Raw genomic sequence first — 72,089 nt, 5'->3', positions numbered from 1 at the left:
CTGTAAATCTAAAATTCTTGTAAAATAAAAAGTTTAGGCCGGGCATGGTGACTCATGGCTGTAATCCTAGCACTTTTGTAGGTGGAGGCAGGCGGATCACTTGAGGCCAGGAGTTACAGGCCAGCCTGGCCAACATGGTGAAACCCTCTCTCTACTAAAAAAATACAAAAATTAGCTAGGTGTGGTGGTGCACACCTGTATTCCTAGCTACTTGGGAGGCTGAGACATGAGAATTGCTTGAGCCCCAGGAGGCAGAGGTTTCAGTGAGCCAAGATTGTGCTACTGCACTCCAGCTTGGTTGTCAGAAGGAGACTTTGTCTAAAAAAAAATTATAAATACGTAAGTATATATATGTAAATTTTGCTTAGAAAACCATGTATTGAAAAGTTCTCTTTCTAAAGGTAGAGACATTTCTTCCAAAACAAGTGCTACAAGTATAGTTGCTCCTGGTGTAAAATATACAGTATAAATAAAACTGAAAACTCATGAAATTGTTCATACCACAATCCCCAAAGGTCTGAGTTAGACTTGGTCCATATTCACGACACATCATGAAAAATTCCTGTTTTTGAGGAAAAAAAAGTAAAATTAATTGTCCATCACACTTTGGACTGTTGCAAATGGAATGCAATCTCCAACTGGTAACAAAACCATTTATATCATGCTCATAAGAGCTGATTTTTAAAAATGGGTTGCAGTAACAGATTTCATTGTTCATCCTTTGGGAGTCTATTTATAACATTATTTATGTGCCAATTTGATGGTGTTCTTTCATCATGAAGCCTACTTAATTTAAAGTTAATTGGGTCATAAAACAAAATACAAACCAAAGGGAAAAAGCTTGTTATATTTAGGGGTGAAGTAATTTCTAGTAGGTGTTGGTAGAGAAAATTGTTTGCTGTAGAAAGTTCAAGCACAAATTGAAGCAAGACCTTTTTCTGACATTTATGAAACATAAATGTTACATACATTGCAATGAAAATTTAATGAAGACATGTAGAATTGCTTCAAAGATTAACAAACTTACATTACTTTGAATAATAAAAAAATTATCTATGATCCTTGACCAATGTAGTGCATACAGTTATGTACTTCTTAATTTTTAAATTTTTATTCTTTAACTTTCAATCTAAAGATAACACATGCATATTGCTATCTACCATTACTATATAACTGCTACAAAACTATTTTCCTACATAAAAAGGTAGCACATCATGTTTGTTTACATCTTAAGATGAAATATATTTAGTTATTGGATAGGGAAGGAAATCTCATAGCCCCTTAGAGTTTCCATTTTCCACTCTACAAGGGGAGAATTTTTGAGAGGACATTTTGGGTCTCTTGGTTTCCCTCACAAGAGTAGTGAGTCATCATGAATCCAAGTTAATTAGCTGCAGTGCACATTGTAGTTAATATTCCTGGCACCCATTCCACTTCCTCCTTTCAGAAAGATCCTGCATTTTCCAGTCTTGATGTTCAGATGGGAGAGATCACCCAGTTCCAAGATTGGAATATTTCTGGCTTAAACCAATCAGCAGGTTTTTTACACTCTTTTTCAGGTTAGGGGTCAAGATTGAACCTGATAATAACATCTAAGCAATGGCTTTCTCCTAATCATAAGAACTAATTTAGTAATGGGTATGAAACTGTTCTGCAAGGGTAAAATGACTGTGTGACATATGTGCAGTTATGTGCCCTCTTCATCTTCATCTTGATCTTTCTCTGCCATCTCTCTCTCTTCCTTCAATTCTCTCTGTATATGGATGAGAAATCAAGCAGTTTCCAAAACTGTTGGTGGCCATCTTGGAACCATAAAACAAGATGGCAATGGAATAACTGAACCCACGAAAAGCTGAGTGGAAGTAAGAAAATAAGCTATGTTCTTAGTGACAACATAGACCTATGGAATAATACCAACTCTAAATCCATCTGACTGCTAGTCTTTATGGTTGCACGAGCATCTAAAACTCCTTATTACTTAAGCCAAGATAAGTTGGCTGGTGTTAACTATAATATCTATAGCATTAAGAGACCTAGGTTTCTAAGGGATATATGAGTGTGTGAATCACAGCAAAATATTACTTGGACATATCATGCTGTGTTTTTCACTTAACTTGCCTGTGGTCAAACATAGCTGCCTCTATTCTGTCTCCTTCTTCCTTGCAGGAGGATCACATGAGCAAAATCTTGTGAGAAGGGAAACTGACAATTTCTTCTGTCTCTCTTTCTCTCTTTGTCTCTCCTTTCTAGTGAATCAATGTGTGATAGAATGAGCTTGGTAAATCAAGATCTGTGCCATGTACCCACCTGTTCACACATGTGGGTGCACAAATGTAGATTTTTTTTTTAAAGTATCTATTTTTAGTGCTAACACCTGTAATCCAAGCACTTTGGGCCGAGACAGGAGATTTACTTGAGGCCAGGAGTTCAAGACTTGCCTGGGCAACAAAGTGAGACTCTATCTCTACAAAAATTTTTAAAAATTAGCCAGATGTGATGATGCACAACTGTGGTCCCAGATACTCAGGAGACTGAGGTGGGAGGATCACTTGAGCCCAGGAAATTGAGGCTGTGGTAAGCCTGGGTAACAGAGGAGGCCCTCTCTCAAAAAAATATTTATTTTAGTTGACAAATGAAAATTGTACATATTGATGGAGTATGAAGTGATTTGGATATATACGTATATTATGGAATGATTAAATCAAGTTAATTTGCATATCCATCACATCACGTACTTCTCATTTTTTTGTGCTGGGAACATTTAGTTTACTATCTAGACAATTTTTAAGTATATAATACATTATTAACTCTAGTCACCAGGCTGTACATTAGAGCCTCAGAGCTTATTTCTCCTGTCTAACTGAAACTTTGTACTGTGTGGTCAACATCCACCCATCTCCCTGCCACCCTCCCCGAACTCCTCTTAACCACCATTTTACTGTCTACTTCTATAAGCTCAACTTTTTTATATTCTGCATATAAGTAAAATTACCTACCTGTCTTTCTGTGCCTTGCTTATTTCATATAGCATTATATCCTCCGGATTCATCCATGTTGTTACAAATGATAGGATCTTCCTCTTTTAAGGCTTAATAGTATTCCATTGTGTACCTATACCACGTTTTCTTTATCCATTCAATTGTTCATGGACACGTTGGTTTATTCTATATTTTGGCTATTGTGAATTAACGCTACAGTGAACATGGGGGTGCAGATACCCCCTTGATACACTGATTTTATTATATTTACATATATACCTAGTAGTAGGACTGCTGAATGTGTAATCATATGGGAGTTTCTTATTTTTAATTTTTTAAGAACATCTATATTTTCCATAATGGCTGTGCTAATTTAAAATTATTTCTCTCTCTTTTTTTTTTTTTTTTTTGGCGGGAGGACAGAGTCTCACTCTGTTGGCCAGGCTGGAGTGTGGTGATGCAATCTCAGCTCACTGCAACCTCCACCTCCTAGGTTCAATCAATTCTCATGCCTTAGCCTCCCGAGTAGCGGGGTCTACAAGTGAGCTCCAACTATGTGGTTATTTTTTGTATTTTTAGTAGAGATAGGGTTTTGTCATGTTGCCCAAGCTGGAGTTGAACTCCTGGCCTCAAGTGATTTGCCTGCCTCAGCCTTCCAAAGTGTGAGGATTACAGGCATAAACCACCACACCTGGCCTAATTTACTTTTCTACCACCTTTGTGCAAGGATTCCCTTTTTTCCACATCCCCACCAACATTTGTTATCCTTTGTCCTTTGCTAAAAGCTGTTCTTACGGGTGTGAGGTGATATCTCATGAACAAATGTTTATTTAGGCAGGGAGTAGGAGACTCCCATTTTAGCCTCAGATCCCATTCACTTTCCCCGATCTGACTTTATTAGACCTTAATTTTAGATTTATGGTCACCTCATTGTCCCATCACTAACATGTCCCATGATTTTCATTTGATCATCAGTTTACTTTGTATAATTTTTATAGTTTAAAACCTAAAGGGGGAAAGTGGATCAGGTCTCCTGTCCCATCCCTATATAATAAATCTATTTACTTTTGCAAACTATCCACACTGCAAGTTCAGTAATTAAAAACTAGAAAAATGCATAATATATCATCTACAGTTTTGAGAAATAGTTGTCATGGAGTGAATATGGGTGGGCGACTAGGTTGTGGTTACATTACTCTAATGTTTCTCTTCCTCCAGGTTTGATGATTGGAGAATGGATGAACAACTAAGCAGCCCTTTCATAATGGTAATTGTTTGCCTTATTCAGTGTCACCTGTTAGGCACACAGTACTCCGAACTATGCATATTTTCCTATCCTTACAACAACTACTCGAGATATGTCCAAAGTGGGTAAAGAGCTTGGTCAACAGCAGTGGGGTTTGGCAAAGCTCACTTTTCAGGACAAGGCAGGATTTCAACTGCATCACCCAGGACAACAATAATAAAGACATAAGAGACATTTTAGTGCTTTCTAACTGTTCCTCATCCTCTAAGCATCATTAATGAAATTCCTGGAATATCTTGAAAGCTATCACCTCCTTAACTTTCCCACAATGCCCCTGGTTATGACTCTTCTTACCTCTCACCTGAATTGCTGTTAAAGCCTCCTTAAAGTTTTTACAGCTCTATAGGTTGCAACTTTAATTTTATCCACTTACTGCTTATGTGACTTAAGTGATAAACCTTTTATGAGCGCTTTTTCTAAGAATGTAAATTATATATCACACTTCCAACATAGAATTAGGGCCAGAATTGAATGTGTTAGAATGAATGTACGTGCCAGGGACATTGATTGGCACTCAACAAATGTTATTTTGATTTGTTTTCCTTAAATGAGAATTCTAACGTTTAACTGTTGAAGGCTCATCTTATTCAAGATAGTTTGGTAAATATACATAACTTCAAAATAAAGCCAAAACTCTTTAGACTGACATTTATGATTCTCCGCCATCTTATCACTTTACCACTTTATTTCCCACCACAACCCCTCCATACTATTTATTGTTCCAAGATTACATCCTGTGCTTACGTTATTTATACATTCAGAGACACATTTAAATCTGCCTGGAATTTTGATTCCTCTTTCCATTAAAATCCTCCTTATTCTGCAAAGTATACTTACATTTTCCTTTTTTGCAAAGCCTTTCCTGCTCCAGGTTATAATTAGAAACTCTGAATCCTCCTAAACCTAGATTTTTTTGTTCATTTTTATCTTGATTCTTCCTCCACTCCTAGAAAGCATTTCCACCTCTCTTCTGTACAATGTACCTAATTTCTTAATTAATATATATTGAATTGTGTCATGGAAAATAGACTTCAGAGAATATAAAGATTATCTGAACAATAATTATCAGTCATACATGAGATGAGAATCAGATACTGGAAAATACACCTCTCAGGAGAGAGGCAGGGAACTCAACTGAGATCTAAGATTAAAAAATGGTATTCATTTGTGAGTTGTATGAAAGGAAGCATTTATGGTGTGTTGATCTTGTTGCATACACAAATAACTAGGAGAAGGATGTACATATTTTATAATATTTTGAGAATTTGAGAAAGCTTTTGTACATTTGTGGAACAATGAGGACACAATTTTCAGAAAGACACAAGGTCCAGTGAGGATGCAATGTGTAGAGCCAAAGAGAAGTAGAGGTAACATTTACTGGACTGATCCTATCAGCCTTTTCTGAGGGTTCATTAGATAGGAACACGTTTGGGCCTATTTATTCATTAAAATTATGAATATAAGCAAACTTTAAAATGCTCTACTATACCCACTTTGCATACAAAACTATGTCTGATATATGTTCCCACAGAGTTGATATGTTTTAGGAAGTAGTTAAACAGCTAGCTTATTGGGAGTCCGAGGCAGGTGAATCCCTTGAGGCCAGGAGTTCAAGACCAGCCTAGTCAATATGGTGAAACCCATCTCTACTAAAAATTAAAGAAAAAAATGGCCAAGCGAGGTGGTACGCGCCTGCAATCCCAGCTACCCAGGAGGCTGAGGCATGAGAGTCGCTTAAACCTGGGAGGCAGAGGTTGCATTAAGCCAAGATTATGCCACTGTATTCCAGCCTGGGTGACAGAGTGAGACTGTGTCTCAGAAAATAAAAAATAAATAAATACAATGTAAAAAATTAACAGCTAGCTTATGATTCATTCATGCTTTTTATGAGAATTGAGAGGAGCCTACTGGGAAATGGAAAGAAAGAAAATGATCTAGCTAATCCTGCCAATTAGATATTTAAATAAATTGTCTAATGATATATTTACTGGGATAGAGACTTGATCTCTGGAATGCCTTTACCAGGATATCCTTGGCTAAAATATTAATTAGATTCAGAAACTATAGCGAATGGGTCCCTGGAGAATGTCATGTAAGCAGTATAACTCTGTGGGGTATAAAATGGAAAGTTTTAGTAATTTAAATAATCTCTTCCACATGAAGTAAACACATGATATCATTAGAATCCCTATTTATCATTATGGGCCAGAGGTGCATATCCAAAGGAAGAAGAATATTTTATCCAGCATTTTAAATTGTTTTCTGAGGTAGAAATATTATGTTATTTAGTCTTTCATATGATTAGAAATGAAAGTCTTGATATTCATATTTCTGCTGAGAAATACAAATATGAATTGATACATGAGTAGCACAACTGGAAGTAAATGATATTATTTTTAAATGGTGAATGAAAGACAACTTAATTATAAAAGTAAAACATGGATTTGGGCAGGGCTACTGAATTGGTCTAAAAACTATTTGGAACCATGTTTATACAGTTTTATTTTATAATTAACATTCTATTTTTGTCAGGGCATCCAAAAAGTCTCTTTTATTTATTTGTTTATTTGTCCACATGTAATCCTTGAGTTTTCTTATATTTTTAAAAAGTGTAGATAATAACATTCAAATGCACATTAAAACCCAAAGAGTTACCGTTATCAATCCATTAAAATTATTCAAATTAAATGACCAACATTAGCAAGAAAGGTCAAGATGTAAAATAGCTGGACCTCATATCCTGTTAATGGCAATGTAAAATGATACAACCTCTTTGGGAAATTATTCTTAAAAAGTTGAATATTCACTTATCATATGACTTGGTGGTGCCATTCCTAAGTATTACCAAAAAGAAATGAGAATATATATCCTCACAGAGACATTTGTAGAATTTTTAAAATATAGCCCTAAACTGAATACATCTCAAATGCTCATCAACAAAGGAATGGATAAACAAACTGTGGTGTAGCCATACAAAGAAATATTTCTCCATAATATAAAATAATAAACATACTACTATGTGAATCTAAAAATCACTTCTCTAAGTGAAAGTAGCCAGACAAAAGAGTACATGCTATTTTGTTCGGTTTATGTAAGTTACACAATTCACAGTGGCTTTAAGCAAATCAGTGACTGGGTCCAGACACAGGTGAGCTTTGTACTTTAAAAGGAGCATGAAGAATCTTTTGTGGGGAATGGAAATGTTCTGTATCTTGTTTATGGTTGTGTTTTTATGACTGTACACAATTCACAAGACTGATCAAATTGTGTTCCCTAAATGAATGCAACTTGAATCAATAATTAATGTTATCTATAATAAAATTAATAAAGAAGATGCTTGAGATAAATGGAATGCTTTTCTAAGAATGTATGATTCCACAGGAAGAATCATAAAGAAGGTGAAAATAATTTATGGCCGGGTGTGGTGGCTCACACCTGTAATCCCAGCACTTTGGGAAGCCAAGGAGGTGGATCACCTGAGGTCAGGAGTTCTAGACCAGCCTGGCCAATATGGCGAAACCCCATCTCTACTAAAAATACAAAAAAAAAAAATTAGCTAGGGTTGGTGGTGGGCCCTGTAATCCCAGCTACTCAGGAGGCTGAGGCAGGAGAATCCCTTGAACCTGGGGGGCAGAGGTTACAAGGAGCCAAGATCACGCCGCTTCACTCCAGCCTGGGCAAAAGAGAGAGACCTCGTCTCAATAATAATAATAATAATAAATAACAATAATTTATTAAAAGAGTGTGTAAAGGAGCATAGGTTAAAAAGAGATATCACAGGAGAACTGTAGATATACTAAACTACTGTTTTATGTCTTATCTGATAATAGTAATACTACAAATAATAAACAAAATAAGTACCTTTGAGAGAAAATTCAATATTTAGGTATGGGAGATCATAAAAAAGTTGGCAGTTTAAAATAATTTCAATTCTTAAGACTCAGATACAATGAATCGAAATTTATTGGAAGAATTTAAAGATATAACTGGAAAGTCAATATTCTTAATCCTAGAGACTATTCGGAGAAAGGGAAAAAGAGACAGAAAAATATATATGTATAAACTGACAATGTGAAACAGTTCATCAATCCTAAAAGAAAGAAAAAGGATTCTGAAACTAGGGAAAAGCAAATTATGCAAAAGGCTGGCCAATCTGAGAATAAATTACTGAAGTGATTATTTGTGAGTACCTTTAGAAAAGAATTTACAGAGTTCTTGGAGTCAGTATTAATTCATTAAGAACAAGTTATGATGAATACAAATTTTGCTTTTTAATATAAATCATAAATGCACAATTGAGGCAAATGCTTTAGAATATACATTTCAATAATAATACTTGAGGATAGAAAATAAATGTGGATTAAAATAATTATTATATTATAAATATTAATGATAATAATACTTTAGGCCAAGAAAGGCAATTCAACTTTCCATATCCTGTAGTGTCTTTTGGTTGATTACTAAAAGGAGGTAAATCTCAAAGGAGGTTTCTATGGCATACAGCAGAAACAGGTTAAATATCAAATATTAGTCATGGTTTTTGAGGTTTTGCCTATAGGTCTTTTAATGTATTTACAAGCAACTTGTTTACAATAATTTCTATGTAATGTTATATCTCCTTGCTAATTTATACCAAGATGATGATATAATTGGTGAATAAATAAATTTTATATAAAATTGTGTTTACTAAAATGAATTAATAAGAATCTTGAAATGTTTAATTCCTTCATTAGCATAACATTTAGAGTTCCTCTATTTTTGTCCTCATGATAGTATTTGAAGCCTCCAAATTTAGAATATCATCTTTGAGTTTTTGTGATATCATAAAATCACAAGAAGAATATTAAAATAAATATTCAATATCATATATGGATTTTTCTATGGTAACTTTTTAATACAGAATATCTATATGTTAAAAATTAGATTTTGCTAGAAAAAATAATTTTATGATTTTTTAAGAATATAAAACCAAAATCCAAAACGTCTTATAATAAATACAAGAACCTATAGAGACATGTCTTTATATAAATACTTTTTCACTCAATTGCTCACATATTTGAAAAGATCTATTGAAAATGAAAAGGAAAATGTGGATCTCACTTAACGTCTCATATAAAATACATATTCTAGTTTACTGAAATCAGTTTACATTCCATTACAGGGGTTTAACGTAGACATCTTCAAGTTTTGCTATAAGTTCTGAAAGACAATGGTATAGAAGGCAAGGAAAATAACCAAATGACACACAGAAATAATAGTAGCAAATGTCTTTTTTTTTCTTTACAGAATACTAGTACTTTTGTTGGCATTCTCTATACTGGCAAGTTTGTACCATCACAAGTCTGCTGGTGGTACACAGTTTTTGCTGTGTTCTTTTATTGTACTGTAACTTTATTTCTCATGCATATCCTTGTATGATTATATTAAATAATAAAAAGATATATGAGAGGCTGTTTATCTATATCATGACTCTGATAACATTCTTGCCTGTCACCACAGAAACCTTGATCACGGTCACACATTTCAACAAAGATAGAAAATGCAAGAATATCAAGACTTTCATCTCCACTCTAACTCTTGTTTCATTTTGACATAAAAACAAACATTTGCTTGATGTTACTGCTTTACTTACATCAGTTATATCCATAGTCCACCTTTATTCATGTTTTGCTCTACAAAAACATGTGTTGGCAATGTGCACATCGGCAAATGGAGTTGAGCCCAGCAAATGAGTTCAGCAAATGTGTTGATTTTTCTTCTAAAAACATATGCTAGACAGATTCTTGTAATTCTAATGGCCATATTATTATATGGTAAAAATTATGCTAACTCTGTCTCTAATACATTTATTTTGTATAATTATTCATAGCTATCAGCTTAAGAGTTTTCTAAAAAACTCTTCACTGACTCTACCTTCAAAGAGATTAAACTCCCTTTTATTTCCCTTGGCAATAGTGTGTTATATAGGTCACAATAACGGGATAACCTTTATGATTCATTTTATTGTGCCTCATAACTAAAAAACAGTGCAAATGTGGCCCATGTTCTACTTTGCTTCATATTTTAGGGAAGTTTGAATTTGTTAGCAAATCCTTTTAGCTGTTTATTGTTTGAAGGTTAAAACGTTAATCTTTCAACAGAAATAAAAATTGTTTACATACATATCCCATTTGCTCTGTTTCTAGTGATATAAAAACCACTAAATATTAGCAATTAAGAGAGGTTACAGGACTGGGCATGGTGGCTCACACCTTTAATCTCAGCACTTTGGGAGGCTGAGGCGGGTGGATCACTTGAGGTCAGGAGTTTGAGAACAGCCTGACCAACATGGTGAAATCCATCTACTAAAAATACAAAATTAGCCGGGAATAGTGGTGAATGCCAGTAATCCCATGTACTTTGGAAGCTGAGACTGGAGAATTGCTTATACCTGGGAGGCAGAGGTTACACTGAGCCGAGATCACGCCATAGCTCTCCAGCCTGGGGGACAAAAGCAAAACTCCATCTCAAAAAAAAAAAAGAGAGAGAGAGAAAGAGAGGGAGCCTGCATAATAGTGGATATAAACATGCTATAGTTTTTTCAATCATCCTAAAAAAAATTGTTCATCTTGCATTTTGACATGAAACTGTGTGACCTAAAACTAAAATAGTACTGAATCATAGTAAAATTCTTTGTGTCAGAATTTTTCTGTAAGGAAAATAATTGAATGTGTACATACTCTTTTGTTGTTGTTTCTTACAATTTTAGTTAGCCATTTTCTTTTCTTTTTTTTTTTTTTTTGAAACGGAGTCTCGCTCTGTCGCCCAGGCTGGAGTGCTGTGGCCGGATCTCAGCTCACTGCAAGCTCCGCCTCCCGGGTTCCCGCCATTCTCCTGCCTCAGCCTCCCGAGTAGCTGGGACTACAGGCGCCCGCCACCGCGCCCGGCTAGTTTTTTGTATTTTTTTAGTAGAGACGGGGTTTCACCGTATTAGCCAGGATGGTCTCGATCTCTTGACCTCGTGATCCGCCCGTCTCGGCCTCCCAAAGTGCTGGGATTACAGGCTTGAGCCACCGCGCCCGGCCGCCATTTTCATCAAACTATTCAGGCTATCTTTTCAGATGTACTATAGATTTTGTTAATTGTCACAAAACTATAAAGAGTAAAATGCACACATATCCTCTGTACAGTTTGATGTGTTTTGACAAATGTATGCATTTAATCAATATCCAATCAAAATAATGAACTCAACTAGCACATTAAATTATCCCCTTCTGCCCCTTTGCAATTAATTCCCATTCACCTTTCCTGATCCGGCCTCAGCCACTATTATGATTTCTTGCCCCAAAGATTAGTTTTGCCCGTTCTGTGACTTCGTGTAATATGCATTGCTTTGCATCGTGCTTCCTTTGCTCAACATGTTTTTGAGGTTATCACGTCTATTATGTGGTATCTTACTGTTGTCTAGCATGAGTTTGTGTAAATATCCCACATTGTGTTTCTCCAATCTTCTGTTAGTTGACATTTGTGTTATTTCCATGTTTTCTCCCAGTTTTGGTTACTGTGAATGAATGTGTAATAAACATCTTTGTTAAAAGTTATTATGATAAATGTAAGTTTTAATTTACTTCGGAGGTTAAATCGCTGGGAATGTGTGCCGGCTACTGATTTATAACTCTTAGTTCCAAATTCACAAATGTAGACTGCTTTGCGAAAATGGATCTCGGCCGTTTCAATTGGCACGATGTTAAAGTTTGTCAATAGAGGGCGCCGGGAACACACTGCCAGAGGAAAGGGGGTTGCTAGAGGGTGTCTCTAGCAGGTTTCTACCTGTGGACCACTTCTCCAGCCTTCACCTTCTACAACACATGGAACTAAAGCATCCAACTCCCGCCCCACATGACAGGCAGCAGCACCCAATACCCAACACTTTTTCCTGGACATTTTTCCCTGGAAAGTTTTGTAGGCGAGTACTTCCAATGAGACACCGCTTCAGGAACAGCTTTCCCCAGCACGCTTGAGAATAGATTGTAAACTGGCTCCAACGAGTCAATATCCAGCGGGTTTCACAGACACAGCAACCACCGCTCTCCTTTGCCCAGTGAGCTGGGACTGCACCTTTTCCTGAGGTTCTTGAATTCTCTAGCTTGGCCCTTAAAGGTAGTGGCTGCCTATTCTATCCGCCATTCCTGTATTCGTTAGAGTTCTCTTTACTTATAATCTCTTGTTACACTTAATTATTTTTGTATTAAAGTTTTGCTGTACAAATTGCTCGTAGTTTCTTTTGATTGAAACAGGACTGAGAGTAGAATTGCTGGATCTTATGGTCCGTGCATGTTTAGAAAACACATTGTGTCATTTTATGCTTCTACCAAAATTACGGACGTTTTCTAGATGCCGCATATTTTCTCTAGCATTAGATATTATGTCGGTTTTACATTTTTCAGCCATTCTCAGGTGTGCGTAATAGTTTCCGTGGTTTTTGATTTGCAAATCCCTGAAGACCGATAACTATTAAGCATCTTTACATGCGCCTGTTGGCCATTTCTATGATATCTTTTGTGAAGTGCCTTTCTAAATCTTTTGCCCATTTAAAAAAATAGGTTATCTTTTTATCACTGGTTTACAAGAATCTTTATATATTTAGGATACATGTCTATTGTCAGATAAATGCTTTGGAAATATATTCTTCTCTACTCTGTTTCCTACTTTGTTACTTTTTATTCCTTAGCTTTGTCATTTGAGTAGCAGAAGTTTTTTTTTTTTTTTTTTTTTTTTTTTTTTTTTTTTTTTTTTTTTGAGACGGAGTCTCGCTCTGTCACCCGGCTGGAGTGCTGTGGCCGGATCTCAGCTCACTGCAACCTCCGCCCCCCGGGTTCCCGCCATTCTCCTGCCTCAGCCTCCCGAGCAGCTGGGACTACAGGCGCCGCCACCTCGACCGGCTAGTTTTTTGTACTTTTTAGTAGAGACGGGGTTTCACCGTGTTAGCCAGGATGGTCTCGATCTTCTGACCTCGTGATCCGCCCGTCTCGGCCTCCCAAAGTGCTGGGATTACAGGCTTGAGCCACCGCGCCCGGCCAGAAGTTTTTAATATTGATAAAGTCCAGTTTACAATTCTTCAAATTTTAGTACTATCTAAGATTGATCAAATTAAATAATCTACCTGGAATTAATGTTTGTGTCCAATGTGAGTATAGTCAAGGTTCATTTTCTTTCTCATATTGTTATCTAATTTATTCAGCACCGTATAATGAAAAAATTTGCCTTCCTTCACTGAATTACATAGAAATTCTTTTAATTTCTTCTCTTCCTTGCTGCCATTAGCTGTAGCCAGGAGTGCAATGTTGAATACAAGTCACAGGACTGGATGTTTCGCTCTTATTTCAGTCTTAGAGTAAAAACATTCCATATTTTACCAATAAGTGGTTTCTTTTTACAGCTTTAATCAGGTGTGAATGACATGCAATGAACTACACGTAATAAAATGTACAATTTGGTAAATTTAGACATATATACAATTGTGAAGTCCTCACCACAATCAGAGTGATAAACATATTCATCTCCCTCAAAAGTTTTCTCATATAAACCATGCCTCCTTAAGCAACCAACCATCGCTGTTGGTAAGTTTGTGTTTTCTAGAATTTTATGTAAATGGAATAATACTACCTGTGATCTTTTTTGTTAGGCTTATATCACTTAACACAATTATTTAAAGATCCATCCACATTGTTGCATGTATTAATTGTTCACTTTGTTTTATTGCTGAGTGATATTCTTTTTTATGGATATAACATAATATTTCTTATCCATTTATCTGTTGATAGATATATGGGTTGTTTTCCATTTTTTCCTATTATAAATAAAGCTGCTATGAGCATTCATGTGTAAATTTCTGTGTGGACATATGGTTTCATTTTTCTTGGGTAAATGCCTAGCAGCTAAATGGCTAAGTCACAGGCTAGGGTTTAACTGAGCATGTTAAGAAACGTCCAACTGTTTTCTGAAGTGGTTATACATTTTATATTCCCACCAGCAGTGTACAAGAGAATTCCATTTGCTCTACATCCTTGACAATCTTGAATGATTCATCTTTTAAATCTTAGTCATTCTAATTGGTGTATACTGGTAGCTCATAGCGGTATGAATTTGCATTTCTCTAATGACTATTGAGCTTGGGCATCTTTTCATATGCTAATTTGCAACCCATATATTGTCTTTGGTGACTTATCTTGAAGCTTTTGTCTGTTCTTTAAAAGGTGTTCATTTTCTTATTATTGCCTTTTCTGAACTCAGACGTATCTTTTATCGCAGGTGTGATTTGCTAGTGTTTTCCCCAGTCTACATCTTGTTTGTTAATTCTTTCAGCAGTTTCTTTTGAAGAGCATACATTCTTAAAGCAGTAGAACATGATCTTTTTTTTCCTTTGTATCCTGTGTTTTTGGTGTTATAGCTTAGACAACTTTGCATAATTCAGAAGTTATGTTATTGTAGATGTTATATTTTCATTAAGATTTATTTTTAGTTAATTTTTCTATGTAGTGTGAGGTACAGATGGAAATTCATTTGGGGACATATAGATATCCAATTTTTCTAGTATAATTTGTTTCATTGAGATGTCTATTTCTTTATTTAAAAAATCATGGAACCATTTATGTGAGGGCTGATTCCTGGATTTTTAGTAATTTCAAAAGATGTAGAAAACATCATAGTCAGTAAAAATTAACATCCAGTTATGACTTTAAAATTTGGTAAATATGTATAGAAAAAATGTTACTCAACTTAATAAAGAACAGCCACAAAGACCTATACACACATTATGTGTAAGGGTGAAATATGTTTTTTTGTTTGTTTGTTTGTTTGTTTGTTTTTTGAGACGGAGTCTCACTCTGTCCCCCAGGCTGGAGTGCAGTGGCCGGATCTCAGCTCACTGCAAGCTCCGCCTCCCGGGTTTACGCCATTCTCCTGCCTCAGCCTCCCGAGTAGCTGGGACTACAGGCGCCCGCCACCTCGCCCGGCTAGTTTTTTGTATTTTTTAGTAGAGACGGGGTTTCACCGTGTTAGCCAGGATGGTCTTGATCTCCTGACCTCGTGATCCGCCCGTCTCGGCCTCCCAAAGTGCTGGGATTACAGGCTTGAGCCACCGCGCCCGGCCTGTTTTTAAGTTCTCTTTATATTCATGAAAAATCAAGAAAGATTGCTATCTAATCAGAATGGTAAAACAAGAAAATAATACAATTACATGATTATAAAGGAAAACAAAACTCTCATTATTCAAAAATAATATGATCATGTATATAAAGAACTCACAATGATTTACAGATCAATCACTAAAATTTATATATATAGCAAAATTATCAATGCACAGTTAATTTAAAGATCATTGTTTGTCTTTATACCAGAGAAAACAAAACAGAATGTGTCATTGAAAAAATTATGTTACTGATATTCATCCACTAGGATTTCACAAAAGTTGTAATCAAAGTCCAAATGAAGAAAATGGAAATATTTAAATAAATGAAAATATGTACCATGTGTATAAAGAGAAAAAACAATATTATGAAATTGTAAATGCTTCACAAATTGATTTATATATTTACTTTAATTCTAATAAAAGTTTCAAAATATTTTATTAGAAATTGAAATGAAATTTAATAACTTTTTAACAATTTATATGTAAGAACAAATGATACAGAATAGCATAGATGCTCCTGAGAAAAAAAAAAAAGGTCAGTACCTTACCATACCAAATATCCAAACTTATTAAGTGAGATTGACAAGGAAATTGTATACTGGGGCAAAACAAGGCAAACTGATCAATGAGAAAGTAGAGTGCAAATAAATACATTCATATATATTTGGACAATTTAGATTTGACAAAGATGGCAATGAAGATTAGTTGTAGAACTGATGAACTATTAAATAAATGGTGCTGGTAAAACGGATTATTTATATAACAAATTATATTAGAGCTCTATATCAACCTTCTTTTGTTATCCATTTCTAAAATAACTAAATATTCTGTTGTGAAATGTATAACTATAATGGCTTCATAAGACAACACGGTAGACCACATAATCTTGAAATGGAAAAATTATTTTGTCAAACCAAATACAAAGGGCATAAAACATAAGTTAAAAGTTTGAGCAATTCACTTACATTAAGATTCCTAACATATATTAATCAGTAGACCAAAAGGTGATCAAAAAGTAGAAGACATTTGTAATATACAAACGTGTTTGTGTGTGTGTGTACTTATATACACACGTATGTATATTTGTATAATAGCTTATTATAGACTATTTTTAAAGATTTTATTAAAATGATTAACAAAAAGATAAAGAATGTGAAAAAAATTGAACAGACCCTTCTAATAAGAGGATATATAAATATCCCCCATGAAAAATGTAAAAAATATTTAACTGACCAAGTAGAAGTTAACTATAGTAAAATATAATTTCATCATCAGTTTAACAAAAAATAAAATGTCAAGAAATAGAAAGTGTTGATGAGCATGTAAGCAACAAGAACTTTGCTGGTGGGACTATAAATGAGTACGATCACTTTGAAAAATAATTTAACATCATCCAGCAAAGTTGAAGATGGGCATACACACAGATCTAGCAAGCCATCCTAGGCATTTACCCAGGAAAAAAACCTTCCAAATGTATCTCAGAAGACATGCTCAAGAATATTTATAGCCACTTTCATTGTCAAAACAAAATAAAACAAAACCCAGAAAACAGCATGATCAATGAGAGAATAGATAAATACATTTTATAGAAATACTACAATAAATGCTACACAATAATGAAAATAAATTATATGCATCTATAGGGATCAATATAGATAACTCTCAGGAATATAACGTGGACTGAAAATGGAAGTCCTTAACATGTACAGCTAATACCATTTATATAAATTTGAAAATAGTGGAAAACTGAATACATTATTGAATATAGGCTTATGAAGTAAGCCCCACAAAATAGGAATAAAAGGAATGAAAAACACAAAGGTCAGGATTGCATATCTTTTGAATGGCAAGGTATAAAGCTTTAATTACATCTAAATTTCTATTTCTTAGACTGTAGTGAATATATTACTGTTCACTCCACTTTTATGCATTTTACCCTACACATGCATTATATATATTCTTGTATGTATTTAATATGTACTGGGTTTTTAATTTGTAATCTATGTTTAATACATTACAGAAATAATATATTACAAAAATAATATATATTTAATATATTACAGAAAAATAACATCATCCAGCAAAGTTGAAGATGGGCATACACACAGATCCAGCATGAAAATGAAAACAATGAAATAATATTTTCAAATTTTCAAGGGAAATTAAAAAATAGATTATCATTCTGGGCCTAAAGTACTATGTAAATACAAAGATAGAATAAATATTTTTTGGGTAAAAAAGCTTTATAGTTATACATTTCAAATATTTATTTTAAAAAGTAGCAATCAAAAGAAATCAGCAAAAAAGAAAAATAATCCACATAGGGAAAATTGAGCAGTGTGGATTAAGTGTAAATTAAATTAGTGAAATTTGTGGCAAAATTAATAAAGCAGAAGTATGTAAATAAAATAATTAATTTTGAAACCCTCAGCCTGAAGTGAAATAAATTAGAATTTGGAAATACAATGAACAATTATTTTAAAATACACAAAACATTACTAAAACGTGGTGTGCTTTTCAAGTGTTAACATACTTTGTACTAAATATATGTAAGACTGAATCAAAGGACATGTTAAATTTATTAGTGTGAATATCTGTTAGTATAAAAAAAGAGGGAGAGATGAAGCATGAAGCTGGTGGCAAAGCAACCCAGGGATAGAGGATAGAGAGAAGCAAAGAAGAAGCCTCTTGTCTCTCCACGAAGATGGACAATGTTGTTAACTCAGTCACGTGTATCTTAGGTTAGAAAGATTCAATGTAATACTGTACCTATGAAGATTTACAGGGAATTGAGTAATGTAATGACTTAATTCTGAATAAATCATTTTTTTAAAAAAATGAATGAAAACAATGCCACTTAATATTTGGGAATACAATAAAGAAAGTGGTTAACTTTAGATTTTATTAAAAGCTTACAGTTGAATTGCATATTAAAATAATAAGTCAACCCAGGGTCAGGAAAGTGGAAGATGTTTCTATAAGACATAATATAACACAAGAGATACTTGTGTGAATACAGTTAATTACGTTTAGTGTAGTTCCAAAAGACTGCATGTGTAGAAGTACACACACACACACATACACACACACACACACACACACAAGCACATGTATAACTGGTGAGGTCCGAATGAACTGTGTAGATTGTGCTAATGCCAATTTCCTGGGCTTGATATTGTACTACATAGATGTGTCAGGTGTTACTATTGGAAGATACAAGAGGGAAGGCTCCTAGAAGTTTCCTGTACATTTCTTTGCAATTTCCTGTGAATCTATAATTATTTCAAAATAAAAAGTTTAAAAAAACACTGAAAAAAGATTAGAAATAGAATACACAATATTAAAAGTAGTAGGAGAGAAAAGCTAATTAGATAATGAGCAAAGAAGACTAAAATTTAATAGCTAAACATTCAATTAAAGAAGCCAGCAAATAAAAATAAGCACAAAATAAGCAGATATTAATAAAAGAAAATTCATTAAAAATAGAAATTATCACAAAAGTAAAAATTTATTTGACATTACTAATAAAATGGAAGTGTTATTGAAAGAACTAATCAACAAAAAATAAAAACATATTAAAAATATAATAATACAAAATTGAAATACAGTGTTTTCTGTCTAAGTTTTTAGCACAATCATGAAAAGCCTTTTAACAACAAATCTAAATATTTTTCTGAAATATACTTTTTATCATGATTTGCCAAGGGAGTCTTTTTATCCTTTAAGTCAGAGATGATCCCTATTTCATATACAATATTTTGGAAAATAGTAAAAGAGAGTAAGCTACCCAAATAGTTTAATAAAACTCATTAAGATACAGTATCAATATTGGACAAAAAGATGTAAACTGAAATGAGCATTAATATGAAAATTTAAATATTGGCAAGCAAGCCAGTGGACACAAAATAGAAATAATAATTTATTCAAGAGTATAGCCAAGAAACATGAGGGTAACTCAAATTGGATCATCCATGATTAGAATTCATCATATTACCATTTTAAGGGGAAGAATATAATTATCTTAATAGCCACCCCCTTTGAAAATTAAGAAAATGCAACACTCATTTATAATAAAATCTCTAAGCTGAATAGATTTAAAATAATTTTTAACATAATAAATAGCATCTATCAAAAAAACTACAGTATAAATCATGTTAATGTAAGACCTTATAGGTATTACTCTTAAACTCAAGAACAATTCTTAGAACACACAGCAGCACATCTTTTTGCTGGCCATAGCACATTGCCAATTAAATATGTTATTTTAAGTCTTAACCAAATCAATAAGGGAGGAAAAATAAACAATTAAACTAAAAATAAATTAAAAGTTTTTGCAGAGCAGAGGAAACAATCAAATGAAAAGGCAAGACACAGAATGGGAGAAAACGTTTGCAAATCATATATCTGACTCAATATTAACCATCACATCTGAGAAGGGATTAATACTAAAATTTGAAAGGAACTTAAAACTTTTTTAAAAATTATTATTATTATACTTTAAGTTCTAGGGTACATGTGCATAACGTGCAGGTTTGTTACATATGTATACTTGTGCCATATTGGTGTGCTGCACCCATCAACTCGTGAGCACCCATCAACTCGTCATTTACATCAGGTATAACTCCCAATGCAATCCCTCCCCCCTCCCCCCTCCCCATGATAGGCCCCGGTGTGTGAACGCAGTTCATTGCCAGCAACGGATCAAAGCTGGATGGAGAATGACTTTGACAAGATGAGAGAAGAAGGCTTCAGTCCATCAAACTTCTCAGAGCTAAAGGAGGAATTATGTACACAGCGCAAAGAAACTAAAAGTCTTGAAAAAAGAGTGGAAGAATTGATAACGAGAATAATTAATGCAGAGAAGGCCATAAATGAACTGACAGAGATGAAAACCATGACACGAGAAATACATGACAAATACACAAGCTTCAGTAACCGACTCGATCAACTGGAAGAAAGAGTATCAGCGATTGAGGATCAAATGAATGAAATGAAGCAAGAAGAGAAATCTAAAGAAAAAAGAAGAAAAAGAAATGAACAAAGCCTGCAAGAAGTATGGGATTATGTAAAAAGACCAAATCTACGTCTGATTGGAGTGCCTGAGAGTAAGGGGGAAAATGGAACCAAGTTGGAAAACACTCTTCAGGATATCATCCAGGAGAACTTCCCCAACCTAGTAGGGCAGGCCAACATTCAAATTCAGGAAATACAGAGAACGCCACAAAGATACTCCTCGAGAAGAGCAACTCCAAGACACATAATTGCCAGATTTACCAAAGTTGAAATGAAGGAAAAAATCTTAAGGGCAGCCAGAAAGAAAGGTCAGGTTACCCACAAAGGGAAGCCCATCAGGCTAACAGCAGACCTCTCGGCAGAAACTCTACAAGCCAGAAGAGAGTGGAGGCCAGTATTCAACATTCTTAAAGAAAAGAATTTTAAACCCAGAATTTCATATCCAGCCAAACTAAGTTTCATAAGTGAAGGAGAAATAAAATCCTTTACAGATAAGCAAATGCTTAGAGATTTCGTCACCACCGGGCCTGCCTTACAGGAGACCCTGAAGGAAGCACTAAACATGGAAAGGAACAACTGGTATCAGCCATTGTAAAAACATGCCAAAATGTAAAGACCATCGAGGCTAGGAAGAAACTGCATCAACTAACGAGCAAAATAGCCAGTTAATATCATAATGGCAGGATCAAGTTCACACATAATATTAACCTTAAATGTAAATGGACTAAATGGTCCAATTAAAAGACACAGACTGACAAACTGGATAACGAGTCAGGACCCATCAGTTTGCTGTATTCAGGAGACCCATCTCACATGCAGAGACATACATAGACTCAAAATAAAGGGATGGAGGAAGATCTACCAAGCAAATGGAGAACTTACAACTCTATAATAAAAAACCAATTAAAAAATGAGCAAAGGATATGAACAGATATTTTTCCAAATAAGACATAAGAAATGTACAAGAGGTATATTAAAAGGTGCTCAACATCATTATTTAACAAGGGGATGCCAATCAAAATGCAACGTCATCTCACACCAGATGGCTATTATCGAAAAGTCAAAAGATAAACGTTTTGGAAAACGTGGACAAACGGAAAATGTTCTTTATACATTGTTGGCAAGAATGTAAATTGGCACAGCTATTATTAAGAACATTATGGAGCTTCCTAAAAAATTCAAAAATATTATTATTATATATCTAGCGATGTCACTTCTGGGGATACATGTGTATATATACATGTTTGTGTTTATGTGTGAGTGTGTGTATACGTATATCTCCAAAACAATCATTATCTTGAAGAAATCACTGCAGTCCTCATATGTATTGACTGCAGCATTATTTATAATAGTCAAGACATGGAAGTAACCCAATGTTCATTGATAGATGAATGGATAAAGAAAATGTCATATATATATATATACACACACACTATATATACACACACTATATATATATATATATACACACACTCCTTATATGTATGAAAACGAGAAAGTTCTGTGTTTTGCAACAAAATGGATGGACCTGGAGAATATCATGCTAAGCGAAATAAGCCAGACACAGAAAGACAAATACTACATGATCTCAGTTATATGTGGTCAAACTCATAGAAACAGAGTCAAAGGTAGGTAACCAGAGGTGGAGGGAGGGAGATGAAGTGTTAAACCATGGGTACAATCTTGCAGTTGTGAGGTGAATAAGTTCTGGAGAGCTAATGTACGGCATGATGACTGTAGTTAATAAGAATGTGTTAGGTACTTGAAATTTTCTAAGAAAGTAATCTTAAGTGGGCCAGGTGTGGGGGCTCACACCTGTAATCCCAGCACTTTGGGAGTCTGGAGTGGGCGGATCACAAGGTCAGGAGATCCAGACCATCCTGTTTAACATGGTGAAACCCTGTCTCTACTAAAAATACAAAAAATTAGTTGGGCATGGTGGTGGAGTAGTCCCAGCTACTCAGGAGGCTGATCGTGAACCCTGGAGGCTGAACTTGCAGTGAGCAGAGCTCACGCCACTGCACTCCAGCCTGGACGACAGAGAGAGACTCCGTCTCAAAAAAAATATTAATAATAATAATCTTAAATGTTCTCACTGGACACACACACACACACACATAGAGAAAGGTAAACAAATGAGGCGATGGATACGTCTATTAGCTTGATTGTGGTAATCATTTCACAACATAAAGGTTTATATACCTTAAACATCAGTTTATTATTATATTATATTATAAACCAAAACATCAGTTTATATACCTTAAAAATATACAATTATTATTTGTTAGTCATGCCTAAAGAAAACTGAAAACTTTTATATGGATATACAAATAATCTAAATGAGCATCTGGAGGCTGCTAGACTCTAGATTGAGTGATAATTTTTATACCCAGAGCTGGGGAGCCACAAAGGAAAACAGCCAAGGCCTGCATACCCCACATTTCCGAGGAGCTGGTTTAACTGTCTGAACTGGTATCTTACGTGACTTTCCTCTCTGCAATGAGATTGTTTGTCATCTGGTTTTTAGGGAGAGCGTGGAGGTCAGAATTCACAGATGCCAGCATGTTGGTCATTCATCATTGAGCAGAAGCACTAGTCTCGTGTTTCTCAGGATTCAGTCCAGTGTGGTCCATGGAGTGAGCCACACTTCTTAATCAGTCGTGGATACGCATGCTCAGGGCATTCTTCATGGGCATTGAAGCAGCGCAGTATATGGAGGCCTGCGCTCAGAAGGGTCACATGCTTGCAGTGCCCTTTGAAAATTCTTAATAATTTTATTTTTAAGTTTGTGTTTTGGACATGAATTCTGGTAAGACAAGGGAGCATGCTCAGGGCACTTGAGCTTAAGCTCACCAGACATGTTGCCTCCTACCTCCTCCCTGGGAAAAGGTTCTCTGAGACCTGCTTCACAGCCCCTCAGGCTACTCTTCCCCAAACTTCTCTCATGACACAACGGTATGGGGGGAGGCCTACCTTCCATCGTGTCCTCCACACTTGGAGGAGGCTGGGCATTGGCAAACAGAGAGTGAAAAGGGCGGGGTTGCACTGCCACTGGCCTCTTGATGGTAGGACAAGAAAGTGGCCATTCCTTCCAGCCTTGTGCTGCCACAAGGGTTTGGCTCTCACCTAGCCATGATCCAGGGTGGCGAGTGTCCCCAGAGCAGAGGTTGCAATCTCTTGAGGGTCTTCAATTATCTGTACGTTGAAGTAGTCCTGCCATGAATAGATATATTGATTTTCCTGCCCCTCTCAGAGTCCTGCCTTTTTGTTGTGCAGTGGACCCTACAAATTATGTAGTTGGCCCTGTCTATAATGTCCCCCAAAACAGATATGAGTTGCTAGAGATGGGTAATATTCCAGTCTTATATGGACAGAAGATAGAATACCGGAAGATTCTCCACCACAGGACAGAAGACTGGTGAAACAGAGTCCCACGAGAATAGCCACCATTTGTGGATGACATATTCTGCCAGACACTGTTAGGTCCCAAGCATAAGAATTCTATAAGGTCAATACTATCATCCTCATTGTACTGATGGCAGAACAGAAAGGTTACATAATTTCTTCAAGTGGCAGCGTTTGTTAGGGAAAGCTTTATAGGAAAGGAGATCTTGGAATTGGGCAGCTCCAGGATGGGACTCTTAAGGAGAAGTAAGAATGATTAAAGGCATAGAATATACCACAGCGTGGCCCCTTTTAGGGTCTATGGGTATTTTCATTTAGCAAGTATGATTTGAGCTTAGGTGCAGCTTTCAGAAGGGAAACTAGAGAGAGGCGCAAGGAATCAGATGGAGAATCAGAGCAGATGATTAGAAGCCTTGTTTGCCTTTAGGCAACTGGGATTCAGTGGATGTTTTTGGCAGGAGAGTAACATGAATAGTCTCGCATTTTAATAAAAATCATTCCTCCATAGGATTGAAGGTGACTTGGTTGGTATGAGAGACAAGGGAAAATTTATAAAGACTAGATGCAGAAAAAGTAGTTTTGTTCCAACAAAGAGGAGTGAGCTGAGAAGTTCGGGTGGGTGGAGAAGGGAGAGGATGGGGTCATCTGTGCCAAGGTGGTTGAGTACAGGGAAGAGAGGGATCAATCATATCTAATGCCGTGGAAACATAAGAGGTATTTTCACACTCTTAGGTGTTGACATTAAAAGGTTGTGGTGAATTTTCCTAGTGCAATTTTACTAGTGTGTTTGAGGTGAAAGTCTTACTTTGTGACTTAGGTGTAAGTGGGATTTGAAGAGGTAGCCACAGTAAATGGAGTATATTTAGTTTATTCCAAAGGCAAGAGACAGGAGAAAGTGGCATGAGTGTTAAGCCAGTGGTATGTAAGGATGTTTTGCAATTTTTTTAAGAAAGAATTTCCTATCTCATATTCCCAAAGTACGTTTTTAAAAAGACTTCTCCTAAAGCATTTACGATGTTTGCCTTGCTAATGATAGATTTAAGTATTTATCTATGACTGTAATCTCAACTAGTTGATGAGCTCTTGGAAGACCAGGATTATATTTTATTCATTATTTTAATCCCCATAGCATGCAAATTTCTAGATGCATATGAAATGAGAATTTAATAAAATTTAATTCATCAGTATGTAGTATTTCATCTTTCAAATGATTCTCAAACATTTAGCCTGGAATTGCAAATCTTGTCCACAGTAAAATGTAAAATACCCCAAGTGGGTCTTTCTGATGAAAAACAGCTCAGTATTGAGCAGTGGTTCTCAAAGTATGGTCCTCAATCCAGCAGCAGCAACATCACCCAGGACATTGTTGGAAATACAGATTCTCCAGTCCCACACAAAATTACTCAATGGAAACTCTGGGGATGGGGCCTCACAACCTGTCTTCTATAAGCTCTCCAAGGATTTTTGATTTGCCCTAACATTGAGAGAATCATTGAGGTAGAGAAACACAATCCTTGGGTTTAATCATATCTGTTTCACACCTCATTTTTGGCACTTACAAGGCAAGTGCAGTGAGCATGTTATTAATGATTACATAATGCAGTTTTCTTAAGCAAGGAAGGTGGGGTATCCGGAGAAATAGCTGCAAGAATTGAGTGACAGGCATTTAGCTCGCTATCTGATACAATGTCGATATTAAATAGATACTATTTTTCCCATTCAATATACAATGTGCAATTATGGCATTATGGCTTAATAGAGAAGCCTAGAACTAGCAAAGTAAAAACAAGAGGAGTGGGGATCGGTGTACACTGAACACTTACTTTTCCCTGTTTGTTACTCAGTCCTGGATATTTTCATCTAATGTTATCTGTATTTGAACCAAGCCCACTTCCTTCAAAGTCTATTTTACTTTTACCATCATTCCAGTCACCCTTGTGCCAAGAATGAGTTCATTAATTACAAATTACAACTAAAATAAAAGGCTTCTATACAGAAGTCAGCTCTCCATTTCACAGTCTTAAATTATTTTCTATTTTTCAGCTAGAAGAAAAATAGCATCCTATGGTGAATGCTTTAATAGCAAAAATCTAAATAAGGAAGATTTCTCATATTTGAGGAAAATAAAGGCACTAATGCTTGTTTGCCCTGTAAATGCTTTTTATCATCTTGCAGGAATGGGAAGATAAAAGGATCAATCACAGGGAAAGGCATGCATTTTTCAGAGCTTTGTCTCTTACTATTGTTCAGCTTTAGCAAGGGTATTAAAACAGCATCCTATAAACAGCACTTATTCATACTGCTCACATTTTCATATAGCTTTCCCTGATCCTCTATGGGTAAATGCAAGGTCAGCTTAACACCGTTATGAAGAAAACCCTTCTGAAACCACACCTCTCCCTTTCTTTCATGCTTCAAATATGTATCTCTGAGCCCTGTTCTTGAATTGACATACATTTAAAAACAATTCAATCATGGATTGATCAGCTGATCCAGTGATATACAGACTACAGCTTGCTTTTGCCATTGTTTCTCTTTGTTGCTAGTGGGCCTTTGTTTGAATCCTGCAGCATCAGCCCTGACTGCAAAAACTGACTGACTGAGCTATGCCACAGGGCATAAAATAACAAAGGAAGAAAAATATGAAGAGTTAGTGAAAGAAGCCCCAGGAAAAGACATAAATAAATGTAGCATACCCAAATACTGCAGCACTGGTAGAATCCTAACCAGGGCAAGAAAAACCAGATAACAGTGTCTTTATTTTAATGTTTGAAAGGTGAATTCAAGGAGAGATAGTGTGTTCCAAGAACTATGTGAAGCCTTCAAATGATCACTGTCTAAACACATGAAACAAATACGCCCACTCATAGATAATGCTGAACCTAAATAGTCTCCACACTTTGGGCTCTTTTAGATAATATGGTAATGATATTTTAAAGAAGTTCACATAGATAATAATCATCCAGTCAATAAATACAGACAGGCTACGTCTGTGCTAACATTTGCATATACATCCATTTGAGTGAAATATTAAAATCTCAGCATTCAGCGTTTTCCAGGAATTTGAATAGGACCTAATAAAATTTCTAAATTTTCTGTGAGGTTTGTATACACACAAGGAAATCACGGCCTTTTAAAATCTCAAGGTTGGAAAGGACCTTAGAGGTCAGATGATCCAGCTTTTTTTGTTTTGCAATGAGTTGTTTGGGAAAAGCATTATTATCAAGTGTCCTCTACTGAAGATTCGCATACAGTGGGTAACTTGGGAAGAAGCTCAGCATCTGGGCACCCTGATGACAATTTATATAGCAAGTTCAGACAAAATATGCTGTAATCAGTGAAAAAGATCATTTTGAGCTGGATGCCCTTTTGCAAGAAAGCACAGCATTTATATTGAATCAGATGAAGAGATTTCCTTAAAATGACTTTGTTTATACTGAACTGGGCTGATTTCTCAAGACTTCCTTCTCTGCTCTTCTTCTTCTCCTTCCTTTTTTTTTCTCTTCTCCTCCCCTCTTTCTCTTCTCCTTCTCTCCTTCTCTCTCTCTTGCTTTCCTCCTTCCTTCGTTCTATAAGTTAAATATTAGATAAAAGTTAATTACAGAATCCATTTCAGGAATCACATAGAAGTACACTTAATAAAGCTATGTAGACAAAAATACGAGGCTGAAAAGAAAGAGTGAGTTGGAGCTAGACTATTCTGTGTGAGAAATTAACAGAATTTGTGTGTGGGTACAGTCAGATGGGAGATGGGAAGAGGATCTGAGCAATTGTTCTGAAATAGCTACCTGTGAAGAATTCTCAGAAGCTAGAATGAGTTACAGATATTTATGACCAGTTATAATTCAATTTTTTAAAATGTTTGCTGGGCAGTGCTGTAATATAATGCCTTTCTGTTTCCTCAAGACATTAATCAAGTATGCTCACATGAAATAATTTTATGTTAAGTGGGGTGAAAGAAAATAAAGAAATGAACAAAACCTGCTTCCTTTCTGGACTGACATAGTGCAGAGAGAAAAATCATAGATAATTAGTAATGATTAAGATCAAGATTTCAGCAGGAATTCATAGATAAAATTTATTGAAGAAATATACCAAACATTGTGTTATGGGCTTCTGTGGATTTTCTTTCTTAATTTATTGAAAAAAGAATGATGATTTTTCTCATATTCTAAACTGAGAAAATAGAAACATAAAGAAATTAAGTTGTTTCATTGAAGGCACACAATTCTAATGGGCTTCAAATCCAAGGCGTGAGGTATCAAACACAGAAAATAGATACATATTAGATAGATGATAGATAGATAGATAGATAGATAGATAGATAGATAATTTGTTAAATGCTTTTTTTCCAAACAAAATATCTAGGTTTTCCTTACTTGAAAAGATTATCGCTAATGCATTTTAAAACAGATCTATGGAACAATCTCTCCTGCAATGGAACTGCTCTTACATGATTCACACACACTTGGAGCGGTAGTTTAATTACTATCTTCAGCTCTACAGTTCTGACATACTGTATTATGAATGCACAGGAAGAAGTTGTAATGCATTTAAAGGACCTTTTGCTTGTTGAAATAAACCCGAAGTGCATAATAGTACGTATGCTGTTTCTTCAATCTCTGGTCCATGCAACTCCAAATAATTAGATTCTAATCACACTTGTGCCAATCTGCTTTGGTCCTTGAAAGGGATCCCATGCCTTACATGCCAAATTACTGATTTTAGAGGAAATATGGAAAGTACAAAGATATGCTCATTTATTGATCATGGTGGCTCTCAGAAGTATCTCAGTAAACTAAAACAAAAGATTTATCCATGGATCTTTTCATAGGTTTAATCTTTAATATCTCTTGGTGTTGTGTTTCCAGATACTCTACACATTGGAAGACTTACCTTTATAAAAATTGGTGCTCTTTTGTAAAGAAACAGAAATAGTTTCTTTTAAAACTCTTCTTTAAACAATCAGTAACATGATTAACTTCGAAGAAATTTTATACGAGTGAAAAGAAAAACGAAAAATGGCATATACAATGCAGTTCCACTATTTAAAAAGTAAATGTCTTTAACTTCTGCTTTCAGCAGAGTTGGAATTATAATAACTGGAGTTGCTCTCCTTCTTGAAACAACTAAACAATAAGAAAAATATATGAAACAACAGTTCTTAAGCAATTGTACATCAAGCAATAAAGGGCAGTAGTTTCTGAGAGACAGGACACAAACAAGGATATAGCTATGATTTCTCCAGCTTAATGTCTAGAGAAAGTTTCTATGCTGTGGAGCAGGGCCAGGGAGGGCAGTATCTCGGCAGAGACTATTTGTCTTCTAGAACTGAAAAGACTAAGCTAAGAGTTCAGGGAAGCCATAGAGGCTAGAATTCACAGGTCAGAGTATGGGAGAGAAGGCTGAATAAAGAGAGAACTCTAGAGATGTGTAAAGGTTCTCCTCAAGCATTTTCTTGATATTAATTAATCTTGATTTGTAAGTAAATACCTAAAGTGAAAAGAACCACATGGAAGGACTAAGGGAACAATGGCCAAAGCTCACACAAAGCTGAGAAGAGTACTTATTCCCCACAGCCAGAGTGGAAACCCTTATAACTCATGGGACATCGGTTGGAATATTAAGAAGGGTTATGTCTTCTGAGATGGAGTAATTAATCCTAGAGTAAATGCTTGCTTGGTCACGCCTGATAAGACCCAACAGAATCAAACTCTTTTTAAATTAACTACATCCCAGAACTAAACCCAAAACTATTTTGGGGAATACAAAAATAATCAGCTCTCATCAGGGCAAAATGTGTAATGGTTTGGATCTAATTAAAAAACTACCAACCATGCAAAAAAAAAAAAATTTTAAAGGATGTTATATGTGTGTTTCCTATGTTCAAAAATCTCGAGACTATATTGGACATATTAAATGGAGACATGGAAATATAAAAGTGTCTCAAATCAGATTTCTAGAGATTGAATTTCTGATACCTGGGATGGAAAAAATTTACTGGATGACATTAATGGCAGATTATAAATTTCAGAAGAAAAATTGATAACTTGAAGACAGCAACAGAATCAATCCACAATGTAACACACATACACACAAAGAATTAAACAAAAGACCTAAAAAAGCATAAATGAACTGTGAAAAAGCTAAATATATGTGTAGTTAGAGTCCTGGAGAAATAAGAATAGGTAGAAAAAAATTATTTGTAAAAAATAGTAGTTCACAATTTTCCAACTTTGATGAAAGTGGATATCTACAGATCAAAGAATGTGAATGAATCACTTAACTGCAAGCTCAAGAAACATGAAGAATATTATACAAGGCATATAATAATAAAACTGCGAAAGCCAGCAACAAAGAATGTAAAGAAAATCTTTAAAACAGAGAGAAAAACAAACAGATATCACATAAATAGGAACAGATATAAGAATGACAACAGATTTCTTTTTGGAGGTAATGTAAGTGGGATGTGAAGCACAATTTTTAAAGTATTGAAAGAAATAAAAAATCAACTTAGAATACTTTACCCATCAAAAATATCTTTCAAACAATAAAGTGAAATAAAGACATTTTCAGAAATAAAAATCTAAAAGAATTTATCACAGATTTGCAAAAATATGTTAAAGTAAGTCCTTTAAACAGAAGGAGAGTAACAGCGAATGGAAACCAAGATTTAAAGGAAGGAAGAGCAATAGGCATGATAAGTACCTTCATAAATGCAGAGATTTTTTTCTTATTATTTAAATATTTTGAAGACATAATTCAATGTTTTAAGGAAAAATAAGAGCAATGTATTGTGGAGATTAGAGCAAGTGGAAATAAGAAGATAGCAATAGCACAAAGACTGGGAAGAGAAAAATGGAAGTTGTTATGCATATGTAAAGTAACACAATATCAATTTAATATCCATTCAGATAAGTTACAGATATGCACAATAAATCCTACAGAACAACTAAACATGAATAATAGTTAATGAGTCAACAAAGGTGATAAAATTAAATAATAATACGCAATCCAAACATGGGAAAAGGGAACAAAAAAATACTTAAGACCAAAAAGAAAAAATCAAAAATTTTAGTTATACATGAAGAGTAAGTTTTAGAGATCTGCTGTACAACATAATACTTAGAGTTAACCATATTCTATTGTGCCCTCTTGTTAAGAGAGTATAGCTCATATAAAGTTCCTATTATTAAAAAAATGGGTAGGGGATACAAGTTTACTACTGGAAATAAAGGACATGTCTATTACCTTGATTGCAATGATGGTTTCATGGGTACACACCCATGAAATCATATATATTAAATATGTGCAGTTTGTTGCATATCAATTATGTCTCAATAGAGCTGTTAAAAATAAGTGAGTAAATATTATCTGCAAGACTTAAACAAGATTTGGAAGAAGGACTTCATACATAGCAGTGTGGAAATGAAAGGGTATATGTGCCCTCTTTTAAGATGTAGACCTGTGAAGAGGTATTAAATGAAGAACAGTTATGTAGAAATTCATAAAGTTGAGTAGAATTGCACTGGGGAGTAGGTGGAAATGAAGACAAGTAAAAGGGATTCATTGTATGGACATATCACAGACTGTCTAGCCAGAGAGGTGCAATAAATAATCTCCAGAAGCAGAACAATATACTGGCTCAGCCTCAGTTAGAACAGAGATGAAGCACTTCATCTATTTCCCTGCCACTATGAGCCCCTCAACTGTGGGATATTTCAATGGTGATGTTCAGGTGTTCAGGAAGTAGACTTATTTTCATATCAGCTATTTTTCACTGAAATTTGAAGAAATGCCTATTCTAATTTAGATGAGGTGGAACCATGCTCATGCTGGAAAAAGAGAGTAACACAAAGGAAAAAGAAGAGGAAACATCTAGCCTAGGGTAAAGAGGAAAAGATTTGTGATATGGAACAAGTTCATCTTTCTGTATTAATTTTCCTTTTTGTTAAAGAGTGGGTAATACTTACCTTGAGCTACTTATGAAGATTAAAGAAAATATGTATGAAATACTTAGCACAATGTCTGGTACATAGTTAATTCTCCATAACTGGAAAGTATTACTTTTAGACTTCAGAAAGGAGACTTCTTCAAATAAAAATATATTTTCTTTTCTCCAGGTTCTCAAAATTTGACAGCAAAATCTAATTATGATAGCTTATGTAAAAACCTTGGTTCATTGTAGTTAATTAAACTGAAGAATCCATCCATAATGATTTAGCATTTTTTTCTTATTTCTAATGAACAAGTTCACCGAGGGAGAGTGCCATGGATTTTCTGTTGTATATCACAAAACAGAATGTAAAAACCAGGTTGATCAACGATGTCTTTTTTGTCTCCTGTAGCACTGCACTCAAAGACTATCATATATATAGATCAGACTTTTCTCAAATCCAGAAAAATTTAGGTAAAAAAATTGGCTTCAATTTTCTTATATTTCTAATACAAACTTGCATCAACTGTGTGATAAAACATTGATTTAAAGGTTAATATAAGAAATAAAGTAAAATTGACTTTAAATAAAAAATAGAAAGATGGAAGATTTAAACCCAATAATAGCAATAATCATTAAATGTTAACGTTCTGAACATCCAATTAAAACGCAGTTTTAATTTAAAACTTTAAAAATTGTTGGATTGGATAGAAATGTAAAAATTTAAAATTGGATAAAAAAGTAAAAATTTAAAAATTGTTGGATTGGATAGAAATGCAAGATTCAACTCTATATAAATTGTACAATATATCCAGTTTAAATATAAACACACAAATAGATGAAAAGTAAGAAAAACAAAAAATACTATGCCAACACTAAAAAGAATATTGTAATTACTATTTTGATATCAGAGAATGTACACTTTAGAATGAAGAATATTTCAGGGCCGGGCGCGGTGGCTCAAGCCTGTAATCCCAGCACTTTGGGAGGCCGAGACGGGTGGATCACAAGGTCAGGAGATCGAGACCATCCTGGCTAACCCAGTGAAACCCTGTCTCTACTAAAAAAAAAAAATACAAAAAACTAGCCAAGCGAGGTGGCGGGCGCCTGTAGTCCCAGCTACTCGGGAGGCTGAGACAGGAGAATGGTGTAAACCCGGGAGGCGGAGCTTGCCGTGAGCTGAGATCTGGCCACTGCACTGCAGCCTGGGCGACAGAGCGAGACTCCGTCTCAAAAAAAAAAAAAAGAATATTTCAGAATTAAAAAAGTAATTCTTATAAAAGGTCATAAAAATCCTAAGTGTTTATGTACCACATAGCAGAGCTTTAAAATACATGAAACAAAATCTCATAGAATGGCAAGGAGAACAGACAAATCTACCAATAAAGTTGGAGATGTTATTATCTTCCTCTGAGTAACTGAGAGGAGAAATAAAAAGATAATGAATAAGTATGTAACAGACATGAATGACACTATAAGATAATTTGTCCTGATGGATATTACAGAATACTTTATCCAACAAGAGCAGAATGCACACCCATTTAGGTTCTTCAAAAAAAAAAAAAATCCATTTACTAAATAGACCATATTTAGGACTATAAAATGAGTCCCAATAGAGTTTCAAAAATTCAGATGATACTAAAGAAATTCTCCTGTAATAAAATAAAATTAAATTAGAAATCAACAACAGAAAATCTCAGGAAAATTCCCAAATACTTGAAAATTCAATAACACTTTTGTTCATAATCTGTGAGTCAAATTAGAACTCAAAGGAAAGTTAGAAATGATTTTGAATGGAATAAAATTCATAACACAACCTATCAAAATTTGTGTATGCAGGTAAAGCTGCACTTAAGAAATTTACAGCACTGAACACCTATTAAAAAGAGGAATATGATTTTAGTTTCTATCTTATAAACAACAAAATGAAGAGCAAATGAAATCAATTATACAATAGAAAAAATTGATAAATATTAGAGTGAAATTTAATAAAATTGAAAACAAAACATATATACAAATAAATTAAAGAAAACCAAAACCAGGTTATTTGAGAAGATCGATAATATTGATTTAGCCAGTCTGATCAAGAAACAAAGTAAAAATATAAATGATAAATACCTAGAATGAGAGAAATGATACTATATATTTTATAGACATTAAAAAGTATAATACAGGAGTATTATGAAAACATGTATTCAAATAAATATATATATATATATAGGTAAAATGAAGACATTTTTAAAAACGTACAAACCACAATCCCTCACTCTACAAGAAATTAAAACTTGAAAAGCTTTATATCTATAAGAAACATATAATTTGTAGTTAACTTTTTTTTAAAAAGAAAACAACAGTCTTGGTTCAAATGTGTTCACCAGTGACCTTTATATAAACAATGTATGTTCTATCCATATTTTCCCCCAAAACTTGAAAAGAAATAAATATTCTATTACTAATACTATTACAAATACAAAAATTACATGGAGATATTTCAAGAAAGAAAATGCATATGTCAAAACTCCTCATAAACATAGATGCAAAAAGTCGTAGCAAAATTTTTGCTAATAAAATTCAACAATATATAAAAAAAGATAATACATCAAGACAAAGTGGAGTTTACACCAGAGATGCAAGTTCAGTTTATCATTTCATACTAAATCAATGTAATTTACTACATTATCAAATTTAAAAACCATATGATCATCTCAACAGATGTGCAAATGCATTTTACCAAGACAAAATTAAAATTAAAAAACCCCTCAAGACTTAGAAAATAAAAATAAAAACACTTTTAGCAAACTAAGAATACAAGGAAAGTTTCTCAAGCTTGTAAAGGACGTCTACTAAATTCATACTTAATGAGAAAAAACTAATTGCATTCCTTTTAAGATTAGCTATAAAGTATGTTTATTCTCTCTACTTGTTTTCCATATTGTACCAGAGCTTCTAGTTAGTGCAATAACATAAGAAAAGTAAACAAAATACATTTATATAAAAAAAGAAGCTTAAGTTTTTTTTTTTTTTTAATTTTACTTTAAGTTCTGAGATACATGTACAGAACAGGCAGATGTGTTATATAAGTATACGTGTGCCATGGTGGTTTACTTGCAGATAGGATAATTGTTTTTGTGGAGAATCACATGGAATTCACTAAAATGCTACTAGAACTACTGAGTCAATTTAGCAAGCTTGCAAGATACATGATAAATACGCAAAAAAAAAAAAAAAAAAAAAGGAATTCATGCTGGGTACAAAGAATCGGACATTGAAATAAAATAAAGTATCATACATAATAATGAATTATTTACCTGATAAAAGACTTGCAACCAGTGTATTAAAAAAAATTCTGCGTCAAGAATATAAAAACTGAAAAAGAGAAAACAAAAAATTTTAATTAAACTAAAGAGCTTCTGCACAGCAAAAGAAACTATCATCAGAGTGAACAGGCAACTGATAGAATGGGAGAAAATTTTTGCATATGAAGCAATGCACAATATCATCTGTCATTTGGGAAATGCAAAATTAAAACCACAATGAGATATCACTATACGGCTGTTGGAACACCAAAAAGTAGCCAAGACTAATGACTTTGTGACAGAAAGTAAACAGTAGCTGGCTGTGCAGAAGTGGGCAAGGAGGATTGGGAGGGAGAAACTACAAAGAACATGAGGAAACATTTGGGGGTGATGAACATGAGGAAACTTTAAGGGTATTGATATGTTTATTATCTTAATGATAGTGACAGTTTCATAGATATGTATATATGGGTCAAAACTTATAAGATTGTACATTCTAAATACATCCAGAGTAAGTTCAGAGAGAGTTTCCAGAATTTGATGGAGAGTTATAAAACATGAAGCCCTGGTATAATAGCACATTCATTAAAAATTTCATGAGAGACTAAGGAAACATTTTATCATCTTAGTAAGGACAATGAATTTCTTACCCAGGAAAATATCTGGATTTGGTGCATGTAGGTGTGTATACGTATGTATGTGTGTATGTGTATGTATATATTAATGTTAGGGGAAAACAAGCATTGAAATTAAATATTGTACACAATAGCAAATTACCTAAAAAAGTAGATGATATACATATATACGTACACACACATATATATATCCATATGACATAATACTCTTATTTTTGAAATTGGTTTAAACATAATATCCATTTCACAAGATTCTTGTGAAAATTAAATGAGCTAATACATTTGAGATATTAAATGTTAGCCAGCCCAAGGTAAATAAGTCTTTGAATGCTAGACATTATTCTTGGTCAGAATTAGTTGCTTTATATATTCATAGTGATGTTTCAAATATCCTGAATAAACATTTTAAAGAAACTTTTGTCTTCTCTCTCAATCCAGCAATGCCCAGTTGGTTAATATTTGTCTTAACATCTGCCTCTCAAAATTATTACTTTAACATGCTAAGTGTACCTAGGTAATCTGAAGATTATATGTTTTGCCTTATCCATCAACAGTTAGTTTATTTTTATTGCCATATAATTCCTTTGAGATAATTCTCATCACTTTATTTCCTTTCCACTTACATAATTTTAAATTACAAACAATTTTTGGCACAAATGAAATTGACCTTATTACCTCTCAAGGTAACAGATAACTATCTATCTGAATAAAGTTTACTTTTCTTCATGGAGATACCGTATCTACTTACAGTGGAGTGAGAAGGAAAATGATCCATAAAAATTAACTGAGGCTAGTTAAAAAATGCTGTTTTATTATTTTTATTTCTAATTTGTCTCAGAATTTTTCATTGTCTCATGTTTGAAGAGCTCACCCATAAATAAAGCACACTTTTCTTTACAATCTATAATCAATCAGGAAGCAGGGGAATAAACATCTATAGCTGCAAGTCATCAGTTAAGATTTTAAGTGTTTATGATGCCATGATGACAACCTCAGTGTCTACAAAGAATCGTTATGAAAGTATTACCTAAAGAAGCAGACATATTTGTCTTATTCAGTGGGCATGCACTCCTCTCTCCATAGATGATAGATAGACAGATGACGGATAGATAGATAGATACATAGATAGATATAAATAGATACATAACTATATATACAAATACTCATACTGACTGCACACACATACAAATTAAATACATATTCATATTAACCATATATAGACTTAGTTATACATATTTTATATATGTATGCAATATTTCACACTGCATTTAAATATAAATTCTGATAGATTAGTTTGTAGATACATGGGCACATTTGTATATACATGTATATACATGTATGTACTTATATATACATGTATGTACTTATACGTTAAAAGTACATAATGTACTTTTAATATTTTGTGTGCACTAATGTAGCAAGACATTCTTAATTTCTTGTGCACAGGAATGTAAACTATATTTGAATGTTCTTTCACTCTGAGGGAAACTACAGAAGTTAGAATTGGTTAGGCAGGATGAAAGAATAAATGTGAATTGTTACATGTGAACTTGGTAAATGCAAATTTTGCCAGCTGTACATACATTTTGTAGACCTAATGATTTTTGAAAACTATTTCCATGGCTGTTTATATCTCATGTGGAAATCTAAATGGGATCTCACAGGAACTGGATTAAAGAATTTAGCTCTTGTCAAATATTGCTGGTCTCTGATTTTTAATTTTTCTTTCCTCAGAGTTCTCCTGCCTTTAATACATGCTTAGACTTAGTAGGCCAGAAGTAGAACACTCTAGCTAATATTTTCCCCTTCTATTGTACAAAGGAATTGTTCTTTAATGCTTACATGGTTATTTGAGTTTTACCATAGAATGCTGTGCACTGCAGTTTTGCTTTGAAATGAATGATCTTCGTTTTTGTTTCAAGGTAAACAATTTTCTGCAGTGTTTTGTTGCATATTGTTCGGGGTCATTCTATTGCTTAGATGTAGAAGGGGATTTTTTTAAAAAATCGCTGCTGTGAACAATTAACTGTTTGATCATCAATGCTTCCTTTAGTTTTTTTTCTTCATGTTCTTCCTTTTGTATTGGGTTTAAGTCCCTGTCTGTCCTCTATGACACATCAGGATGTGACTAGCTGGTACCACTCACAGTGGAGGCGATTTCATCTTTGTTCAAAAGTACTCTGTTTCTCAGAAGTCATACAGACATCTTAGAAAGAATGGCTGATTAAATTGTTTCTGGTAGCAGTTAAACTTATCTGACCACATACTCTCTTTGTTTAGGATTTAGAACATTTTCCCCTTTTCATTTCAGAGGATATAATCAGGCTTAATTTCTCCCTGTATCTTCTGCACATTTTGCTCTTTAAACATTTTATATAGAAAGAGTGATTCTCAGTTGTTCTGGACTTATCTTCCAGTATAAAAACTTACTATTGTTCAGCAATGTAAGCAGCAGAGGTAATACCCCATTTTTAAACTTCCAATTGGAGCTCTATTTTCTAGACAGTAAATAAAAGACTATTTTATAAATAGCATTTCACCTCATTGTTTGTATCATTTCTTCTACTAAACTAGGTTCTGTGTACATATGAAAGCTGGGTGAAAGATTTGGCAAGAGATTGGTATGAACCAGCTGAAAAATGATGTACTCCCCTGCTGAGAGTCTAGTCTAATTTCCTTCACTTTTCCTGGAACTTGAGAGAAAAATGACAATTGATGTTCTTTGGGAATTGGTTTAAAGATGATGAAGGACATTTCTGTGACAATGAGTGTTGTCCAAATAAAAGGCAGGAACAGACCTAGAGGCATACAAAATACTGTGTTTGTTGGGGCAATGAAGGGTCTAAACAAGAAGAAAAATAAAACTTTTCCTTATTATAAACTTTAAAAAATTTTCATTATTATAAATGTATAAAAATAGTGTATTGGCGTTCATCCATGCACATCGATAATTTGGTAGAGATAATCCTGACCCAATTAAGTATTAACATCTTATACTGTAGTTTTTGGGGATAATTTCATAGAACACATAAATTAACAGTATTCGAATACAATCATGGCGCCTACCAGTTCTTCAGAGAAGCGTTGCCATTTGAAATTGATGACTCTTCCCCCAGCATGTCCGGTTGCTGTGGGGAAGATTGCTCCTATGAGATCCGGAGCCGGAGGACCAAGTTTGGGGACAGCCAGCACTCCCACGAGGGTGGGCACTGCAGTGGCTGCTGCCACTGAACTTTCAGAGCCACTTTCAAGTCACAATGCTCTCTCCTAAGGCTTTTCCTCTTTCCTGGTCTCACCATTTGTCAGGTGTCCTCAGAGCTGTGGCCTCCCCGGCTCTGCATGTGCCAGGCTGCACCCTGAGACCACAGAACCCTGGGGAGAAGTGGTGTGATCTGTTTCTCCTCTCCTAGGAGACCAGAGTGCTAGAAGGGAAAGAAAGAGGGAGGGAAGAGTAGGTGGGGCCTGGCAGTGAAGCTCATCCTCCACAGTGGCTGCCTCCTCACTTGGCTCCTGGGGCCTGCAGTGGAGGTTCTCCCACGTCTGCAGCTCCTAGAGTCCTGGCAACCTCCCCTCCCCTGACACATACACTTGGACAAATGGAACGTTTATGCCCAACTTTATGAAAGTTCTGGAGTCCTGGGTCTGGGGTTTGCTGATCCCCAAAGAAGAACACACTGGGTATAAGATCTGGGTGAAGAGGGAGGCTTCAGAGAGACTCACACTTTCGCAGATGGAATGCTCTTATGGAGACTGTGGAAGATCTTGTGTGCCAAGATGCAGGGAAGTGAAGAAAGCTCTTTCCAGCTGTTTTGATGGATTCATGGAGTGGGCTCATGTTGAGACCCGCTGACTCTGGGAGGAAGACTGCCTCTCTCCATCACTGTCAGTGAGAGAGAGGCTGAAAGGACCAGGAATGAGGTGTTCTGTGGAACCCGCCATGGGGACCATGGGGATGATTGCTTCTCTAGGCTCCTGGAATGTTGCTGCATTCTAAGCTTAACTTCCTGGTCTCAAGGCCGTGACTTGAGCTTTTGATTCATGGAAGAAAGCCAGAGGTTCTGCTCATTCTTGTCTGCCAGCCTCACCATTCTTTGTCCTCTGCCTCTCACCTCTACCCCAAATACCTCTGTTCTTAGTCTCAAGGGGAGAATAACATCAGGGAACCCCTCGTCTTTCCCAGAAGGACTTCTCATTTCCCGTATAGTTAACTCCCATTTCTTCTCATCTCTTGGTGCTGATAGCTCTCTAAGGGTAGGGCACCCCTCCCCGCAGCCACCCTCCCTCTTCAGAGAGCCCCTAGTCAGCAGCAGGCCCCTCTGCCTGCACTCCTCAGCTTTACCCCTCACTGCCTCAGTGAGGTACTAGTGCCACTGCCATGGCCCAGCCGGGCCATAGCTCAGGAATGCCTCTCAGTGGCCAAAACAGCTGCTTGTCTCTCTGGTATCACCCTGTGGCAACAGACTGGAGCAGGGGAAGGAGAAAGGCTTCCTCTTCTCTCATAGGATAGAAAGGCAGTCTCAGAACTAACGCTTATCCTGATCTCTAGGCCTTGTTCCTCTTCCAGGGAAAGAAAAATCAAATCCTTATCAAGGAAAAAGCACCGAACAGCTCCCTGTGGATCTCCCTGAGCTCTGCTTTGGGGAGTATCGTGAAGGTTCCAGCCTTCGTGAAGCAGCTCTCACGGAGGTCTATTGGTCCCTCTGACCTCAGCATCTGCTCACATCCCACCCTCTGCCCAACTCTGGCGGTCTGTCCTGGCAGATCTCCCCAGAGTGGTCCTTGCTTCTCACCTGGATTCCTGCTTGTATAGGAGCCTGTGCACACAGGGCCTCCCTCACCCAGCCTGGCCCCTCTGTTGAGCACTCTGCACTGCTCTTGATGGGCAGCAGTGGGACTGGGTACTCCTTAGAGAGGGCCTTGCCACTTTACACTGGAATAAGTCTGCGTCTGCGTCACCCTGCTGACTCCTGACGGGTTTCATCCCAGGGAGAGATGACATTGCTGGAGGGGTTTGGTGGACTCCTAAGAATCATGAAACCACAGGAGCATGTTTAGGAAGAGATTTTTCTCTGGTCCCTGTCTCTCAAAGACACAGATGATACATATTTATTGTCTTAGATCATGGATTCCTGATACCTCTCACTCAAGTGAACCAAAAGGAATCCCCCGTGTTCATCCCTTGTAAGGTGAGTTCAGTGTACATTGTCTCTTTCCAGTCACTGGATGCGTGGCACCAACTGGTCAACGGGTGCTTGGTGCCATACCCTGCTAACCCCAGTCTCTGCAGGCCGTGTCCCGAAGGGTTCCTCAGGAGAGGACTAGGGTGGGAGAGGCACTGTCTGGGACTTGCAATCACTCTCGTTGGTGTTGAGCCCATTCATTTCCAAAACATCTGTCTTTCTCCACTTGCCACAGGTCTTGGTTTTGAGAACCACAGCAGGCATGGCTGGGTGCAGTGGCTTACACCTGTAATCCCAGCACATTGGGAGGCTGAGGCAGGCAGGGTCACCTGAGGTCAGGCTTTCAAGACCAGCCTGGTCAACGTGGTGAAACCCCATCTCTACTAAAAATACAAAAATTAGCCGGGAGTGGTTGTGGCCTATAATCCCAGCTACTCGGGAGGCTGAGGCAGGAGACTCACTTGAACCTGGGCGGCAGAGGTTGCAGTGAGCTAAGATCACGCCATTACACTCCAGCCCAGGCGACAGAGCGAGACTCCATCTCAAAAAAAACAAACAACAGCAACAACAACAAAAAAAAAACAAACATAGCAGTTCTCTTGTACCAGACTTTTTGTTTTTTTGTTTGTTTGGAGCATGTTAAGATTTTTTTTTTAAAAATGTTAGTTACATCCACCCTATTTCAGGTTATTTTTGTTGGTGTCAAGTATGTATAGGACATGTGAATGGTTCTTTTTAATTCTTTTCTTTTTAAGAGGAAATTCGGAAGATAAACTCCTTCTTGATATATATATATATTTTTTTTTTTCTTTAGCAGTTTGTTATCACTGGAATCAAAGGGAAAAAGTGATCTCTTTTTGCATTGGTTGTATTCATATGTCACAAATCCAAGACACTTTATTCAAAAATATATATATATATATATGCAAAGCTTGAACATTAAAAATGAATTGCTGATATTTAAAAACCAAAGTAAAAATAGGAATTCTGCAAAGCGTATTATTTGAAAATGAGGGAAATTTAAAATAGTTTTATAATATTAAATTATTATGACTAATAAAAGGAATACAACTTGTAGAAAAATAAAATAATGAATCTTTAGTTAAAAGCTCTTGTATTTTCTTGTTTGATGGTGCTAGAATTATTTAAAAGAGCACTTCATGATAAAATTTAGGAATAGACTCCGTCTTGGAAAAAAAATTATATTACAAATTTAGGAGTAGAGACCATGGAAAGGGGACATCAAAGAGAATATGTTTAATAATTTGTAATTATTAAACATATAAACTTAAACATAGAAATGAGAAGCTGATCATTTAAATGAATTTAAACATTTGTAATAAGAATATGTTACCAAATATGCATACGAATATTACTCTATTCTGTTTTTAACAATTAGTATGCTTAGCCAACAGACACATGAAAAAATGCTCATCATCACTCGCCATCAGAGAAATGTAAATCAAAACCACAATGAGATACCATCTCACATCAGTTAGAATGGCAATCATTAAAAAATCAGGAAACAACAGGTGCTGGAGAGGATGTGGAGAAATAGGAACACTTTTACACTGTTGGTGGGACTGTAAACTAGTTCAACCATTGTGGAAAACAGTGTGGCGATTCCTCGAGAATCTAGAACCAGAAATACCATTTGACCCAGCCATCCCATTACTGGGTATATACCCAAAGGATTATAAATCATGCTGCTATAAAGACACATGCACACGTAAGTTTATTGCAGCACTATTCACAATAGCAAAGACTTGGAATCAACCCAAATGTCCATCAGTGACAGACTGGATTAAGAAAATGTGGCACATATACACCATGGAATACTATGCAGCCATAAAAAAGGATGAATTTGTGTCCTTTGTAGGAACATGGATGCAGCTGAAAACCATCATTCTCAGCAAACTATTGCAAGAACAGAAAAGCAAACACTGCATGTTCTCACTCATAGGTGTGAATTGAACAATGAGATCACTTGGACACAGGAAGGGGAACATCACACACCGGGGCCTATTGTGGGTAGGTGGTAGGTGGGAGGGATAACATTAGGAGATATACCTAATGTAAATGATGAGTTAATGGGTGCAGCACCGCAACATGGCACAAGTATACATATGTAACAAACCTGCACATTGTGCATGTGTACCCTAGAACTTAAAGTATAGTAATAATATATATATATATAAATAAGAAATACTCTTCATGTTAAAATATGTTTTTAACGTAAATTTTTATATGTTTGATGCATTCTGTTTCTACTTTATACACTGTATGCATATATCTGCTTTCTTCTTCAAAGTTTGTTATTTTCTGCATCGACTCGTAATACATTTTTTGTTAATATTAACATTTGAAAAAAAAACAATCAGTGTGCTTAATGTTCTCTGTTCAATATTCTTAACTAGAAAATTACTATAGCACTTTCATATATAAAACAGCCATCTTTAAATACACATTTGATCCAATATCACCATGATGATTTTTGCCAAAGACAATTTTTTTCATGATGACCAAATAAACTCTGGTTGCAGCCAAAGCAGTTTCATTTGCTTTGCCTTGTAACCAAAGTACTATCATTTACTTTGCCTTATGCAGATATCAATAATATTCTTTTATATAAATGCTTTCTGTCAAATGGCAATTTTGCTTTTCTTTTGTGAAAACTGCTTTGAAACAAAAATGAAATAGATTTTGCTTCTTTAAAACATGTGAGAAAATTGCTTCTTCACTTCTCCCATTTAGTATTCCCCACTAGTTTTTTTTTTTTTTTTTTCTGTTATTTTTTGGGGGGGGTGGTGGTGAGGGTGGAGTCTTAATTATGTTTGTGCACAAGGTCTTTTTAAGGCATAATTATAAAACCAGCTGTCTCCCATGTCTGTCCATCAGTAGGTTACTATGCGTTTTAATCATGTATACTCATGGAGCATCAGCCATTTTTATTCAATTAGCTGTTAGTTACGTGCTTTTGCAAACTATGAAAACACTCTCACCTTTATTAACGATAACTAAAAATTAGCTAACACTAAAAACTAACACTAAGCTAATAGGAAACTTCATGAAACAGTAACATCCTTCTTTCATACATCTATACTCAGAAAAAAACAGTAATGTTTTTCATCTGTAATATTAGTAAATAAAACAGAACTAATGTATAGACTTGCTTTAACAAACTAAAAGAATGCAAAAAACAAAGTGTTTTAAACCCTAAAGTAGAAAGAGAAGAACCATATATATTCGCATTTTTAATATTACCCGATTCCTCTACCAAATATCAAATGGTTGCTTTGGATCTGTCACTTTATTTTGATAACTCTTCTGAAAGTTTAGTTATAAACTTAAGAGTGATATAAAAGAACACTGGGGTTGTGATCAACTCCTCTCCAGCAAAGTATATATAATACATAATCAATTATAAAAAGTATAAATAGTACATAATCAATTACACATTTTCATGAATGGTGATCATTGAAAGAATGTGTTGCAAAGAATTATTCATTGTAACCAAATTAATAAAATCTATTACCATTAACAATGTTAGGAATTTAGCTTATTAAAGAGTAAACTAAACTACTTCTAATAATACTCATATTAAAAATTTTTAGAAAATCTATAAAACTGTATTTGTACTAATCTTGAGTTGTATGGTAAATACTTTTTATTTAAAACTGAGTCTTGGCCGGGCGCGGTGGCTCAAGCCTGTAATCCCAGCACTTTGGGAGGCCGAGGCGGGCGGATCACGAGGTCAGGAGATCGAGACCATCCTGGCTAACACGGTGAAACCCCGTCTCTACTAAAAAATACAAAAACCTAGCCGGGCGAGGTGGCGGGCGCCTGTAGTCCCAGCTACTCGGGAGGCTGAGGCGGGAGAATGGCGTAAACCCGGGAGGCGGAGCTTGCAGTGAGCTGAGATCCGGCCACTGCACTCCAGCCTGGGCGACAGAGCGAGACTCCGTCTCAAAAAAAAAAAAAAAAAAAAAAAACAAAAAACTGAGTCTTTATTTTAGTTAAATCAAATCCTTTTCGCTTATAATCCAAATTCTTTAAAGGCCACCTTTCTTCTTTTTCCTCATTTTTGAGAGGTAGACAGGAGTCTTGCTCCGTCACTCAGGCTGAAGTGCAGTGGCACAATCATAGCTCACTGCAACCTCAACAACATGGGCTCAAGCAATCCTGCCACCTCAGCATCCAGAGTAGTTGGAACTACTTGCTTGTGTGCTGCCATGCTAGCTAATTTTTTAAATTTTTTGTAGAGATGAAGTCTTTCTATGTTGCCCAGCTGGACTCAAGCAATGCTTCTCCCTTGGTCTCCCAAAATGCTGATATTACAGGTGTGAGGACAATCATCCTTCCTATTGCCTTTATATAAACACAATAACCCCTTATCTTAACCATTGGCAATCACTAACTTGTTCACGTCTGTAAACTTGCCATTTCAACTTTGTTATATAAATGAAATCTTACAATGTGAGACACCTTCTGGGAGGATTTTTTTTCTCTTAGCATAATTATCTGGAGAGATATACAGGCTGTTGCGTGAAAATAAGTTTTCATTTTTCTGGGATAAATGCCCAAATATGCAATTGCTGGGTCATATGATAATTGCGTGCTTAACTTTTAAGTAACTGACAAACTTTTTCACGGTGACTGTACCATCTTACTTTAGAATGTTCTCTAAGTATTCTTGACACTATTCCTGTGTTGGATAAATGGTTTGCAAACATTTTATCCTTCTCTGTGACTTGTCTATTCGTCCTTCTTACAGGGTCTTTTGTGGAGCTAAGGATTTTCATACTGACAAAGTCCAACTTACCAGTTTTTTCTTTTATGCATCAAGTGTAAGTACTCAATCTAATCCTAGATCTTAACAAATTTCCCCTACTTCTCTCTTTCTAGTACATTTTAGTCCATTTGAGTTGATTTTGTGTGAAGTTTGAAATTTCCATCTAGACTTTTTTTCCCTAAAGAAGTCCAAATGTGTGAGCACCATTTGTTGGAGAGGTTATTCTTCCCTCATTGAATTGATTTTACACTTTCATCAAAAATCAATTGAGCAAAGGTCCACTTAAACAGAGATTATTTTTCAATGAAAACTACACCAAATGTGCTTCTACTGCCTCCCCTCCCACCTCTACCATTTCCACTTCCGCCACTCCTGAGTCAGCAAGACAAACTTGCCCTCTTTCTTCCTTTCCTCAGCCTACTCAACACAAAGGCAACAAAGAAAAAAACCCTTGTGATGATCCATTTCCACTTAAAGAATAGTAAAGATATCTTTTCTTCCTAGTGGTTTTCTTAATAACATTTTATTTTCTCTAGCTTATATTATTGTAAGAATACAGCATATAAAACATATAATGAAAATGTGTTAATACACAATTTGTGTTATTACTAAGGCTTCTGGTCAAAATTAGGCTATCAGTAGTTAAATTTTTGGAAAGTCAAAAGTTTCATGAATTTTTGACCATACAATGTGGTGGGGGTTGCCACCACTAACCTCCTGCACATGTTCATGGGCCAACTATACATTTTAGAACAATATTGTCTATATTAACAAAACATTTTGCTAGTATTTTGATGGAGATTTTGTAAAACACATATATTTGTGGAGAATGGACAACTTCATTTAATTTCTAATCCTTGAAAACAGTATGTCTCTTTATTTATTTAGATTTTCTTTGATTTGTTTCATCAGTGTTTTCTAGTTTTAACATACAAGTCCTATACATTTTTTTAGATTGACTTTTTTTTTTTTTTACTTTGAAGGTTGATAAGTGGCATTGTACCTTTAATTTTGGTGTTGCCATGTTTATTGCTAATATACAGATACATAACTGATTTTATATGTTGATCTTGCATCCTCTAATATTGTTGATCTCAGTTATTAGTTCCCAAAACTTTGCTCTTAGATTTCTTAGAAACTTTTGCATAGACAATTATATCATCTGTAAATAGAGACAATATTTTTTGGAGTCATATGCCTTTTATTTTCTTTTCTTGCCTTATTATAAAAACTTTCAGTAGTATACCAAATAAAATTAGTGACAGTGGATGTCCTTGCTATATTTTTATTCTTGGGGGAAAATCATCGTGTTTTTCCTCCTTAAATCTTGATGGTATTCTTCAGTAGACTATGTGAGCCAGGAGATATATTTTTTTAAGGTTTGAAATTGTGAATAATTTTTCTTTAATAGTTACAGATGTATTCAAATTATTTATTTCATATTGGATGAGTTTGACTCTGAAATTTTAAGGAATTAATCCACTTTGTCAATGTCCAATTTGTATGTGTAGAATAGTTTATAGTACTGCCCTATTTTTCTTTATTTCTGTAGAGAATATAGCGATATGCTATTTTCCAATATTGGGTAATTGTTAGAGATCATCTTGGTTCTTTACATGAAAAGTTATTTTCTATTAAAATCTGGATATGTGGGGTATTGTGTAGTTTGACTCTAAGTCTTATTTAAATCTCTATTTCATTTGGCTTTCTCTGACGTCATGCTTATAGGAGAAGGAAGGTACTGCCTCATTACATCCAGAATGGGATAGAAATGCAGAATCCCTTACTGGCCTTGGTTAACACCAGAGATGGGAAGGGCCATCCCATTAGTACTGACTGGTAGGAGATGGAATTCTTGGCTCACCATTGGACTACTTCTGATACCGGCAGTGGCTGTGAGGGTTTGGAATGCTCTGCTACTGTTCTCTACATGGCCATAATTGATAACACTGGCAGTGTAGCCTCATTACTACTGGGAAATGGTGAATGTTCTGACTCTCCACTGACTACTAGAGGATGTCACATATATAAATCTAAAACAATCATGTAACATGATCAATGATTTATCATATAGAATACATTAAGATGAAAACACAGTTTTCTAAACAAAATCTTAATGGAGGATTCAAATGCACACCACACAAAAATTACTGAATTGCAAGATAAACTTAAGAAAATTTAGAATGAAGAGGAAAAGGATAAAAATTAAATAACTTAAAAACTGACAGATTACCTTAAAGCAAGATGGTAGGACTCTGGTTCATTACCACATGGACACATTGATTCAATAACAATACACAGATCAATTCCCTTTGTAAATAAATCTAGAAACCAGTTAAGTCTCTTGCATCATTTAGCACACAAACAGCCACATCAAATTCAAATGAAAAAATTAGAAATACTCTCTCATCACAATCCTTACCCCTGGCATAGTACTATATAATCAAGAGGAAGCCTTCACCTCTGAGTTTCCATCTGAGAAGGGAAAGAGTTGAACCATATACCTACTATCCTAGTTTTCCCTGGTGCTTCCTGAGAGACTAGTTCCTACATCACTTGCCTTGGGCCTCTGACGGGATCAAGCTCATGTTAGATTCTTGGGGGCTACAGAGATCAAAAACAGCAGTTTGAACTACTGTGGGCCATCCACTAAGCCTCCTCCCCCTGGCTCAGTGTAGAGCAAGAGAAAGAGAGAGAAAAAAATAATAATCAGTTCCTAATTTCTCCATGGGGAGAAAAAGAATTTGGTGTAGAATTGAACTCTACAACTTTTCTAGATGATGCCTGAGGCAAATAGCTTCTGTCTTACCTATCTTGCAGCACACTATAGATGCTTGGGGACCACTAAGAATAAAACTGGTGGTTATGACTAGTGCAAAGGTCTACAGAAGCTCTGGCTGATTCATAAATGTACAAATGGTTTTCATTGGAAAAAATTGTATTAATCACAGGTCCTGAGGATCAAGAAGAGAGACAGGAGCTAGGGTTAGGCAGGAGATGTAGGACCTTGCTCCCTAGAGAAAGTTTTCTGATGCCTCAGGCTTTTGCCCCATGAGTCTTTACTCATAAAGTCTGCAAGGTAGAATAGATTGATCCAGCTTGTGTTGACCACCTGAGCACCTTCTCCTTTGCTAGTGGCTGGGATGGGCACATGGAATGGAAATCAGTTAATTAAAAACCTCACCACAAATACGTGGGTGTGGGAGTGGGTGCTTAGTGGCATTCTACAAGGAAAATAGTGCAAAGAGACATAAATTATGTATACATCTGAGACCTGGACTCTTTACAGGAGTAAGAGAGAAGAGTTAATAAATAGCAGGCAGTGTAAATCCACTACCACAATAATGAATGAATGGATTTCCTACTGGAACCTGAACATATCTGCTTTAAAGATTACTTGAAGGCACATGAAGAGTCTTATGTTGGTAACTTTCTATCTAGGATTCATTCTAAGTGGCTTTTAGTCTATCTTGAATCAAATCAAATAGATAACCCTAAATAGAAGTATACTCCAGAGAAATTTGAGAGATCCAAATATATTTTTTTGTTCAAACTAGTGACTTTTGAAAGTATGTCTCTGACAGTACCATCAGTCATTGCACAGAAGTTTACATTTTATGAAGATAATTGATTGCCTAGTTAAATAGTTGTTGGTTTAATTTCATCTGTTTTATTAGTGATGGGATCCCTTTTATTTGAATCATTTTGATATTTACAGTGCTTTAAGGAATATTGTGACTACTGATATCGCCACAGATATTACAGAAATTCCAAGATAAAGCTCTGAAATAAACATTTTACATAAACCAGAATTTCCCAACCTTGGCGTTATTGAAATTTTGGGATGGGTGATTCTTTGCTTGGTGTATGGGGACTGTGCTGTGCACTGTAGGAGGATATTTACTAGAATCTGGCCTCTACTCATTAGATGCCAGTAGCACCTTTAGAGTTGTGACAATCAAAAATATCTTAAGACATTGTCAAATATCTCCTGAAAAGCAAAAAACTCAGAGCTGAGAACCACTGTTGTAAATAGAGGAGGGGATTCTGGACAATAAAATTAGTAGAACACTTTAAATATACACTGCAAAATATTGGTATGTGATGAACTTAAAAAAACAAAGTACTACCAATGTAAGAGTGGCTAATCTGTTATGGGGGAATTTAGCATGCATATTCTTTGATTAGAAAACCACCCTAGGAAGTGATTCTCAACTGTGGATGCACAATTCGAATAATCTGTGGGACTTTTAAAACAATATTGGTGCTAGGCCACAATCTAGATAAATTATATCAGACATTTTGGTGGTGGATTTAGACATTTTTATTATTGAAAAGTTCCCGTAAAGAATTTTAATTTAGAGTCATTTAATATGCACTATATTATAATAATCTAAAGTAATTATCCTTGAAAATCCACCAGAAGCCAGCTTAGAAATGTATGCAAGACTGTGCCACACCTGGATTCCTGCTTGAGTATTCACGTGGCCACAAGAATTGTATTCTATTCAGAAGCTTCAGGACAAAGTGCCTCAGGGCACTGCTCCAGGGATTTACAGCACCAGAAATCCATATCCCTATTGGTAGATCATTAAAACAAACTGAGTAAAGGAAATATACAGATTAAAGTGTTCTCTGATGAACTAGTAATTAAAATGCTGGCAAAATTCTCTCTATCAATATTGGATATACCTATATATGGATCAAGACATTGCAACAGTTTACTAGAAAGCCGGATAATATATAGTTAGCATTATACCAGAAATCCTTGGGTGAATTTCAGCTAATTGCTGGTCTACAGTGCTACACACATAGTCCTGGATTTACCAGGAGATCTGATTTATTGTCCATCTGCTTCTGGCCTGTAGGTCTATCTTCACCATATGCTTTGAATCAATTTTGATTATAGGTGGACTTAAAATAATCAAGCAAATATATAAACTTCAGACCAATATGCAAAGTACTGAAAACCAGTAAAAAATGTTGAGATTGTGGCTGTACTGAGTCAGAATTTTCTACCTAATTCTTGTTCTGGTGATTTATTTATTGCGGGTTATTCACAAGAGCCTGGGAGTAAGAAAGCAGAACAGGACAGGAGAAAAGAAATAAAGAAAAGTGTGGTCTCAGCTGGAGACTAGCTTTAGTCTTCTCCTTTAAGGGACATTTTAGAGCTCAAATTGCAGGGCAGAATTAGCCCCACTTGAGGCAAATAAAACTACTTTCAGACTCCCTGACAATTAGTCATTAGTTAATTTGTGGGAGAGGGAAAAGCCTCCTGAAATTATATTTGGCTGAGTGAAATTCTCTGGATAGAAATTATCTGATTTATTAGCCAGCATGTACAGCAGCTATGGGAACACTGCACCTGTTGGTAAGGAGGAGCCCGGGGCCCATCACCAATAGCATCCACTAGAGGGTATAACATAACCATTTCATATTTTCACATGCAGTATACTATTTAAATCATCAGTAAATCAGGGAATGTGAACTAGCCATATAACATTAGGATGTCTGCATTTTTCTACACCTTAGCCATCTGTAATCAAAGCTTCCCTGTCACTTTCAAGGAGATAATTTAGACATAACCAATCAATACTGGTGGTATAGAATTCACTAAGATAAGATAAGGGCACCTACTTCCAGAATGAAATGTGAGATGTTATGCCAGGCATGGTGGCTCATGCCTGTAATCTCAGCACTTTGGAGGCTGAGGCAAGAGGATGCCTTGAGCCCAGGAGGTAGAGGCTGCAGTAAGGTGTGATCACTCCACTACACTCTAACCTGGGTAAGAGAATGGGACCCTGTCTCACAAACAAAAACGAAAATAGAAAAGAAAAGAAAAACTTCTATATGCTCAACTCCCTTCCCAAACTTTTAAAATTGAGAAACAAAAATCCAAAAATTAAGAAATATTTCATAGAGTTTATGCATTCATTTGTTCAATAAGTGTTTATTTGAATGATCTGTATATAATTGACAATGCTCTATAATTTGGGATATGAAAGTGCAGAAAACAGACAATTTTGGAGACAGTTATCATGGAGCTTTTGTTCAAGTTGAGGAAGTAAATAAATAAATAAATACTAATTTAGGTGTTAATAAGTGTTGTAGAGAAACATAAAGCAGAGTAGAAAGATGGATGCTGGTGGAGATGGGAGTGAATAGATGCTATTTTAGATCAGATGGTTAAGAAAGGCTTCTCTGGTAAGTTGGCAACTAAGCAGACAGCTAAATTATGTGAGGGAGCAAACACTGTAGATACAGAAATTCCTAAAAGTGTTCTGTTAAAAACATATAAATCTGATGAGTTTGCATCAATGAAGGTTAAGGTGTAGATGACTCTTTTTAGTCAACGTGATGTCATAGCATCAATAGTCGTCCACCCCTGCCAGTGACTAATGACACAATGTCCCTGAACTGTATTAAAAAAAACGAGGCATCAACTCAGATTTGGTGTCTGATTTGAAAAGCAAAGATGTATATGAAACTATTGCAAGAAACCACCAACAGTATGCAGTAGGGAACTAACTTCTTAGAAGACTTACACATGCTTTAAAAAATCATTATTTTGGCTATAAATTTTTATATGTAATGTTATTATAATTTAAAGCTTATAAAACTTAATTTCTTTATAAAAGAGAGGAGCGTAAAATAGGCTATTGATACTAACAAGTTTTACTTAGACAGACATAATAGGTTTAACCTTAGGAAACAGGTAACAAAATGACATTTTATGATTATCAAAAGGATGAAGGATGAAGTCAAATAAACCTATTCACAGTATCCCATAAAATGAATAATTAGAGATTTTTATCAAATTGATAGCAGTGAACTAAATATTAATTTAATTTATTTACTAAGTAGGAAACAAAATTTTAATAATTTACAGCACTTTTCCACTTTATTGCCTTATTGACTGTTACAGCTCTTAGAGCATCCAGATAGAAAAAGATATTTTGGAACCTATTAATATACAGTTTCAGTATGGATAGCCTTTAACTGCTTAGAGTAGCTTTAAAAAAACTCAGGTTATCTTTTAAATAAACTAGTTTTAATGTAAAAATTAGAGTGATTTTTCTTTCTGTATCATATTACACCTACTAAAGTCAGACCTAAAAATGTACTGTGTACAATAGAATAAATTACACAGGGCAATATTGCAGGAATGCTAGAAACATTGACTGCTTATCAAAGCACATAATTTGGTTTTATTTTGAGAATAGTATTAAAATAGTTTAATCTTTAATAGTAACCCAAGTCAAGTTCCTACTACAATTACTTTGTCAAAATTTGAGACTATTCTTACTATCATGTTTCTGAGTAAAATAGTGTCCTTGGAAATAAATGGAAATGTTGAATTTATAGTAATACTATCCTTGTGAGTCAATTATTAGAGTATTACGAACAGATGATTTAATCAGAGAACTGAAGAAAGAATATTTGTCCTTGCTCTATATCACTAATCTTTAGATCTTCACAGATCTAAAGAGACTCCTTGAATTTTGACCTATGAACCAGACATTGCATGCTATTAAGATAGCTATACTGTATTTGGAGGATTCCAGATTGTGTGTGCTGCTGATGGTATGTGTGCATCATTTCAGGTTTTACTTCAATTATACCTATGTTAAAACAGATTAAAGAAAGGAGGTGCTACCTAAATTATTTCGAGAATCTAAAATATTCCTCTAGGCTTTAGAAAACCTCATTGACCGAAAAGTATTATAAGCCAATGATTCCAGAAAATACATTTCCATATTTAATATTAATTATGCCTGATATAGATGAACTTTTAAAATAACTGGAATGAATAACTTTAGGACCTTGAAAAGAAACAAGATTTCTTGTTCACATCTTCAACTCAAATATATGCATTTTCCAATGAAGACCTTCTCTGAGTCAGAGATAAAATCAATAAAAATTTTACTCTGCTTATTAGAAGAAAGTTTGCCCAACAATAGAAATTATTTGACAATTCTAATATCAACTGAGTAATGCCAGAAATAAGCAGTTCAAACATGTGCTTATTTATATACCTGTACCTATAAATATTCTTGAAAACAATTGACTCATTGATTGCTAATCTTTGATATGAATTTTCTTTTTTAACATGCCCAATTTTCTTAAATTAACTAGAATCCATGATATTTATGTGATTGGAAAGCATATTAATATAAAATTTGCATACCAATTAATGAGATTCTTTTTTTTGTTGTTTTTTTGTGTTTTTTTGTTTTTTTTTGGTTTTTAGAGATAGGCTCTTGCTGTGTCACTCAGGCGGGAGTGTAGTGATGTGATCCTAGACACAATCATATTATTCAGATTCAGTACAAATCTATTCAATATGTGAATGTCTAAGTACCCAACACTGTGTCAGGTGATATTATTTCTTTATGGGGAGAAAATTCCAAGTTCACTTAAGCAAAGACATTCTTTAAGACTTCTTTATTAATAGTGGGAACAGGACCTCAGAAAAGTTTAGTTTAGCATCTAAACTGAGGGTCAAATGTGACTAAGACTTGACCAGGAAATAGGAGGAGGAGAATAAGTGTTTCTAGAAGATAGAGAATCATGTGTCTAACATTCTGATGCTTCCATATTCTTCAAGGTTTCTGAAGGAAGATATATAAAATTCAAAAAGTTTCAGAAACTTTAAGTAAACTTTATTAAACACTTGACTAATAAAACTCTTGACTAATAAAAGTCATGTTCAAAAGCATGGCAAGGAGGTGTGCCAAGTACAAGTTGATCAATTTGCCCATACTTTCAAATAGTCTTCTTTTGTAAAAAGTTACATGCTAGCGTGAAATTGGAGAAATCAATGTAAGCAAAACAGGAAAGGATAAGGTTTCAGGATGAAGCATTTCTTGTATACTTTTTCCTCACTGACTAAAACATAGCATGATTTTCCAGGTTTTTTTTTACCCTGATTTTCAAACTTTGATGCTATGATTGAAATAAATGAGCTTAAGAAATGTAGAGAAGAAGAATAAAAACTTTAAGAGCATAGAGATCCCATAGTTTTGTACATAGTTGTTCATTATTGTTATTATAACTAAATACTAAAAGAAAATGAAGACCCAGGGGACAATCCAGAAAAAATGTTAGCTACTCAATTATTGCTAAGGGTTTATCATCTTCTTTACACCCAAAGTGTACCTCATTGCTCCTTCCCAAATACTGCACCCTGATATTGACCTTCTAGTTCTTAATACTTTACAATGAGTAAGTAAGTGGAAAAAGGTGAGCTATCCACCCCAGAGCTGCCCAAAGATGACCTTTAAGACAAGTACAGACTTTATTTTAACTGAGGATTTGGCTTGCAGTTTAGATGGGGTGGGGCCTCACACTGGTGAACCGAATTGGTCCATATGTTAACCTCAAGGGTATGTGTGATCCACATACCCTTAGTTTGTGAGCCACAAACTAAGGCAAGCAAACTATTGTCATTTGTTACTTTCCCTAGAATAGTGTTTCTCAAAATGTGATTGAGAGTTCATAGGTAACAGAGTCATCTGGGATGAATGCTAGAAATGCACATACTTCATCTTCATTATTCCCACCCCGTATACATATGATGATTCAGAATCTCTTGAGGTTGTTTCTGGGAATCTGTAGCTTCAACACTGTGGGAGTAATGGTGCACAATTGTGAGCATCTGCCCAAGAAGACCTCATAGCTGGTATGTGAGGACTTACCCCTGAGGCACGAAGAGACTGAAAAGGCATATCAAAGGAAAACAAGAGTATTTATTAAAATTTATGCGCAGTTAAACTCATCTTACTGAGAGTTAGCTCACTCACTTAGAATCTCTGTGATGTCATCATTCTCAGGGCGAATAAAAGAAGTGAGTGTTGGGCACCGGCCCACCTGTAGCATTCAAGGAGATGCACACATGCTTTGTACCTGAATACTTACAAGTGATAAATAAAGGTCAAAAAACCTGATAAATAAAATATGTTTTATCTTCCTATTTTGATAAATATTCCTTTATAATGTCTTGAGAAACCAGGTCCAATTTAGAATGTTCAGATTTTTTAAAGCTTTGTGTTAGTACATGATAGCACAGGGAGAACCAGCTCCAGATTCTCAGCCTCCAACTCATAGCCAACCCCTTCTTATCTCTGTGTGCACTCTGGGAAGTGAGGTAACATAGGAGAAAACATGGGAGATATTTCCTAACATAGGAGATGTTTGTGAGCAAACAAGGGAGATGATAGCGCATCGTGTACATACAGGTACCATCTATCCTCAGCCACACCAGGAGTTGCTCTTTGACCATGGCTAATCCTCAGAACCACATTTGTGCCTTGTGATACAGCTCTTGCAGCCCCTGGAAGTAAGATAAGGGCTATTAAGGTATGGAATTCTCTAGTGTGTTCTCAGTGAGTGCCATAGGCTTTTGTAGGACTGTCCCCTTTGCCTGGGGAATTCTTACACCGCAGGAAGGGGTGGAGAAAGACTGTAGGCCAGGTCTTGATAAAGCACAGGAACCAAAGCAGGAAGACATGGGGCTATCTTAAGTGGATGGATTCTCACAATTTAAATACTGTATAGTCTGAGTTTCTGGTTTCTTGGACACAGGGTCTTGTTCTGTCACCCAAGCTGGAGTGCAGTGGCAGAATCATGACTCAATACAGACTCACACTCCTGGGCTCAAGTGATCCTCCCACCTAGGTCTCCCAAAATGCTGGGATTACAAGCATCAGTCACTTCACCTAGGCTAGTCTGTTTCTGACTGGTTTGTTCATTCATCTGTTAAGTATTTATTGAACTATATTGTAAGTGTTAGTGAAGACATTTGGGATATATTAGTTAATAAAACAGATTAAGTTCTTGCTCATGTGAAACTCACATTCTCAATACCTTCTACAGCATACCTGTCACCTGCCATCTTCAGTCCTCTTGGAAATATGCATTGACAGGCAATTCAGTTTCTCTCATTGTTGGCTACTATTTTTATCTATTTTTTTTTTTTAATCAATTGGATATATGGATACCTTCACAAGGTAATGAAAATTCCAGCTGTGATTTTTGGCAATTAATTTATAGCTGGAACTAAAGACTCTTGTAAGTAGCTTTTTTTTTAAGCCAAGAAATATAAAGAGAAAAAAAATCATTGTATTATAAATTGCCTCTTGACCATGACGACTTGATATTGCAATTGATTTGATATGCTAAACTTACTTCAAATAAAAAGACAAACTAGAAGTTTAGAAGAATTTATAGACATTTTGTAAAAGTTTGTAAGTTTAGGCTGGGTGCGGTGGCTCATGCCTGTAATTCCAGCATTTTGGGAGGCCGAGGCGGGCGGATCATAAGGTCAGGAGATCGAGACCATCCTGGCTAACACGGTGAAACCCCATTTCTACTAAAAATACAAAAAATTAGCCAGGCATGGTGGCGGGCTCCTGTAGCTCCAGTTACTTGGGAGGCTGAGGCAGGAGAATGGTGTGAACCCGGAAGGTGGAGCTTGTAGTGAGCCAAGATGGCGCCACTGCACTCCAGCCTGGGTGACAGAATGAGACACTGTGTCAGAAAAAAAAAAAAAGAAAAAGTGTGTAAGTTTAAAACTGTATACACTCCCGCAATTTTTTATCTAAACTACTTTAATTGCTGTTCAAAATATAGAAGTTAACAATGCAAATTAAACTCCTGCAATTTTTAATCTAAACTACTTTAATTGCTGCTCAAAATGTACAAAATTATAAGTTAACAATGCAAAAAATTATCACAATACCTAATTTCATGTAAGAATATTGATGGTACAGGACAGGGGTCCTGATCCAGACCCCAAGAGAAGGTTCTTGGATCTCATGCAAGACAGAATTCAGGGTGAGTCTGCGGTGCAAAGTGAAAGCAAGTTTATTAAGAAAATAAAGGAATAAAAGAATGGCTACTCCATAGAGCAGCCCCAGGGCTGCTGGTTGGCCATTTTGTAGTTATTTCTTGATATGCTAAACAAGGGGTGGATTATTCATACCTTCCCTTTTTAAAACATATAGAGTAACTTCCTGACGTTGCAATGGCATTTGTAAACTGTCATGGCGCTGGTGTAGCAGTGAGGACAACCAGAGGTCACTGTCGTTGTCATTTTTGTTTTGATGGGTTTTGGCCGGCTCCTTTTCTGCAACCTGTTTTATCAGCAAGGTCTTTATGATCTGCATTTTGCGCTGACCTCCTACCTCATCCTGTTACTTAAAATGCCTTAACCATCTGGAAATGCTGCTCGGTAAATTTCAGCCTTATTTTACCCAGCTTCTATTTAAGATGGAGTTGCTCTGGTTCGCACGCCTCTGACACTGGGACTCAGATATTTTAAATATGGTAAGTAGTATTGCTACGTTGACTGAGCAAGCTCCAAAGATATCACCAGGAAAATCTGTTGGTTCAACAAAACAAAGTTAAGGAGACTTAGAAGAGTAGGGTAAATACCCCTTTGTCAATATCTTAGCTGTGCCTCAGAAGTGAAAATCCTGAGGGGAATATTTACAGTGTTTCAGGCCTTGAGTGGTTGCTTTCAAGGGTTTTGGGACCTGGGCTGGTGATTTTATGGTGGGTTATGCAAGATGGCATAGTGCTTGGGATTGGCAGTGTTTGTGACATAGTATCTTTGGATTGGCAGCCACAGCAAGAAGAAAGTCTTCAAATGCAAAATGACAAGTACGCGATGTTAGTAATTCACTGTTAAAGCTTCCAGGACCAACTATTTCCTGTACACAGCAGCTAGGCTATTTTTACTTGGTCTCAGTGTTGCTTAGGTTGTTTAGTTTTGTTTTTGTTTTTGTTTTTTTAATAGAAGATTGTATACTTTGTCCCAGAATTAATTAGCATGGGAACAGGAAAACATGGTTTCAGTTCTCATCTGAACCCCACTTTTTTTTTCTAATAAATTGCTGTTGTAGGAAAGTTGGAAATTGTTTAGGTTTGTTTTGTTTAGTAGAAGAAAATGCAACCTAATCTTCTTATCAATTATATGAAAACATGATGCCAAAGCAGTTAATTTTCCATTTCTACTAGCCCTACTGGTATTTAATGTTTCTATATATTATTTTTTAAAAATATTTTTCTTTTTACTTCAATGTCTTGTCTTCAAGAACACCTATGAGTGAAGGAATAACAAATTCAATAATAAATAAAATTACCTAAAAAATTTTGGGATTTGTGATTGATTTTGGTTTTCTGATTTTGACCAGGTATGATCTTGCCGTTAAGTATGACTCTGTAATTAAAGAAAGTAAAGAATTCAAGTTTCTTTGCCTCAGACTCTCAGCTTTAGAAAATTACCCAGAGGCCACTGTTGGGGTGAAATTGATATGCCAAGAGCACTCTTGCCCTTCCTTTGATTGACTAAAACAAATAAGCACTAGGTATGCAAAGCCCTTAGGAGAACTCTAGCTGCCTTCGACCTCTGGTCAAAGCAAACTGACCTCAGATTCAGATTCTTGTGTTACTCGGTGAGAAATTATTAATATTAGGCTGGATTTTATGAACTTTGAAAACAAGAATTTAGGAAATTGAACCTAATATAAATCTGCTCAAAGTGCTAATATCTTTGGTTTGGTCTTGCTTTGTCACTAATTTTTACTGACTGCTACATATAGTAGATCTTTTCTTTGTTGCATATTTTTCAGTAGTGTTGCTGATTTTTAGGTTTTGCTCTAAGTCCTTTAGCCACAAACAACTTTTTGATATTTTTTGGCCCTTTGATTTTAGTTTTAAACTGTTCTAATGGTCATATTAAGAGAATATTGCTATTCATTTGCAAAATATGACTACAAGCATGCTGTAATGCAATGTGAACTACATTAGGAGTCGGGCAATATGAATATTGGTCCTGGTTCTTAGAGCAACTAACTGTGTAAATTTAGAAAATCCCTTTGGAAATTAACAGAGGTTTAAATAAGTGAGAGGATATGAAAAGAGTTTTAGTTCATAACACGAATTTAATTTTCATCAAATTTAACATAGAGAAAGAATGAAATTTTTCCTAAATAGAAAGCTGATTTTTCTTTTCTTTCTCCTGTCTAGCCTCTCTGCTGATAATGTTGAATTTCATGTCAGCCTCATGCCGTGGCAAACAATGATGGTTAAGAAATCCCCCTAGTCTTTTCTTTATCCAAAATCCTCCTTTGTATGTTATGGGAAATAGATTATCTGGAAGAACTAACTTTCCCCATATGACTACGTGTTGATCCTTACACTTGACTCCTGTAAGATTTGCAGATGGCTCCCTTGTTTATCTGTGATAAGGCCAAACACAACCTTCCCCCACTTTGTCTGAACCTGACAACAAAACCAGACAGACCTTTCAACTTCCCCTTTATGGTCACATAAATGATCAGCTGAGATTAGAACTTTTGTCCCCTGTGAAACTAGCTAGACACAGGGATAAATAGTTCCATTTTAGCTAAGAATTCCCTGATTGGACAAAATATATATAAGAATCCAAACTGTAGATCACCCCACCTTTATTTAACTTGTCAACTTCTTCCTGCTGAGACCCTGATTTTTAGATCTCCCTCCCTATGGAAAAGCTTTGAATAAAATCAATTTCCTTACTTGTTTGGCTTCTGTCTTTGACACCACCTGCCATTCTTCTTCCTTTTCTTCCTCTATTTCTTTTTTTCACCTGTCTACTTTCTTTTCTTTAATTTTTTCTGGATATCCACAGGGATTCTCAGATTTTATTCAAGGTGAGGCTTGAATCAGATCAGACAGATTCCTTGCCTTGCTAAACCAGTGAGAATGATGAGTAGCAGATGGGCATGTGTCTACTAAAATGAGAAAAGAAAAGATTAACGGCATACTAAAAATATACTGCTTTGGAGCTGAATAGCATTCTAAGGACCACGTAGCTCTAAGATATAATAGAAAAATTTAACTTGGATTTGTTATTAGGAAAGCCTGTATTTGAGGTTCCTGATAATAATCTCACTCAGAAAAATTGAGGTTTAAAGTAATCAACTTAAATAAAAGTATATGTGTTACTGTGTATGTGTTTGATACATACTCATTTCTGACTATACAATTCCTTAGATTAAATAGGCCCAAAATAATGCAATTTAAAGTATATATATGAGTGCACATGTGTTTGTGAGTATAAATTTTAATTTGTTTCCATTGAATCTGGAATAAATCTCTCTCTCTCTCTCCATACACACACCACACACACACACACACACACACACACAGAGGCATACACACATACATGTAAAACACACAATCATATGTAAAATATATAACTCCTTTATTAAATTGAGGGGAAATTTAATCTATTAAAATTCTTAAGATGGTTTCAGTTTAATGACGTTTCTCTAACCTGAGAAGTATTCTATTTCATATTCCTTTAACTTATGCAAGTAACCCATTAAAAAGAAATGCTGATTTCAAACAGGTTTTGGAATTCTTGCCTTCTGTAAATTTAACTGTCCACATGCTATATGCACTAAATCATTTTTTACTTCTAACAAGTTTACAGAGGGGCAAATCTCAAAAGATTTCACTTGGGTTTGTGGCAGAAAAATATAAACATTTAGATACCTCTCCTATTATAATGAAATCCTGCTCCTTTTTCTCAGGCAGGCACATTACCCTAAGTGATGAGGTTCATGGCACCACACAGCATGCTTTTTTGGATCAACACCAGTTCTTCAATCCCACCACATCTTGGAGTGCGTTTTTGATGAATAAATTACCAAACTAATGAGAAGCACTAAGAGGTTAAGGATTGATCAAGTACTTAATCTTTTTAATGAAGGACACAGCATGAAACACATTCCTCCAAATAGATACAATAAACAATCTTGTAAAACCTAATTAGAATAAAAATACAAGGAAAGGTGAAAAGTCTTAGAATTTCTGTGTCGAATAATAACTTGACATTTTCTGCAACAATGCAAAAGCTATTAGTCTACCACCCTTATTTATATTTGAAGCAGGTGAGTCTCAGTAGTTTACTATGATAAAATAATGATATTTTGATATAGAATTTTAATATGTCTTTAAGCCTTCTGGGTCCATGAAAATTGTTTCAAAATACGGCTTTGGAGCTTTTACAGAACTTGCTAGATTTTGTGGATATTTAGTAAATGTTTTATAAATCTTTTGAGTAGACACAATTTTTGAGGCATTGTGAAGTGGATTTAGCCTTTTGACTGTCAGTACTTTTTGCTGTAATTTAGGATTTAATCAAGTTTTGAGTTCTTACTTCGTTTCGGTATTAAAATCGGTTTGTAAACCTTTAGTGAGAGATTTAGTTAAAACTGTCAGGCACAAATCAAATTTTTAATGAAATATCTTTATTTTTTTAAAATGATAATGACAACAAAGGAATGGTGGCACACTGAACCAAAATGATTCATCTGGATTTAACAAATACGGCAAAAAGTAGTAGTCCTTAGGAATGTTGAATCTAAACAACAGCCTAGCGTTTGGGTTAGTGATGTGCATGCCTACAAACATAATGGTTTCCTTTTGCCCAGTAGTTAGAGTAACACACTAGTTATTAGATATCAGTATTGTTGATTAATTATACAGTGTTATACAGTATGTGCTGGAGTTCTTTTGTTTTCTAATTTTTCACACCATTTACTCAAGTTGAACACTTAGAGTCCACTGCTAAATCCATCTACTTCAGATATTGCTATGATTTTTAACACACCACATTGTAGAATTCATTTTCCTTTCAAGGACTTAGGATTCTTTGTATATCTATTTAACACAGGGTTAAGTCCTAATTGTGGCACTGGTAAGCAAAGATTTACTCTCTACTGATAAAGAACATGTGAGATATGCCATTCTGAAGGTGTTAATAGAAAAACCAAACTCTATAAAATATTTTAAAGAGGTTTATTCTGAGACAATATGAGTGACTGTGGTCCAGAGAAAACACAAACCCACAAAGTGTTGAATAAGTGGTCCCAGGCCAATCAGGTTAGTTTGGCTTCATACATTTTACAGACAAAGAAGTAAAAGAAAACTATATCAATCAATACATGGAAGGGGTTAAATAGAGTTTAGCTTAATGCTGCCTGCTTCCATATTTTGAGTTTTATTTAAGGATTTCTCTTGCATAATGAGCTACAACCTAAATGGATGTGTAAACAGACTGTAATCTCCTTGATGTGCCAATCATTGAGTTTTGGCCCATCAAAGGAGGCCAACTGTCCAAAATGTGTTCAAATAAGGCAAATGCTAAGCTGTAATCAGTCTGGCTGTTTCTGTACCTCACTTCCATTTTCTCTTGTCATTTTCCCTTTTTTGTCCATAAATCATCCACCATGTGGCTGTGCTGGAGTCTCTCTGAGAGCCTACTCTGGCTTGGGTGGCTGCCCGATTCATGAATTGTTCTTTTCTCAATTAAACTCTGTCAAATTTAATTTGGCTAAAGATTTCCTTTGAACAAAAGTATACATTAGTCCAGTCTCAAAAGGCAGGACATCTCAAAGCAGAGGTCTTACAAGTCATAGATGGGTTTGGGGGATTCTTTAGTTGACAGTTGGTTAACAGTTAAGCTAATGTCTAAGAACTTGAAGTCAGTAGAAAGGAATGCTTGAGTTAAAATATTAAGGGCTGTATGAGCCAAGGCCCTTGCTATGTAGACGAAGGCTCACAGGTAACAGTGTTCAGAGAGAATAGATGGTAAATGTCACTTTTCAGACCTTAAAGGTATCAGATGCTCTTAGACTGGGGAAAGGCCTAGAAAGGAAAAGCTTGACTACATAAAGAGGATTCTCTACAGATGCAAAATTCCTTCACAAAAGATGCCTTTGCGTGGCCATTTCAACCTGCTGGCCTTGTTGTAGCCATTTCAAAATATGTCAAAGAAATATATTTTGGGGTAAAATATATTGATTTCCTTTAGGGTCTGTTAGCTATCATGAGATGTTATACCAGAGTCAGGCTGGAAAGTAAACCAGATTGTATTAATACCTGGTTATTTAAAAACAAAAACAAAAGACATTTAATGAGAGTTTATGATTTGTAGGGTGTGACTTAACCCTCACCTTGCATAATCCCAGGTCTTGTTTATTCATTGGTATCTTATTTCCACAAAGAGTCTGTTCTATTAGTCTTATGATCTCCATTTTAACATTACTGCTGGTCAGCTGTGCCTAAACCCTAAAAGAGAGGGGATATGATAAAGCATGTCTGACCCCCATCCTGTTACATGGGGAATTTCACTATTCGTGTTTCTTTGGGCTGCCCTTGGCTAATAGGGAGTCTGTTCAGTCAATTAGGGACCTTAGGATTTTACTTGTCGTGTACAAAGATAATAAAAATAACATTAAAAAGCAAGGAAATTAAACTTAATTTCTTCCCCTTTCCTGTCTTGAATTTTGATTGTATACCATTTTCATTTCTATTGTTTGATGATATATAAGTTATTTGTAGACGGGAGACACCTATGTTTGATTTATTCTTATATCTCTCAACCTTATGTTACCAGAAAGGGGTCCCAATCCAGACCCCAAGACAGGGTTCCTGGACTCCATGCAAGAAAAAATTGGGCACGAGTCCATAGAGTGAAGTGAAAGCAAGTTTATTAGGAAAGTAAAGGAATGAAGAAATGACTGTTTCATAGTCATGGGCAGCATGGGCTGCTCAAATGAATATATGTGCAGTTACTTCTTGATTATATGCTAAACAAAGGATGAATTATTCATAAGTTTTCCAGGAAAGGGGTGGGCAATTTCCAGAACTGAAGGCGCCCCTCTTTTTTAGATCACATAGGGTAACTTCCAGATGTTGTCATGGCATTTGTAAACTGTCATGGGGCTGGTGGGAATGTCATGTAGCATCCTAATGCATTGTAATTAGCATACAATGAGCTATGAGCGTGACCAGAGGTCATTTTCTTCATGATCTTGCTTTTGACAGGTTTTGGTTGGCTTCTTTATCACATTCTGTGTTATCAGCAAGGTCTTTGTGACTTGTATCTTGTACCTACCTCCCTCTCATTCTGCATACTATAACTAAGAAGGCCTAACCTACTGAGCGTGCAGTCCAGCAAGTCCCAGCCTTATTTCACCCAAGCCCTATTCAAGATGAAGTCGCTTTTGTTCAAATGCCTCTGACACTTAGAGTAACTGTATAAACCAAAGAAGGTGCTTGTTAGGTGTTTGTGGTCTAAAGGAATAAAATGTCAACATTTCAATTTTTCCAAATTCTACAATAGTAGTAGAATATTTATCTTGCATTTAGTCTATAAAATACTAATTTAATTAACATTAATTTAATTGATGTTAAGTTTTTCTTGATTATATTAAAATGTATAATTTTCTCAGGTACAGATGTTTTCTTTTGTGTAATATTAGTACTGGCATTGTTCCTTTTAGAGTAAATAAATATTTACTTCTTGAATTTTCAAACAGTAACTAAAGCTACAGTGCTATTCCAAAGTCCATAAACTATTTTTCTTGCCAACAGAAAAAAAACAAAACAAAACCCAAAAGTGGTAATTCTACTGTAGTCTCTAAATCAATACACAATCATAGTGTAATATTACTGAATTCCAATGGATTGATAGCTGCTACTCTAGAATACATCAATGACTGCCAACTTTTCCCTAGGAAACAATCAGGAAACAGGCCAGTGGGCTAGAAAAATGTTTGAAAAAAAGATAATCAATCAATTAAGTAATTCCATCTCATGAGAGAAAATGATGAGCCATATTAAATTCAGTGTTCAGGCATCATATTGTTAACTCTAAGAAAGTCAATATAACAAAGTAAATATTTTCTCCTTTTAGAGTTTTTGGGGGCATATTTCAGCCTACAAAATAAACTGAAGCAGAAAATAAAAGGAGTGATCTTTCTTTCTTTTTTTTTCTTTGAGACGGAGTCTCCCTCTGTGGCCCGGGGGGGAGTGCAGTGGCCGGATCTCAGCTCACTGCAAGCTCTGCCTCCCAGGTTCACGCCATTCTCCTGCCTCAGTCTCCCGAGTAGCTGGGACTACAGGCGCCAGCCACCTCGCCTGGCTAGTTTTTTTTGTATTTTTTAGTAGAGACGGGGTTTCACCATGTTAGCCAGGATGGTCTCGATCTCCTGACCTCGTGATCCGCCCGCCTCGACCTCCCAAAGTGCTGGGATTACAGGCTTGAGCCACCGCGCCCGGCCAGGAGTTATCTTTCTGACTGCTTCCTCTACTCACAAGTGTTTCAAAATTGTTCCTTGAGAAAGACAGACAGTCCTAATTAGAAGAATTGGCTCTAAGTGACTCAGTTGTTTTTGTCCTCCAAGAAGCATCTTTATTTGAATTTCCAGTTGAGTTTTTTTCTACATGTGTCAGCCTGTTTAAACATAGTTAACATCTCTTCTACACATTGGTGGTTTTAGCAAAGGATGCCACGTGCAGATCATTCCCTTTCAGCTTGGAAACTTCTAGGTAAAGTCATCCAGAAAATATGGTGAGATTGGCCTCTTTGGTCTTCCTTCTTGACGGCAGCCATGCGGAGGAGAAGCCTGTTCAGAGGACAAGCAGAGAAATCAGAGAAGCCAGCAAGCAGATGGTTTAATTGTCAAGTCCATCGTATCTATCACCAAGATATGTACTCTTTTGGCAGCCCAGGAAATGGTATTTCCAGGAGAAGCAGGAGCTGCTGCGAAAGCCAGCAAATATATATTTTTTGGTAGTAGCCTCGTGGGCCAGTAACTTTGAATGTCACAGGTAAAGATAACCAAAGTTTAATATCACAGGTACTAATATTAAGTGTTTGACATCAAAGGTGCAGTAGTATGAAAAAGTGTATACCTCTTATAGTGATACTAGTGCTTTTCCTTCTTACTTCATCCTAAAGAGATAGAAGGACACAAAGATAACCCCTAACTACCTTTATAAACATGTTAAAAAATGTAATAACAACTTATGGGGTTGTTAAAACATCATTATAACATGTTAAATTCTATTGGTCCTTTTCTTAACTTGAAAACTTTTATTTATTTTTTTTTTTAGCAATGTCCATTATTTTCTGTAGGATGCTGAAAGCTTATAATAGAGCACTGTATTTTGTCATGACATGATAACATTAAAAATATTTGTGATAGAGACAAGCTTAGATGTAATTTTGGATGATAATCAGGTTGAAATGAAAACTATATATTTGTTGTCAGTAATTGGATTGTTCATGAGTAACAGTAAACTAATGTATTGCAAAAGGAGAATATTATGTCACTGAAATAATCTACATGTAATAGGTCTATGGTGATGTACGTGAAGAAAGAAAAGGGAAAATAAAATAGGAGAAGGAAGAGAAGCAATACATTATGGATATTACTTTTAAAGTTCAGCTTTCAAATTATTTAATATAGCTATATTTATTTTAAAAAGTAAGGTGTACATATATAATTCTGGTCTATGTATATTCAAACATGATTAATACAAGAACTAGTCCATTTTTGGCAGGAAGGAGGAAAATAAAATATACTTAATATAAAATGATGTACAAACAGTTTTGTCTATTTATTTGGCAAACATCTATATTTGCTTTTTTTGAAATCTAGAACATCATGTCTAGATTTTCAGATAGCCACCATGCAAAAGAGGGGAATTGTGGTTAAAAACATAACTAATATATAGTAAATGCCATAAAAAATAAGAAGCTTTTGGATTTTTAACTTTTTAATTTTGAAAATTACTCTCCCAATTTCCATTTTTGAAATAAAGTATATCCACAATCTACTTAAATATTGATTTAAATATTTGTGTTTGAAAAATTCCTCATTTATAAAAGCACCTAAAAATGTTTTGCAGATATCTTACCATAACACACTAAGTCAGTACCCAAACTATCACCATTTTATTGAGAGAAGGCCAGAAATTGATTAATTTTCTACACAAGTATTTTGGCGGGCACAAGAAAGGAGATGTGATGATTGATATCCACTGTAGGTTGCGCATCTTTAAATAACTGATCTCAAGGGTCCAAGGTCTCTAAGTTCTCCAGTAATGGGTGCAACTTCCTTTTGCTCTCCTAATCACCTTGAGCAGAGCCCAGGTCTTAGAGTAGTTCTCCCTAAAGCATACCCCGAGGCAAGGATACAGGTGCAAGCAATTTGTTAAGGAAGTTCCCTAGGGGCCAGCAGGAGACTCCACACTGGGATGAGGTGGCTAGACCATCGTTTGAGTTCAGCTGAATCCCAGTCTCAGTGGGAACCTTCAGGGAACTCCTCAGGGAGCCGGAATTTGTCCAGACTTTCAGCCAAGTAGTGGAACTGCCTCCTGTACTCTTCAGTCATTGCTAGGGCTCATGGTTGGGTGACCTATCTCAATCCCCTGCACGTGTGGCTCTCTGTAAGGATGAGGTGCCAGTCCTCTGAGAGAGGAAAGTACAAGTAGTTAGCTTCAAAATATACTGGAGCTGGGAGGTGGTTGCACAAAGATTGACCAGCAAGGCCCAAGGGATTAAGGGGACACTGCCAGTGTCTGCCATAGACCCATTCTGTGTAAGCACAAAAGGTCCAGTTCCCCCATGAGTTGTTTCTAAAAATTGCAGCAAGAATCTGTCTTTTCACAGCCATTTCTTGTTACCCTTCCCTTCACTGTGACTCCTGAGTCTGTCCCTCAGCTCCCCTGACCATCTATGTGATAATAACTACTCCTTGTATAGCCGTCATCCCTAGTCAGCTTTGCCCTAGAGGTGGGTTCAGGCTTTTCTCTTTAATCACAACAACACACTGAAAAAAAAAGGCTGTGCATTGAATTCGTGTGATCAAATCTTTCATAGAAGATAATAGAATTACAAAGCAGAAAAGGGAAACTAAATGACTCCTGGGTGCATTGGTTCTTCTGTGCCTCAGAGTGAGCTTCTGGCTTGCCTTTCTCCCTATTCTGCTTCTGTGTTATTGAGATGCAACCATGCAACCTGCCCTTTTCCCCCAAATAAGATAAGAACCTTTTTTTTTTTTTTTTAACATGGCACCTTGAATAAATCCTATTTAAGACACTACAAGTTTTTAAATCGTTATTATAATTATGTTTTCAGAGAAAAAGACCATCATGACATCTTATTTATGAAACAGAGTTCTTAAGTACAATCTTAACCCGCAGTTACTCCTTGTATTCAATTTCTAAAAAAATCCATGGATAAGTCCATGTTTTCCATCTCTACAATGAAATATTCACACGAAAAACTTACTGAAGACAGAGTTTAGTTAAGTGCAGAACCTCTTGCTTTTTTTAAATCAGCACTTTTTCTTCTCCTTTACCTATATAGCACATCTAATTCACGTATCATTTTAAATTATTTTATAGAAGAGGAAAGTAAGCCTTAGAATGTTTAATTTTTTTGAAGTCATGCCATTACCATGTGGTAGACCTGGGATCCTGTCCTTGATCCTCTGACTCCAAATATACTTATATTTCATACTATTTCAATTTCTTTGTTAAAAAACATGTATCACAGTGTCATTTTTTCCCTTATTTTTGTGTAACATCTTTTGGGGCTTTAGAGGCCATTTGCCACATTGTGTGGCTTCTCAGGATATTCTAAAAACCTCGCTGCTGTTCGGATAATGTTCCTTATTATAAATCCTGCCTTCCTAAGGCAGGAAATGGTCGGGTCTTATTCTGTCTTGCTAATGGCTTGGACAGAGAATACAATCCAAGAACCAGAAGCTCAAATGTGTGACTTGGATAAGAAGAAAACAGTATAAGGAAGTAGCAGGGCTCCACAGAACGTGTCTTTGAGAGAGTATGGTGGTTAAGGTAGCTAGCTTTTGTGGGCCACATTAGTGAAACTCTAGCATTTCAGTTCATGCATCAATTCTGTAAGCAGTAGACTCATTTGTGACTTATTAATGTGAGGATAAAATTCATATTTACCTTTGTGGGTGATTAAGAGGATTGAATGAGATAATCCATGCACAGTGCTTAAGCATGCACAGCACAGAGTAAGTCCTTAATACAAGTCAGCTTTTATGAAGAATGAAAAGAAGAACAGCAAAACTAATTCATCAACCTGTCTCCACATAGCCACTGCTTTCTCTCTCCCTTAAACTGAGTTTTCTGTATTCACAAAGTCTACTTCTTCATCCCTCATTACTCTCCATTCTATTCCAATCTGGCTCCACCACCTCCCCCATCACATGACCACCATTTTTCACCAACATCACCAGTAATCTTCAGGCCAGTGAATCTAATGAACATTTTCTATTTCTTTACTTGCTGAACTATATAACTATATTTAAAAATGTTGGTCAGGCACAGTGGCTTATGCCTGTAATCTCAGTGCTTTGGGAGGCTAAGGTAGAAGAATTACTTGAGCCCAGGAGTTCAAGGTTGCAGTGAGCTATGATCACACACTCTCTCCAGCCTGGATGGCAGAGCAAGATGCTGTCTCTAAAAACAACAACAACAACAACAACATATATGAAAACCCTCTCATACCTTTGTTTCTATACCCCAAAACTCCCCTGGTATTTTTTCTCACCTATTTTAACTCTCCTCTTAGCCTCCTCTTCAGGCTCAGCCTCTTACATTGCTTTTAAAGCTTATAATTCTTCATGCCATGATTTGATAACTCTTCTTGTTTGATATCCAAAGCAATCTATCTCAAGACTATGACTTTAATTATCTTCTAGACACTATTGATACTCAGAGCCTAGAACAGTGTTTGACACACAGTAGATAGCCAATTTCTATTTGTTCAGTGTAGAGTTGGGTAAATGAGCAAAGCATTAGCAAGCTACAGATACTTTTATGTGTGTGTGTGTCTAACACTGAGCCCTAGCATGAGCAGGAAAGAACCTAATAATGCCTTGTCTAATAATGGAAGACCATTGCATCTATATTAAGTAACTGAAATCTTGATATGAGATGAGGCTGTGTTATCTGAGCAAATATTTACATATGTGAGAGCTGTTACCAATAAATACTCCTCTCAGGAAGCTCTGCTCATAGGCTGAAGTTCATGTTTCATCTAAGACCTTGCAAGTCTGGACAGAATTGACTATTGTTCCTACACAACTGGAGTCCTGAGTTCAACTTCCGGCCTAGGGTTTAGGAAACAAGTAAGGGAAAAGGCTTCCTATTGTTGGGAGAGGTTCAATTTTGCCCAGGGAAGCAATAGGCTTTTGCGGAATACAGACACTTGTAGGAAGGTATGGCATTTTGTGGAGAATGGGCAATGTGCAAATTGGAGAAGGAAAGATTAGGAATGAAATAAGTAGCTATAAGGACACATTCTTATAAGGTCATTTGTTTATTTTAAAGCATACCCAATACAATATCTTTTGTGCTGGATAGCTCACACTTAGATTCTAAGGCTATTGAGTTGCCTTAAATGAGAATGCACACTTCAGGGATTGTCACTGGCAAAATACCAGAAGGTTACAGTCCAAAAGCATAGTATATGTAAGTATATGTAAGCACAATATAAATATTGTATATACTATACATAATACTATATAATGCAAGAGGCCAGACACATGCAAGAGGACCGTATCTCCTGATTTCCTTGGAGATAACCAGAATCTACCATTTGTTGAGGAACCAGAGGTAGATGTAGAAATACCTAGGTTATATGATCCTAAAGTCTGCAACATATCTAACGCCTAGAAAATAGTTTGCAATCTTGTAAGTACTCAGCAAATGTTTTGCAATGAACAAATGAATGAATTTAGCTTTTAGTTTTAAAGTATTTCTTTTGTGAATGCTAACAGAAAAGGAAGTCCTCACCAATAGTTTGACTCAAACTTCAGCACCTGCTATTCTGGTAAATGCTTAAATATGTTTACTGAATGAATGAATGTTTACTGGAAAAAAAATCAATGAATGAATAAATTTTAAAAGTAGCTGGTAGATTCTAAATATTAAAGTGCATCATGGTGAGAAAAGAAAATGACTCTAGGCTGGACAGATGAGATGTATATTCCTACATTGTTTAAGAAGTACATGTGACTATTGCTAAACAGGATGTTAGTAAAATAAATTGATGCTTGCATCTCAAAACCCCAAATATATTACAGTAAGTTTACACGAATCAAAATCAGGAAAAATTGAAACATGATAGAAACAAGTAACATGGTGCTAAAGTAAAAGTAGAAGAGAAAAGGAACGGTTTCCCTTTGAAAAGGCTTATTGTATCATTAATAGTACCTTAGCACAGGGACCCAAGCAATTATTTTCAAGTTAATATTGTTGATATTATTATGTTAAAGACTTTTATTATTGGAGCCTTTACAAATTTATTGAGCAATAGAAGAGATAATGCGTTGAGAAAGTGAAGAGTTAGTGATGCCATCTAGGGATACTAAGTGATGAGTAGAAATCATTCTTAAGCAGTACATTCCTTGGGTAATCAAATGGACTTGTTACTCTAGACAAAAGGTATGAAAACATGGTTATTGCCCAGATATTGAATGTTAATACAATGGTGT

Source organism: Trachypithecus francoisi, unplaced genomic scaffold (genome assembly GCF_009764315.1).
Source record: "Trachypithecus francoisi isolate TF-2019V2 unplaced genomic scaffold, Tfra_2.0 Lachesis_group19, whole genome shotgun sequence".
Taxonomy (NCBI): Eukaryota; Metazoa; Chordata; class Mammalia; order Primates; family Cercopithecidae; genus Trachypithecus; species Trachypithecus francoisi.
The sequence above is the reverse complement of the archived record's forward strand: the minus strand, read 5'-3'. Positions refer to the sequence as shown.